We start from the raw sequence: 58,395 nt of genomic DNA on the forward strand, positions 1-58,395 counted from the left end.
GGTTTTTTTTTTAAATTAATCTTCAAACTTAACTATACTGTTTAACAATTTTTTTAAGAAAACAAAATCAAACTTTAAAATCATGCACACCCCTACAGACATTAATAGCTTGAAGTTACAAGCAGGATCAAATCCGCGATGACCTCCTACTTACAAGAGAACTAACACGCCATTAGACTACAAAGTTACTGGCTTTCAAACAGTTCATTAGTTTATTTAGTATATCTACAATAATTAATTTACCGCATATTTCCTAAACTATGCAATTCCCATCTTCTGATTACTAATTTCTTTTCTTACATTTTATAGTCAGAAAGCACTTAGTTATTATTATTATTAGCATCTTGTAAAAGACTAACAAGCTTATGAACTAATCCATAATTTAATTTCTTTATGTAATTAACTAGTTGATTCAGTTGATTGATCAAGCTCTAATAAGAGTAAATTAATAATCCACACTCCTTGTGGTTAAATGATAGACAAGAGAAATTAATACACAGTTTTTGTGAACTATGTTAAAATTATATAAATTATTTTTTGTTAAATAAACATTAATAAAACTCCCACTGTTAGAGTATGACAAGAAGTCTCGTATTGGAAATTAGTTAAAAAGTTGAGAGGTGTATTAGCTTGTGGTAAATCCTATAAACAGATGATATTCAACAATTTTGTTATACATACAAAATCTCAACAAAAGATCAGAGTCAATGGCATATTCCATTCAGAATATTCACGCGTATGAGATATTTTACACATGAACAAGTCCGGACATGTGCCCATAAGTAGGTATGAGTTTAGCAAGCTTAACCATGAGCAAATAATACATGTGTGTTCGAAGTTGCCCATGAGCAACATATATGAACAAGCCTAAGTTGGGAGAGACGAATTGAAGCAACTAGGATTGAAAATTTCGTGGATTTTGGTAGCAAAGCCACTCTATCACTTACAAAACTCAGTTACATATTTAAATTATTAGCAAAGGATTCTGCTTGTAGTTCTATGTGATCATCTACTATAAGGACAAAATTGCTCCAATTGAAAGTTTATGATACCAATTTCTCCTTTAGACAAACTCCTAGGGTAAAATTACACTTTATTAACCCTTATAATTGTTAAACTAACAGGGAACATTGGTTAAACATTACTATACAATGTAACATTGTACCTTTTTGAAAACTTCTAGACTAACGTTGCACCAATAGAAAGTTAAACGATGCTAGTTGCATCTTACAGAAAACAACCATTATTTCATGATTAAGGTCCAAAGTGATATTTTAAAATTAAAAATGATCTAACTTTAGAAAAATAAAAATTATAAAATGTACTTAAATAAATATGCTTGGGACCTAAGTCTTGCAATTACAAAGAAGACTTGTGACCCTCGATCATCAGTAACAATAATGCAAGTTGAATTGCTGGCTCTAGAAAAAGTGCATAATTTGGACTTGGCTAATTAATCTTCTCCTTGATAAGACTTTAGTTGGATGAATGTGGGTTTGTAAAACTAAAACTCTCTTGCAGCTCTTTAGATGTCTTCAAGGCACGTCTGGTGGCTGAGCAAAGGTAACACTCAAGAGTATGTCATCGATTATGAAGAAATCTTTGTTCCTAGTACCCATCTTACTTCTGTTTACAATCTTCTTGCCATTGATATGGTTAAGCAGTGGAATCTTCATCAGGTGGATGTCAAAAATTCTTTGCTTAAAAGTCAAAAATTCTTAAAAGTTTACATGAAACCTCCTCCTAGCTATCTTCATCCACTAAATAAAGTTTGTCATCTTCGTCAAGCTTTATATGATGTTCAAAAAGCTTCTCGTGCTTGGTTCACTAAATTTTGTTCCGCTATCAATCAGTGTGGGTCTTCATGCAGCCCTTACGTTTATTCACTTGTTGTTCACATAATTGATCGTGGGATTGTTCTGTTGCTCCTCAATGAGGATGATTCAATAGGGATCCGCGAAGTCAAGACCTTTCTTGAAACATTAAATCTTCCGGGGGGCGTTACAAATAGTTTCAACTCATAATATTTTTCCTATAAAATAATTGCAACTTCACTTTTTTGCATGCAGGTTTTTCTACTTTGTTTTCACGAAATTCAATTAAAATTTTATACCATGAATATTTAAAATTTAGTTATTAATTGACTCCGTCGAATATAAAATATGCCGATCTATCAATGACCAGCAATTAGCTAAGAAGACTATTTAAAAATATAAATATTGTATCCATCATGGATTCATGATAGAATTGAAGTCATTCAACATGGAAACTGGATAACGACCCTAAATTACTCATCAATATTATAGTTTCAGATAATTTGAACTCATTGATCTCGAAATTTAATTTTTTAAGTGATAGTTGAATAATTATTTATCATATTTTTAAAACTTTCCTTTCAAGACCTAATAATGCATAACAAATATAATTTTAAAGCCTCACTCTCACTCTCACTCTCACTCCCACTATCAATCCCAATCCCTATAAATTCAAGCTGTGTACCAAACACAGCCCTAGTTTTTGCGAGAATTAGAGGTCCACAAACATGATTTTCACTATCACTCTAATTTTTGCATGAATCAACCGATTTCGTATGAATGAGTTAGACAGAACTAAGCATCACACTGCAGCTCTAATTCTTGACATCATAACATCTTGTTCTTGCAAAAAATGTGATCTAACACAATTTTAAGGCTAATTCACGCAAGCACAAAAACTAGTTCACTCGTGAATGAGTGACATTTCAGCATAGAATTTTTTAAAGTTGTGACTCATGCAATAAAACTATAAATTTAGTAAGTTATAGTTGAAAAGCTCTTGAAATATAGTTTTCAATAAATAAGCTTTATGACTAAATTCAACTTAATTTGTGTTCTATATCTCTAATCAATTTCTAATAATCATAACTTTCTCATTAGGACTCCATTTTTAGTACATAAATTATCATCAAAAATCTAGAGTCTACTTTCAAATGAGATATATTCCATTTCAAAATAATATGTATTGTAAGAGATATGATAAAAATGTGGCTATAGGTCAAAACTGAATTTTTCTGCAGAATTTACATCAAAGCTTAAATTTCAAATATTGATAACTTTTTCAACTTAACTTTGCTTTGAGTAAATAAAAGATCTTTGAAAACCTTATGGAGTTAATGATAACAAAATTCCTAATCTTGTGAGTTATAAATGACCAAAGATTAAAAAAAAGCATGATAATAGAAAATTATTTCTCACTATTTCTTATTTAAGAACTAAAATACATGCTTTGATTTGAAATATCTCAAGCTAATTAATGCATATCTAAGTCAATGAGTTCGATAAAAAAAATTTCTAGCCTAAGGATATAAATATAATACCAATCAAGTCCAAGGCTATGATGCATCCATACTTGCATAAATGGTATTCACTCTTCTTAAGCTCATTTTGGATGATCCTTGTCTTTATCTTTTTGTTCTTCATTAATATTGAGTGTAGCATGCTAATGGTAGTTTTAATTCTTTTTCTTCATGCTCATTCTCATTTGTACTTTAGATAACCTTCAATGACATAATATGAATAAAATGATTAGTTTAAGTATCAGTATGCATGAGAACAACTCTAAAAGCTATTATGTCGTGCATATGAAAAGTCCTACATTTATTTAGTAAATATCCAAGTTATGAAAATATGATAGTATACAATAACTTCTATGTACATAAAATTATTTTTTTAAATCTCATATAATATGGAACAATATAGATGAAAATACTTTAAAGCACATGTTCATTTATTGTAGTCAACTACTATATTTATGAAAACAATTAGATATAAGTATAATTAACTTCACTAATATTTGTCATCATCAAAACTTATATTAAATAGAATATCACAAGCCATTATGTCCAAGAGATGCCTCTTTGATCTTGTCGACTTTCTTCTTTTAAAGCGAGGGAGTAGTCGTTCCATGTTTCACTTAAAACGGTCACTACTCCACTTCTCTATTGGACTGGGTCGTTACTTGCCTTGGTATTTTTCAAGCCTATTTCCATTTAATTGGCCAAAGAGAACATGCAAGGGAAAATGATAATTAGGGACTTTGCAAGAACATTAATAATAATTCTAAATTCTAAATTATTGAAATCATAATAACAAACCATGATCCTTATTTGCAATAAATTATTTTTTATTGATTGACTTGAGATTTGCAATGACCTTTGGTAAATTCTCAACTAATACTACAAAGATTTTCAACTAAATTTTGTTAATTTCCAAAGCGATCACAAAAAAATCACAAGTGATTGGCTTACAATTCACAAATGACTTTCATATATTTCTAACTGATGTTACAAATAATATCAAATGTATTTAATAGATTTTTCAAGTGATTTATCTATATATTGAAAGTAAAAAATTATAAGTGATTGGCTTGCGATTTATAAGAGACTCATAAATTCAAAAATAAGTTATAAATAATTTCAACGATATTTACTTGATTTTCTAAGTAGTTTATTTGTATATTAATAGTAAAAATTGATATTCTCAATTAACTTTTGTAAATTCTCAATTGATATTACAAATGATCCCAAGTGTTGTTTAGTAGATTTTCTAGCTGAGTATTCACATTTTTTTATTACAAGTAAGAATCATGATGTTTTATTGAATTTCAATAATTTAAGCTATGTAATTGTTATTAATATTCTTACAGGGTCCCTAATTGTCATTTCCCCAACATGTTAGGCTAAACAGTGTCCAATCACAAATTAGGTTACAAAACTGACTTTTGCTAATAGACTTTGACAAGCTGATTTTTAGCAAATGAAAAAAAAAAATCAAATTTTTTAATTTTGGTTTACCATCCGACAATATTTATATGTTAAACTTAATAGTTATTCATAAATGCCACCTTGTCATTATTTGACCTTATCATCTGTGGGTAATACTTATATAACTAGACCAATTAGTGGTGACACCTGTTCATTAGTTAAGTAAAGGTTAAAATATCGTCAAATGAAATAATTCATAATTAAATTAATATAATTATAAAATCATAGTTAAACCAAAGAATCGGTCAATGCTTTCTGACCAGAACACCTCATTATATTAAAGAAAAGAAAAATAGTTGAATAGCCAAAACCACTCTCCCATTATTTTTATATAAATTTGTATGTGTTAGTGTCTTGAGTAAGTGACGCATCACTTATCATCAAACGTAATAATGGTTTCCAGTTCCACCTCTTATTGAATCATCTCAATAACAAATTCAGGCTAGTTTAAGTACTAATAACTCTGGTCTTTTAAATAAGTGATTGGTATTAGAATCTTAGTTTTATGTATGAAATAAACCTAATTAATATAGTCTATCTTTTTACTGACGAATAATACTTGAGGCCTTAGGAGAAAAATCAACTTAATTTGTTTTGAATAATTTTCCTTTGGACCACAATTTGTTTTGGGTAATTTACAATTTTTAGTTTTCTTTTTTAATTCAACCATTATATTAGAAAAACATGTTAGTTTGTAAGTTGCTGATCAGATTAGTTTAATATAATCAAATCTTAATTAGTAAGAAAAAAGAAAAGAAAACATATTAGTTTTGCATAAAATCTCTCTTAAATTTTACTGAAATTTACTGGCATTTAATTTATTTTAAAAATATATAAAAAATTATCAGTTTGCTACCTATCAAATATATATAATCAAATCTTAATTAGTAAATTCTTCATTAACCAGTCATATAAATACATCTCATTCTTCAAGATCTATAGTATATGTATGGAAGAACATGTCAAACTTCCCATAAATAACAAAGAGAGGCCAGCTCGTATATTTTAATAAAGATCAAGTTCAAGTATTGTTGGAAGACTAATTAAAATTACAGTATAAATCCCATTATTCTAATAGAAATTGCTTGAATGGACACAACTACCCCCTAACTTTGTGTTATAAATTGATGTGGTCGACGCTTGCAGAGATATACAAACATTCAAACCTAATTATGGCTTTCAAGAGGCAATATCCTATTTTGGTGATTCTCTTTCTTTCTGTGTTGCTTCTTTCTGCTGAAGCAACAGCAAAGAAGGTTGGTGAGTGATTACTTCTTGTCGAATATTTTCTAGTTTATTTGATATTAGCAGAACATGCACATACTCATCTATATATGTTCTATCTCGAACTTTTCATATGAATCGATGCTATTTAAATTTTATAGAACTAAAATATTATATTTTAAAAGAGAGACTCGATCTGATCAAGGCTAGGAATGCATATGGGTCTTAATTTTGTTTTCTAAGTGGGTTCTTCTGTTTTTCCTTTCTGGTTTTTTTTTTTTTTTTGCTTTTTTGTTTTTTGTTTTTTTTTTGCTTGTACTTTTTCGGGTTTTGTGTGCTCATGATATATAGTCTTCGCGCTTTGTGGCCAAACGAAACAGAAAAAACCTGACAAACAAAATATTTATAATTTAAATAGATGGACAAATAAATTGATTTATAAGATATTTAATTAGAAGGAACACAATTGTATTATTATTATTATTATATTATTATTATTATTAATTTTAGGGTGGGGAGAAGGGATGGGATTATTGTTGGTTTCGGTACAGATGAATAAATTAAAATAAAAAGAAATTTATAAATTGATAAGATAAGTATCAGGCAAGAAATAAAAGAATGCGGTACCAATGGATATTGAAAAACTCAGTTAATCTGGCCTTAATTATTAATTGTCTGCCCTCAATAGGAAATTACTTTCTTCTTTCAAATAGATTAACTCAGTGTTTATATATAAGGAATTGAGTGAAAAAGGTTGTTTGAATAAAATGATGAATTGTCTCTTTTCTATACAAAATAAAACCTAACGAGTGTGCAATTTGCCTTAGCTTGTCTCCCTTTTTTGAGGAAAGTGACAATTAGGGACCCATAAGAATATTAATGACAATTAAAAAACATTAATAAGTGCTCTTTAAGTCTAAAGGCATTTATTGGTGAACCTTAGGATGTAACATATCGAGACTTTTTTTTTTTTTTAATAGAAACGTAGACCAAATAGAATTTATGATATGCTCATCTGGCTTATCGTTGAATCACATGTTGACCTTACAAATTAAGTGCAGATCAAACTCAAAGATCCCATTTCTTGGTTATAAATTCAAAAGCAGAAATAGAATCTGAATGAGTTCATTTGACACGCACACACATAAGTAAAATGGGCATAGGGATAAAGAGATTAGATATGCAATGCCCAATTTCTCTTAAAACTGTTTGGGTGGGGTAAATGCCCAATTTCTCTTAAAACTGTTTTGGTGGGGTAAGTTAATATTTCATAGGGCTAATGAGATTAATTTACCAAAAAGAAAAAGAAAATAAAAAGAAAAAGAAAAAAAGAACGTAATTTATATAGCTCCTTTTTTGGGCGCGGATTGCGTAAAATAGTCGACACAATATTTGTTCCATCTCGTAGAAAAATTAGAGTGAAATTCTCTCTAGAACAATTTATTCTCGTTGACATTCATTGGAAACATCTGATCATATCACGAAATAAAAAGCACCAATGCTTCTCAAATTTTATTTTCTATATATATATATATATTGACACACACATGCAAACAATGCTATTATTAGCATATTGATTGATTCAATTTTCTTTTTGATTATCAAAAAATGAAGAAAAATAATAGTTGAATTCTTGTTTTTCTATAGATTCACAAGAGAGAAGGATACTCGCCACCCAAGTATGAAGCAATCGATGTTTGAAAAGAGTGACATCACGTGATAAACCTCGTTGCCACATTTATTAGCAATAATAATAATAATAATAATAATAATAATAATAATGTAATGCTTCTGATCTATTTGTAAACTCATTGTCTAAATAGTTATTTAGTTATTTTGTATATTGTAATGTTATTACAAACCCAAGGGCTCCACAACAATTATGTAATGTTGAAATATTTATAAATATTTATGGATTACATTACTTAATAAGCTCAGACAGATCAATCTTTATGATTTTGTGTGAATCATTATAGGCGGACTACATAAGTGAGCCCAATGGATAAAGGCCCAACCTACAACCTTGCAACCATTAGTTATTCTTTATTTTTTAATTGACTGAGTCAAGGATAATGTGAGATTAATTAATTAATTAATTTATCAAGTTTACTGATTTGATCCATATAAGTCGATCAGTTAATAATTAAAATACATAATATTTTTCACTCTCCATTATCTCTAAACTCTTTGCAAACTACTGGGATCTAGTGGGTTGTAAGTCTGCCAATTCTCAAGGTAAACGAGGAGTGACAATCAAACGTATATTTTTCATGTACACATGTTACTTTGCTTAATCTTAGTTGTAATATTTTTGAAGAGTTCTTTAATTATTTACGAAGCACCCATACTTTAAAATAAAAATATAAACGTGCCCGGGTTCAATACATGTCTGATACGGTTAGTTTCTGACACACATCAATATTCTACTATTTTTATTGTCATATTTTTTTCATTAAAAATATTTATATGACTTAAAAAATTAAAAAAGTAATATTTTAATAGGTAAATGAGCAAATTACCCCTTAAATTTTAGGTCCAAAAGCATATAGTCCTTGAACTCATTCACTGTGCCAATTTTCTCTCAACCTTTAAAAAAATGTGCAATCTGACCTATGCGATTAACAAAAGTTAACTTTAATAGTTAGTTAACTAAAAATAACAAAAAAGGCATAAAAAATGACAGAGAAAAGGTTGGATCCTCTTTTGTAATTTTTTGATTCTTTTCTATAATTTTTGAGGTCATTTTTTGATCAACTAATTATCAAAGTTAACTTTTATTAATGGCATGAGTCAGATTGCAATGTTTTCAAAAGATGAGAGAACAATTTATACAATAAACAAGTTTAGGATCATTGGTGCTGATATACACTATTTGAATTTGGTTATAAATATATTTATATTACTTTACAAATTCTTTTATAAGATCATACTTTATTACTTCACTCTCTGCTTGCATGTTTATCTTCGTTTTTAAAATTCAATTAAAACATTATACTATGAACATTAAAGTTTAGTCGTTATAAATTGACTCCGTCAAATATAAAATATCCCGATCTAACCTGGAAGATTTGGACATAAATAGGAAATCCGTAGGCTTATAAGAATAAATTTAACTTAAATAAGTTAAAATGTTATTTTTAAATTTAAAATTTTTAAAGTTATACATCTTATGAAGTATTTAAGATAGTTATCCCATATCTAATAAGATTTCCTAGTACTCCAACAAACCCTTAAAATAATGTATTTTAAATTATATATAAATATAAAGATATTTAATAAGATCTCATGGTTCAAGAAAATGTCTAACAAAAAATGAAAGAGAAACATCTTAGTTTCTGTTTATAAAAATAAAGAGAATATTTAGAATTGTGCCAATTACAGAGGAATTAAAATTATAAGTCATACTTTTATTGTATGAAAAAGTGATTGAGCACAGGAGATATCTTCGCTTTTTCATACATGTGAGTGATATTAATTACTTCTTGTTGAATCTCTTCTAGCTTATTTAATATTAACAAAACATACACTTACTCATCTATTTTCTATCTCAAACTTGTCATAAGAATCTATGCTATTTAAATTTTACAGAACTAACAATAGTGTAATTCAAACTTATAAAAGAGACCCGATCTGACGAAGGCTAGGAACACATATGGGTCTTAGTTTTGTTTTCTATCTGGGTTCTTCTACTTTTCCTTTCTGGGTTTCTTTTTTTTTTTTTGCTTGTACTATTTCTTTTTTAAGAAGTAAAATACATGTTTTGATTTGAAATTTCTTGAGCCAGTAAATGCATACTTAAATCAATTAGTTTAACACAGAAATTTCTAGCTTAAAAATATTATATCTATCAAATCAAATGCTATGATGCATCCAAGCTTATGTAAATGGTTTTCATTCTTTTTAATCTTATTTTGAATCATCCTTGTCTTTATCTTTATATTCTTCATTAATATTGAGTGCAGCATGCTAGGGATGGCTTCAATCCTTTCTATTTATACTCACTCTCATTTGTACTTTGGATAATCTTCAAACATGAATAAAATGATTAGTCCAAGTATCAATACACTTGAGAAGTCTTATATTTAGTAAATATCCAAGCTATGAAAATAATACCTTGAGCACTCTTGGATATTCAATCATTTTAGAAAAAAAAATTATGATAATATAAAATAACTTCTATACACATAAAATTATTTTTCCAAATCTTATATAATATAGAACAATATAGATAAAAAATACTTTAAGGTACTTGTTCTTTAGTTATAATTAATTACTATATTTATAAAAATAATTAGACATAATTATAGTGAATTTCTTTAATATTTTATCATTATCAAAACTTATATAAATCATAATATCACAAGCCATTATATATATTCAACAAATGTCACAAGCCATTATATTTGGACTGGGCCGTTACTCGCTTGGGTGTCTTTCAAGCCCATTTCCATTTAATCGGTGGAAGAGAACATGATTTTTGCTAATAAATTTTTGAGCTGATTTTTAGCAAATGAAAAATAAATCAAATTGAAAAAATTACATATAGGTCTCATGGTTTATACTTATTTACAAGTAAGTCCTATAAAATTTAGAAACCACAACTAGATCCTTTGGGACCTAAATGTAATTTGAAATTGGGATAAAAAGATAATAATACCATTATTAAACATATACTGTACATTACATCAGTAATATAATTTATAGGCTTAATTTTCAATTTGGACCTTAAACTATAGGTCCAAAGGTGGTTTGAACTATAAACTTTAAAAACAATTTTGGTTTCAAATAATGTAAGCAGCCTACACTTCTTGAGGATCGTTGAGAGGCTCTTTATTGAATTGACTAAAATATCTTTTGAGAATATCTTCCTTTTCGATGTAAATATTTAATTATGTGATATTTTTGAGATTATGTTTTAGATGATCCACAATAACTATAGATAGGATACTAATATGTAATTTATATTGTCTGGCTCTCTGACAAAGCAAAGCTTCATATTTTTGATTTGGTTTTGTAGAGGATTATTGTAGAGATTTTTGGGAGGTCTCAATTGCAAGGGAGGTTTTATCAAAATTTCTACAGAATTATTGAAACTTTTATTATAATGATTTTTATTTAGTATGGCATAATTTTTAGTTCGAATTCAATTGTTTTAAAAATAGAAAGATTTTTCAATTTAAAGCTTAAGAGATGTGTAATAGGATCCACATCCCATGTCGGTCATCTTTTATTTTTGAGACGTGACATATATAATTATAAATCATAGTTAAACCAAAGAATCGGTCAATGCTTTCTGACTAAAACACCCCATTATATTAAAGAAAAGAAAAATACTTGAATAGAAAAAAACTATCCTCCCATTTTTTTTATATAAATTTTTATGTGTTAGTGTCACGAGTAAGACGCATCGCTTATCATCAAACGTAATAATGGGGTTTCCAGTTCCACCTCTTATTGAATCATCTCAGTAACAAATTCGGGTTAACGTAAGTACTAGAAACTGTAGTCTTTTAAATAAGCTGATTGGTATTGGATTCTTAGTTTTATATAATGAAATCTTAATTAGTAAATTCTCCATTGCCGAATCATATAACATGCATCTCATTCTTTAAGCTCTATAATCTTTGCATGGAAGAACATGTCAAACTTCCCTGAAATTACAAAGAGGGGCCAGTTAGTATATTTTGGAAGACTAATTAAAATTACGGTGCAAAACCCATTATTCTTATAGAAAAACGCTTGAATGGACACAACTGCCCCCTAACTTTTGTTATAAATTGATGTGATCGACGCTTACGGAGATATACGAGTTAAATATTCAAACCTAATTATGGCTTTCAAGAGGCACTCTCTTATATTTTGGTGTTTCTCTTTCTTTCTGTGTTGCTTCTTTCTGGGAAGCTCAGTGGTGCTTCATGCTTCTTCGTACATGTGAGCATTTTCTCCTAATCATCTAAGCATTTTTTCCTTTGTTCATAGCTTCTGCAATGGCTGACGATCTGAAATCCTCCCTAACCTTAGACTTCAATCATCCCCTCTATCTTCATCTGTCCAACACTCAGACTTTAACCCTTATCTCATAAGTCCTTACTGGATTAGATAACTACACAGTCTAGAGTCATGCAATTGGGCTATCGATCCTTGGGAAGAATAAACTGGGTTTCATCACAGTCTCTTGTACACAAGAAAGCCAAGACGCTAAGTTATGCAATTAGCAGGATCGCTGTAATGCGATTGTAATCTCCTGGCTCATCAACTTGGTGAACAAGCAGATAGAAAAAGGAATCATTTTTACTGATAGTGCATACTTGATTTGGAAGGATTTAGAAGAAAGATTTCACAAGACTAATGGAACTAGGATTTATTTTGTTCACCGGTCTCTATCAAGCTGTGCATAGGGATAGTTGAATGTGTCTGCTTAATACACAAGGATGAAGGAATTGTGGGATGAATATAGTATGCTTGTACCACTCTCTTCCTATCAATGTGCAACATCAAAGGATTATGTTCAAATAGTCAAAAAAGTAGTGCCTATTTCAATTTTTGATGGGCCTTAATGATGATTACCAAGGGGTTTGTTCTCAAATTCTTCTGATGAGTCCTCTACCGAGTTTTAATCATGCTTACTCCATGATATCCCAAGAAAGGATCAATGAGGTATCTCTTCTCAAGGACAGACAGCCCCTTTTGAACCTACTACCATGAACGTGAGAGGTGGCTAGACAGGTAGAAGAAGAGGAAAGGGAAGATCACAAGATGAGTGTACTCATTATAAGAGGTGAGGTCACAAGCGAGAGAATTACTACCATCATATTGGATTTCCTACCAACTTCAAGAGCCAAGGAAAGTTAGAAATTCAAGTCAATCAAGTTGATAGAGAACAGTAAGAAATAAATTCTCCATCTTTCACAAGGTATGATCAAATACTACAACTCCTGAAGAAAGAAACAAATGAGGTGGCGGTAGGAATAGTCAACTACATTGAGGAACATGTGTCGGGTTTGCTTAATACTCTTTCCCCTCAATTTATACTTCTAATTGGATATTGGATTCTAGTGTGTCCTGTCACATTATTGGTAGTCTTACTCTATTAGATTTTGCTAGACCATATACTGGACCTCTAAGATTGATTAAAATGCCTAATGGAGATAAAATCACTATAACTCATACTGGATCTGTGAGATTATTTAATAATCTGATTCTGCTTGATGTTTATTATTCACCACAATGTTGTTTTAATCTAATTTTTGTCTCAAAATTAACTAAGAATACAAGGTGCATTGTATCTTTTTACCCTGAATTTTGTACCTTGCAGGAGATGTCAACTAGGAGTTCCTGAAAGATTGGTAAACTCAACAAAGGGTTATACTTATTTGGAAAGGATATAAAATTGGACAACATTAGAGCTAAGAGGAATCACTATATAAATAAAGAACAAAATTCAGTTTTATGGCATAATAGGTTAGGTCATGCCCCTTTAGATACCCTTAGGCATTTAGAAAAGCTAAATATAAACGTTAATAATGCCACTCAGAACATATATGAGGTTTGTGTTTGTGCTAAGCAAACAAAACTGCCCTTCTCTCCTAGTACTTCTAAAACCTCTTCTTGCTTTGAATTGATTCATGTAGATGTTTGGGGACCATATAAGCAACCTGCATATAATAGTCATAGATTTTTTCTTAGTATTATTGATGACTTTTCTCAGTGCACTTAGTTATACTTGTTAAAATACAAGGATGAAACTGTGCAATGTATTCAAAATTTTCTTGCTTATGTTCATACTCAATTCTCTTCTCAAATCAGGAAAGTTAAGAGTGATAATGGCCTTGAGTTTATAAATTCTAAAATTAAAAACATATTTAACAATGAAGGTATCTTGCATGTAACCTCTTGTCCTTACACCCCCTAGCAAAATGGGGTGGTTGAAAAGAAATATAGACATTTACTAAAGGTAGCCCAGAGTTTGACTTTTCACTCAAACATGCCTTTAAAAGTTTGGGGGGAAAATGTCAAGATTGCTGCCTTTTTAATCAACATAATACCTTCAAAAATTTTAGGCTATAAAACTTCTTATGAAATTTTGCATAAAAGAGAACCAAATTTGTCTTCTATAAAGGTTTTTGAGTGTCTAGCTTTTGCTACTGTTTTACATTCTCTTGATAAATTTATGCCTAGGTTTGAACCATGTATTTTCATGGGTTATCCTCCTAATTAAGAGGGTTTTATCTTGTATAATCTTAAGACTAAGAAAATGTTTGTGAGTAGACATGTGACTTTTATGGAACATAACTTAACTTTTTGCAATAAAATTATTTCTGGAGAAGATAAGCCTATACCTTTTACTATTGTTGATCCTTTCTTGTTTGAGAGTGATTTTCCATTGACTATTAGAGACCATAGTGCTCCCAATGATCAGCCAATAGATTCAAAACTAGATCCAGCTCTATATGATCCACCTTTGCATGAAGAGGAGGAAGGTAACCCATCTCCTATGGATCCTAAATGCATCCAGCCACCTCTAGGACAAGTAGGGAGACCTCCATCTTGGCTAAATGATTATATATGTCATGCAAATAAGGTGGATATAGGAAAAAAGGTAAAATGCAAATACCCTATACATGAGTATATGACCTATGCAAATATTTCCTTGGATTATCAGTACTATCTATTGCATATTGATGATTTCCTTGAACCATCTAGCTTTGAAGAAGCTGTAAAAAATTAGAAATGGGTAGATGCTATGAAAGATAAAATAAAGGCATTAGAGGATAATAAAACTTGGATAATTGTGGATTTGCCTAAAGGGAAGAAACCAATAGGATATAGATGGGTGTAAAAGAAGAATATAGGATAGATGAGAGTTTAGAAAGGTGTAAAGTTGGGCTTGTTGCTAAAGGGTATAGCCAGCATGAGGGAATTGATTATTTTGAAATATTTTCCCCTATGGTTAAGATGGTAACTGTAAGAACTGTGCTTACTCTTGCTGCAATGCATGCTTGGCCTATATTTCAAATAGACATGCATAATGCTTTCTTACAAGGGGATTTGCATGAAGAGGTTTACATGAAAATCCCATAGGGATTTGATCAAGTTGGCCATAATAAAGTTGCCAAATTGATCAAATCTTTGTATGGCCAAAAGCAAGCATCAAGGCAATGGAATGAGAAACTCACTAATGTTTTAATCCAAAGGGGTTTAGATAAAGCAAGTATGATTATTCTCTCTTTATTAAACAAGACATGATTGAAATTACTCTCAGTTTAGCCTATGTTGATGATCTAGTTGTTATTGGTAATAATATGAAGAGTATAAATGCAATTAAGCAATACTTGCATAAAAAATTTAAGATAACATATTTGGGGAACTTGAAGTATTTTTTGGGATAGAACTGGCAAGATCTGAAAAGGGCATAATCTTAACTCAAAGAACATATACCATAGATTTGATTTCTGACATGGGATTAAGTAGGGCTAAGCCTTTTAGTATCCCAATAGAGCAAAATGTGCATTTGTGTGCAAAAGCATGTGTTACTGATGAAAAGGAAAAACAAAAGGGAAGAAAAGGTTCAGACAAGAAGAAGGAAGAGGATCCTTTTTTAAAGGACCCAACTTCTTATAGAAGGTTAATAGGTGTATTGTCTTATCTTATCACTACCCATCTGACATAAGCTTTGTTGTACAGAATTTGAGCCAATTTATGAATGCTCCATGAAAATCTCACATGGAAGCTACTATACGAGTAGTAAGATACCTCAAAGGATGTCCAAGGATGGGAATATTGCTTTCTGCATCTCAAGGAAACACTTTGGAGTGTTTTGTAGACTTTGATTGGGGAACCTATGGTGATAAAAGAAGGTTAGTCACAAGCTATGCGGTGAAGTTTGCTGGTTTGCTGATTTGTTGGAAGACCAAGAAACAGAACACTATTTCTAGATCTTCAGCAGAGGCAAAATACCGAGCACTAGGATTAGCTGTTGCAGAAGTTGTTTTTGTCACTCGGATGCTTAAAGATCTTGGGTTGTGTGCTGTTGAACTAGTCCAAGTATTTTGTGATAGTCAAGCAGCGATTCATATAGCTAATAATCCAGTTTTCCATGAGAGAACCAAACATATAGAAATAGATTTTCATTTTGTTAGAGAAAAATTGCAACAAGGCCTGATTGTCTTGTAGCATGTTAGGACTAAAGAGCAATTAGCTGATGTATTTACTAAAGCTCTTGGTAGGGAGGATCATGAAAGGATGATGTACAAGTTGGGAACCATAAATTTATATGGTATCAAACTTGAGGGGGGGTGTGAGAAATAATTAGTGTTGGTTTATTAGTTTGTTAGTTATATTTTATTAGTGTTGCTTGTTACGTGTTGGTTTGTTAGTCTATGGGATATAAATAGACCTATTGTATAGAGTGTTTTTTTGACTCAGAAGGAATAATAATATTTTGATTCTTTCATGGTTTGGGCTCTTCAAACTTCACAATAAACATTTTATCTATTTTGAAGGATAGCTTTTATGGATTTTAATAACGGAAAAAGATGTCTGTAGATTTTAAAAAAAGAGCAAAAACTTCTAAAAGTAAGAGAAATTTGATTCTTATTTAAAAGAAAAAATTGTAGATTTTTTTTTCCTTTGGTTACGTTGTGATTTAGAAATAAACCAGATATCAGTGTGAATAAAATTCATGGGAAGCACGAGCAAATCTGTTAAATAATAACAACTACTTCGTCCAGACTTTTTTACAAGAGTCTCTGTTTTTTTGTTTGTTTTTAAGTTAAAAATTTCCCATTGTTCCTTGCATTTGTTAAAACTTCGTACCCACCCACTTTAGTTTGCGTTATAAATTGATTGATTGAATTTATGAGTATTGTGAAATACAGATATCAAGCCTGATAACTATAATGGCTTTCAAAAGGCTGTCTCTTATTTTGGGGATTCTCTCTCTCGTTCTTTTTTTTTTTTACGTTGCTTCTTACTGCTGAAGCATTCAAAGAAAGCAAGCTTGAAGATAAATGTGTTCTGCTTGACCTTTGATAATTTCTTGGCTCTTGGATTTTAGAGAGAGAGAGAAAGGGCGGCAATAATTGTCAATTAACAATGGATAAAAAAGAACAAAAGAAATGAAGTTGAAGAAAAAGCAAAAGAAAGAAAGTAAAGGAGAAAAAGGAAAGAAGATAGAGTAAAAATGACAAAAGAAAAAAGACAATAACAAAGTTGGTGAAAAAGACAAAGAAATGGACACAATTTAAAGAAAGCTAAAAGAAATAAAGCAATAGGAAGTAAATGTATTGTTAAGCAAAAAGTAAGAAAACTAAAATATAAAAAGTAATATCGAAAGGAAAACTTTCCTCATTTTCCATTAGAATTAGCTTAAAATTGGGTAAAAAAAGTACATTTTTTTCGTGGCCCGCAGTGCTAACTAATCTGAGCAGACTCATTTCCCTTAACAACCTTGCATTTGAAAAAGGTTTTGCAAATACATCAGCTTCTGGAATAATATAATGGCAATCATGTGACCCATTAATTGCTAGTGTTGAACAACCTTTAAACTAAGCTGAGTTCTATCGCGTTTCGTTTGAAGAATATGATTATTTGATGATGATTCATGGGTTATATTATTATTTTTTATTTCCATTTAGTTTGTATTATATATTTGTTATTTTTTAAATTTATTTATAAACATTGTTATTACCAATTTTTTATATAGGAAAAATTGCATTCAAGAATTTGTGAAGAAAGTTATTTGAAGACAATTACTAATAACAAGTCACCATTACAAAATAATAAAAAAAAAATCCATGTTCTTATTTTAACAATAATCTAGTCCTTATAAATTTTATTTGTGAATAATATTTTTTACGGGGCCTTGAATGTGATTTTTTTCTTTTGTTATATTTAACAGTTAAAAGATGTAAATGGTGTGTTTTCCTTTTTTTTTTTTTAACATAGCGACAAATCATCACCTCTGCAAATAGTTTATTGCTTCTGCGAGTGACAGAAGTTTAACAGCAATCAATAAAATTGATCACTACTCGAAATAATCTTTTTTCGCCATAAAAAATTTTTAAAAAAATAGCAGCAGATTTGATGTGAGATTTTATTTGAAAGTATGTTATAATTTGAGACCAAGGGAGTATTATTTAACACTTAGCAAAATACATTTCAGTCAAGAAAATGTGGCATACATGCATCCATCTTCATGTGAACATGACTTGTTCGCAATGCAAATTGTATACGGCTAATTCATAGTATGAACAAACAACACACATCTTTGATTGTGAGCAATCTTTTTTTCATGGCTTTAGCATATGAGCTATGATTTGCATGCTTGGCCTTGATTAAGGGTTAACTTGTAAGCATGAAAGGGCTAGATTGATAATCAAATCCAAATCGTTCAAAATTTGGTTCCCTGAAGGTAGTGACAGTCGTGGGTCTAGTATCTCCTTCAAATTGATGCTTTGAACGCCAAATGCTTGCATATGAGAAATCAGATCTCCTGGATGCTTCCCCATGAGAACCTCATAAGCCAAAACACCAAAGCTAAACACATCACATTTCTCAGTCACTGCCATACCGTATGCAAGCTTTGCATCATTGTCCACAAGAAGTATATGCATTTGTATTAGTGAAATTATAATAGGGTTAAATGGCAAATTGGCTTGGCCCCTAAACTATAAGTTTAGGAGTGCTTGATATTCTAAACTCAATTTTGGTACAATATTAATGTTATCCTTCAACATTTCAATTGCAATATGGACCCAATTGTTAATAAATATTAATTTTGAATGTTAGTTGGCCAAAAACTAATAGAAAAATACCAAAAAAAATTTGCAAACAAGGATATAAAAATTATATACGATGACCCAAAAAATTATAGAAAGGCAAGAAGAAAAAATTTTCGGCCATTTTCTATAATTTTTTAGGTCATTTAATTTTTTTTAACTAAAGTTCAAAGTTAAGATTTGTTAATGGTAGGGTACATATTGCAATTGAAATATTAAAGGGGAATATTGTACTAAAATCAATTTTAGGGTTCCAAGACTCTCTTGGACCTATAGTTTAGGAGGCCAATTTGCCATTTAATCCAATTAACATATTATATTAGTGTTTCTATCTTTGGAGAAATAATTATAGGGGGTGTATATATGAAGCTGACCTGGAGCACCATAACCATATGTACCCGCAAAGGATGTCCAAGTTGATGAGTCAGGCTTCAGGAATCTTGAAGCACCAAAGTCTGAGACATGAGCTTCAAGATTTTTGGACAGTAAAACATTGTTGCTTGATGAGTCTCTATGAACAATTGGTGGATTACAATCATGATGCATATAAGATAAAGCTTGTGCTACATCCCTGATGATGTCAATCCTCTTAGGCCAATCTAACTCTAATGCACTTTTCTCATTCTTCAACATATGTGCTAAGCTTCCTCTATCCATGTACTCAGACACCAAAAATGTATGCATCCCTTGTGAGCAAAAGCCATACAACTTCACAATGTTCATGTGACATGTTTCTGTCAAGGCATTGATCTCACTCTTAAAGGCTTTTAGACTCTCAATGTCTAATTCATCTGCTTCACATTTCAGCTTTTTGATAGCAAATATTTCACCACCTCGCATTATCATTTTGTAAACTTTTCCAAAAGCTCCCTCACCAATACAGAACTTATCATGAAAGTTTTCAGTCGCTTCAATTATCTTTTCATATATAATTCTACCATTGAAATGCCATATTGAAAATGGATGTTCTCTTTTGGCCAAAAGGTTCTGTTGTGAAGTTCTTGAGTTTCTCTTCCAGCGGATAACAAAAATCCCAACTAAAATTAATGAAGCAAGCAGTGTACTTACTAAACAAGCTATAATAGTTCTTTCAATCTTCTCTTTGTCACTTCCACTTTTTGGTTTTATTATAGACACACTACAAGGTCATAGGCGTTGGATCCTCCCACATAGATCTTTGTTACTACTTAAATCAAGTGACATCGAAGAATTAAAAATACCACTATTAGGTACAGGACCTTCTAACTTATTATAAGAAATATCAATACTTGACAAACTCAACATTGTACTCAGGGAATGAGGGATAGAACCAGAGACATTATTGTGAGACAAGTTCAGGCTAATCAACTTGTTGAGCTTACTAAGATCCACAGGGATTTCTCCGAATAGTGAATTATAGCTCAGGTCTAAGAAATATAACAATGACCCAAGATTTCCAATCTGGTAGGGGACTTTGCCATTGAAATCTTGTTGCTCAAATTTAATGCCACTAAGTCGTAGCAATCGCCTATCTGATAAGGGATTGGTCCCCTCAACTTGTTCATAGATAGGTCTAGATACTGCAATTTGGAAAGATTTCTAATACTAATGGGTATCACACTAGAAAGATTGTTGTTACTCAAATTTAACAGCATCAGACGGTGAGAACTTCCAATTTGGGGAGAAATCGCTCCAAATAATCGGTTTGATGACAAATCTGTTTAATCTATGTATCTCAATTCATATAAATAAATAAAGTAATGTATACGTACCTGAAGAATCTATGAGTACTTGAGAAATCTCGATTACCTTGAGTGTAGGCAGGTACACAACCCACAAATCCCCAGAGCCTTCAGAGAGTTCAGAGATAATAGAAGTAGAAGAATGAGTCATGTATTTGCGGTTACCAACTAATCATCTTATATATATCAGATCGATAACCACCTTATTAAATAATTATATAATTACATTATTTATTATCTCTGACTCAGTCAGTTAAGAGATAGAAAATAACTGACTGTTACTGGGTTGTGGATTGGGCCTCTGCCCATTGGGCTCACTTGTGTGGTCCACCTATCACGGTCCACACAGGATCATAAGGACCAATTTATTGGGCTTATTAATTAATGCTAATTCATAAACAATATTCCAACAATCTCCCACTTAGATTGCATTAATTAAGCAAGTTGTATAAACAAGCCACAAACAAATTCAGAAAATGAAACTCCATAAAATCACTGAATCCTATGGGGAAACAAGTGACATGATATCTCATAATCTGAGTAAAACATGAAATTTTATTTCAAACACAGCTCAATAAGATAACAACATAAATCACTGATTCCTATGGGGAAACAAGTGACATGCATAGCGTACCATAACAGAATCATTGAATCCTATAGGGATACAAATGATATAGATGCATCTAACTGAACTGAACATAACTCATAGAAGAAAACAAAGCCTAAAGAGAAATTGCAACATAAAAGGTTCTCAAACTCCCACTAAACTAGGGCATTAAAGGAATTCACAATACCCATACAAGTTACATGATTTTGAAAAACTTCTACAGGTAAGCCCTTAGTCAGCGGATCTGCAAGCATCTGCGTGCCAGGAATGTGTACCACACGAGTTTGAGACTCAACAATTTTCTCTTTTACAAACATAAGTTTGATATCAAAATGCTTTGTACGACTAGAATTTCTATGATTGTTAGCATAGTATACTGCAGATTTGTTATCACAATAAATGGTTAGAGGACGTGATATTGACTCAACTAGGTGCATGCCAGATATCAACTTCCTCAGCCATATAGCATGACGTGTAGTCTCAAAGCAAGCAATATACTCAGTTTCCATATGTGAAACTGCTATAAGTGTCTGTTTCACACTCTTCCAAGAGACAGCTCCTCCAGACAACATGAAAATATAGCCAGTTGTGGACTTATGATCATCCAGACAAGAGGCAAAATCTGAATCTGAAAAGCCAACAATCTCAAGATCTTCTGATCCCTTAAAGTCATAATCAAAATACCCAATAACCTCAAGAGAATTTGACCTTCTCTAAGTCAATATATGATCCTTTGTACCTTGAAGATACCTCATAACTTTCTTAGCAGCCTTCCAATGATCGGACCTGGATCATTTAAGTATCGACCCAGCACTCCAATGGTAAAGGCTATATCTGGTTGAGTACACACTTGAACATACATAAGGCTGCTAACAGCGGAAGCGTATGGTATCTTTCTCATTTCAGTTCTCTTCTTATCATCCTTGAGACACTGTAACTTTGACAACAGCTCACCTTTCTGTACAGGAGCAGGTGAAGGAGAACATGAATCTATTTTAAATCTCTTAAGTACCCGCTCAATATAAGTGGCCTGTGATAAACCAAAAATACCACGAGATCTATCACGATGAATTTGTATCCCAAGAACAAAGGAGGCTTCACCTATATCCTTCATGTCAAAATGACAAGACAATAGGTGCTTTATCTCATTGAGGAAATTTATTGAATTGCTAGCTAATAAGATATCATCAATATAGAGAACAAGAATGGCAAAATTGTTCCCATCAAACTTCTGATAGATGCAATGATCTGAGACATTCTCAACAAAATCGAGAGAGGTAATAACTTCATCAAATTTCAGATACCACTGCCTAGAGGCCTGTTTTAGCCCATAGATGGATCTCTTTAATTTGCATACTAGATGTTCTTTACCGAATTCAACAAAACCATCAGGTTGTGTCATGTAGACTTCTTCATACAAATTACCATTCAAGAATGCAGTCTTGACATCCATCGGGTGAAGATCAAGATCAAGCTATGCAACTAAAGCCATTACCACTCTAAAAGCATCTTTGGTGGATACCGGAGAGAAGGTTTTTATGTAATCAATACCTTCTTTCTGGTTGTAGCCTTTAGCTACAAGTCTGGCTTTATATCTATCAATTTCACCGCTAGCTCCTCATTTTGTTTTGAAGACCCACTTGCAATCCACTAGTTTAAACCCCTTTGGTAGCTCTACAAGCTCCCATAAGTGATTGCGGTACATAGAGGTAATTTCTTCACTCATAGCCTCCAACCATTCAGAAGAATGTGAGCTAGAAATAGCCTCCTGGTAATACATTGGGTCTAAGCTATCAATAGCATCTGAATCAAATTCCTGCAAATATACTATGTAATCATCTGGAATAACAAACCTGCGAACCCTTTGGGACCGTCTCGGTTCAACAACCATGTCCCTATCACCCTCTAAAGGTGGTTCATCTTGAGCTTCATTTTGATCCACAGCATTATCTCTATCAACATGAGGAGTTGTCAAGATAGGCATAGGCAAAATGCTACTTTTGTCATGCAAGGTAATATGCCTAGGCACAGAGTTCCCACTGTCTAAGGCATCTTCAAAGAAGTAAGCTCGGTCAGATTCAATTACCCTAGTAGTGTGATTTAGACAATAGAATCTGTACCTACAAGATCCGATGCAATAGCCAATAAAGAAACCATCAACAGTTTTAGCATTAAGCTTCATTTATTGTGGATTGTAAGGTTTTACCTGTGCTTTACAACCCCAAAATCGCATATGCTTCAGCGCAGGAGTCCTTTCAAAATACAACTCATATGGAGTCTTTGGAACTGACTTGCTAGGAACTTGATTCAAAATATAAACAGTAATTTTAAGTGCATCACCCCATAAGAATTCTGACAGTGAGGAGTGACTGATCATGCTCCTAACCATATCCATGAGAGTACGATTTTGCCTTTCTGCAACCCTATTTTGCTGCGGGGTACCAGGCATAGTATACTGTGCTTCAATGCCATGCTCTTGAAAGATAAAGCAAATAGCCCAGGGTTCCTGCCAGTCTCAGTATATCTCCCATAAAATTCTCCTCCTCTATCAGATCTCACACACTTGATCAACTTGCCAGATTTCAATTCGACTGCTGCTTTAAAGGTCTTGAATGCTTTAAGGGACTCGCCCTTTTCACGCAAGAGTTCAATCCATCCATGATGGGAGTAATCATCCGTGAAGGTGATGAAATATCTAAAACCACCCATAGCCGGAGGCGTGATAGGTCTACAGATATCAGTATGGATTAAGTCTAAAGTGTTTTCAGACCTCTTTGCCCTTTAGTTCTAGCTCTAGCAGGGAATTTTCCCTTTATACAATCAATACAAGTCTCAAAATCTGAGAAATTAAGGTCTCGTAAGACACCTTGCTTGATCATGCGCTCTAATCTCTCTCTAGAGATATGACCCAAACGACGATGCCATAACATAGAGGAATTATCATTGGGCCTTTGATGTTTATGCCCAATAGCAGTATTGACATGAAGATTAGGAAGTTTAAGTGACCAATCATTCAATTAATACAAACCATATATCAAGGAAGCGACACCAACATTAATGGAATCAAAACAAATGTCAATTTTCCTATTTCCTTGGAAGAATGAATAGCCATAAATATCTAATGCAAAAGTTGAAATTAAATTCCTCTTCACAGAAGGTACATAAACAACATTATTAAAATGCAAAACATGACTAGAATTTAAACACAAAGAAACAGTTCCAATACATTCAACTGACGCCTTACTCCCTGCTATGCCAAAGACTGACCTCTGTGCCTCACTTGGAACCTTCTGGTTTCTTAGCCCCTGTAGAGAATTCACAACATGTATAGTGGCACCAGAATCCAACCACCATGAGTCAAAGAAAGTTTCAATGGTATTAGATTCAAAACAAACTAGAGCTAGAGGGGCAATTCGAAGAGTTGTACCTTCACTTTCTTGTTTATTCTTCAATTTGAAGCAATTAGCTTTAATGTGACCTGATTTCTTACAATAATTGCATAACCCCTTAAAGGGTTCTTTCTCAACTTCTCACTCTTATCACCATCCTTCTTAAAGGTTAGATTATTAGGCTTTGGGGCATCATGCTTCTTCCCTTTTTTCTTATATGACCCTCCAGATTTACTGCTAGAGCCATGGGAAACATAGTTTATTGAGTGAGAGGAATTCTTCTTTATAGCTTCCTCTTCTTGAGTAACTATCGATATCATCTAGTCAACAGACCATTCAGCTTCTTGTGAGTTGTATGAAGTCCTCAAGAATGCGTACTCTGATGGCAGTGATTGAAGAACATGGTAAACTAAGGTACTTTCACCCAAATCAATCCCATATGACTTAAGCTTGTTGTAGTAATGAACAAGCTTTAGAATGTGCTCCCTGACACCAGAAAATCCATCATATCGAGTATTGTCAAGAAGTGACAGATAGTAGTTCTTTTGAGTCTTGTCAAGCTTCTTATATTTGTTACCAATAGCTTTCAAGTACTCTACTGCAGTATCATTTTCAGGAATGCTGTCCCTAATTCCCTTTTCAATTGTGTACTTGATGATCGTTAGACAGATCCGATTGGACTCACTCCATTATTTATGGAAGGCTATTTCAGAAGCACTGGACTCGAAAGAGAGATCCACAGGCTTGGGCTCTCTCAGAGCTAAATCTTTCTCAGAAATGGTCAGATACATATTAAGGGACTCTTTCCAGTCATCATAGTTAGTCCTATTGAGAGCCTTCACAAAGGATAGTTGCATAAAAGCAGAAACTGAAATCGCAAAATAGAGAATGGGAAATATTAATTATGCGTGCATAACATAATTATAAAACAGAATTCCCCAACAAGCGATTATCAATTATGCAACTATAACCATGCACCAAGAAGGCTCATATACTATAAAGATTTAGCTCACACAAAAGTCCATACAAAATAATGCATTAAACATTTCCATACCTATAGGGTACAATAAATATCTAATACATTAAAGGAGTGCTATTAGCCTATTCTCAAAGCCAACCATCAAAATCACATTAATAATGTCATACCTATGGGGTATGTTCATTATCAATGCTACAAGATTCTAAACATCATTAATAATTTACAAAGTCACAAACTTTATGACTTTAGGACAAAACAAAATAATTTTAAAAGTCCTTAGGGTCTTTTGGGATTTAGGAAACAAATTCAGAACTTAAGTGAAATTTTAAAATTAATCAGGGGTAAATAAGTAATTCTGGAAGAGATTTGGGTCAAAATTGCAATTCTAGAAGTTAAGGGACTAATATGTAATTTCCAGAAATATCATGGGGCTAATTCGTAAATTAAATAAATTATAGGCCAAGGAGGTAATTTTATCCTGGGGTCAAAACATAATTAATAGAAACCTTTTTTTTTTAAATCTGGTCTGGGCCTAAACGAAAAAATTTGGGCCCAGATCTTCATGAAAGTTTCTGACCTGATTTTGCCTCCACCCTTTTTTTTATAAACAAGTTCTGGGCCCATTCAAAAATGGGCCCAGAACCCATGGAACCAGATCCGTAGGATCTAGTTACTGACCCATTTCTGGGTCCTCTCCAACCACGAGCTGGAAAACGAGGCTAAAGGGGACGCCGGCGTGCAGCGGTTGCCGGACCAGCTGTGACGTTGCCAACTCCAAAACCTCTACCGCGCCGCCAGCTTGAGACGCTGAAGCAGTCCAAAACCAGACAGTTTCTGACAGCTGTGAAGGAGGACGATGCCGTGAAGTACTCCCTCTCGTTGGAGATTGTGACAGCGAAGAACAGTAATGACGCCGTGAAGGAGAACTCCGGCGAGGAGCACAGGGAAGAAGATGACGCTGAAAAATCTTTTTTTTTTGATAGCATAAACGCGACACTGTACAGGCTGTGAATCATAATCTCAGACAGAGACTTCCAGCGACTCAATGACACTAGCTCCCGAGACGTACCAACAACTCATTCTGGTGTCGATTAAAGCAATAATAAAAGGAGAAAAGAGCAACTAATGAAATATACGTGCATGTTAAATCAAATTCAAACATGCTAAGTTGGAAAAGAATTACTTATCATTGTAAACATAAGATATTGAATTGAGATATACAAATTAATGTTCGTAACCATAGCTCTGATGCCACGTGTTTAATCTATGTATCTCAATTCATATAAATAAATAAAGTAATGTATACGTACCTGAAGAATCCATGAGTGCTTGAGAAATCTCGATTACCTCGAGTGTAGGCAGGTACACAATCCACAAGTCTCCAGAGCTTTCAGAGAGTTCAGAGATAATGAAAGTAGAAGAATGAGTCGTGTGTTTGCAGTTACTAACTAATCGTCTTATATATATCAGATCAGCAACCACCTTATTAAATAATTAAATAATTATATTATCTATTATCTCTGACTCAGTCAGTTAAGAGATAGGAAATAACTGACGGTTACTGGGTTGTGGGTTGGGCCTCTGCCTATTGGGCTCACTTGTGTGGTCCACCTATCATGGTCCACACAAGATCATAAGGACCAATTTATTGGGCTTATTAATTAATGCTAATTCATAAACAATATTCCAACAAAATCAAGCTTTACCAGCTTTTTCAACTGAAAGATGTTACCAAGAATATTTCCTCCTAATGAATTTCCGGCCATCAAAAGATCCTCCAAGCTTTTACTGTTACCCCAATTTCTAGAGAGACTACCTTGGAGTCTATTGTAGCTAATGTCAATGAGAGTAAGATTGGGATAGACTCCAAAATCCTTGTCTACAAAACCTGTGAATTGGTTATGTTGAAGTTAAACTCTAAATAAAGATGAACAGCTTCTTAGGCTTATTGGGATTGGACTAGTAAAGCTATTATAGGCAGCAGAGAAATTCACAAGCTTACCACCTTTGCACACCTGTGGTGGTAGCTCTCCTGTGAAGTTGTTTTCAGCAAGATGCAGGACAGTTAAAGATGAAAGGTTTCCAAATTCTTGTGGTACAGGACCATCTAATTTATTCGTGTGTAAGAACACCTCAGATAGGTTAGTCAATCTACCAAAACCAGGAGGAATCATGCCTGAGAGGTTGTTTTTAGACATTCTAAGAACACTTAAATGTGTACAGTTCCCAAGAGATGGAGGAATAGATCCACAGAAGCTATTCCCATCTAAAGCTAGCATAGTTAAGTTTCTTATGTTCCCTATTTCATCTGGAATTCTACCACCAAGAAGGGTGTCCTGAAAGAGAAGATTTTGATCCTTATAAGTCCAATCTTTGGCTGATCAGAACCATCAGGAAAAAGAAGAGGGTCTAATGTACTAGTAATATTGTTTCGTGAAACATCAAGCTCGTAAACTTGAGTCAAATTAGAAAGAGAAATGGGTAAAGTGCTATTGAGGTAATTCGTAGAAAGGTCAAGGTATTGCAATTTGGAGAGAACCCCAATGCTTTCTGGTATGCTACCAGCGAGGTTATTTGTTTTAAGATCAAGACGAAGAAGATTTGGAAATGCAGAGAAGTTCAAGTTTTGAAAGGTACCTTCAAGGCCAGTGTATGCTAAGTTTATTTCAATCACACTTCCTGAAGAATTATCACATGTTATTCCCCGCCATGAACATGGGGTTTGAGCTGCATTTGAGTTCTGTGCTGGAGAGACCCATGACTTTAAGATTGGCTGATCTGGGAGACTATCTTTCCACCTTAGTAGGGCTTCTGTTTCTGTCTCTTCATATGTTCTTAAACAAAGTGCCAAGAAAACCACACATGTGGCTTGAACTGCAAAGTAAGATTAAATCTATACTTATCCATTTTTATGAAACTGGTTCTCTCTCTCTCTCTTTCTCCCTTTTATTTTTTGCTGCACATAGTTATGCTGTTTTCTGCGGATTTAAACAGGACTCTGGTTTGTTACATGTATGAATTGACAACATGTTTAATGTAGTTAACTTTGTTTGGGAACATGGCAGCATTTGTTCTCGATGTCAATCTGATAAACAGAGAATAATTTAACTTTTGAATTATATAATATTCTATCTATAAGCACTTCATGGATTCTTGTGGTTTTGGACCTTCCTTTTAATTTTTAATATTTTCTCTATCCCTAGGATTTGGATTGGAAGAAAGGTTGAGAGAAAAGAAAATTAGAGAAAAGAAAATGGAAAAACAAAGAAAGAAAAATTGGAAAAGAAAATAACACTTTTATATTAAAATATTTCTTGTTTCATGTAATTATTATTATTATTATTAAAAAATGAAGGTAGAAATTAATTTAAAATCAACATCATAAAATTAATATAAAATCAAAATCACAAAATTAATATAAAATCAAATTAACTGTTAAAAAATGTATTTCAATGTAATTTGTAATAACCCTAAAATAATATTATTATTAAAATTAATAATGATATATTTTGGTTGTAATTTTATAAATTTTGGGGTATTTATAATAGAGTGAAGGATGGTTAGTTTAGTGGAAATTATTCTGGGCCTTTCCTTGCTGCATCAAAGTTCGAATCTATATGGAACACAATAGTTTTTTTTTTACTTTTGCTTCAGTTAGAGAAATTACTGCAATACCCTCATTGAAACAAAAATAAAAAATAAAATAAATAAAATGAGGATGAGATTATATCAGATGGCGTACAAATATTTCACTTTCCCCTCATCCTCTTTGATTCGATTCTAGAGAATACAGAGGGGAGCTTCGTTCAAGCAGTCGCTCCTCCTCCATTCTAGTTCCTCTAGCGTGTGTAGGGCATCCGCCATAGTCTGCCGTGCAGGAAACTTGAGTCATGAGTTTTCATTCTTCTCCCATGGTGAACGCCAGCATCAACTACCTTCTTCGTCGGTGTGGTTGAGTGTGTTCAATCTTCTTTTCCCTTCACCTTCATTTCTCGTCGTCTGCTCACTAGTACAAAAAGCATTTTTCACCACAGTTAAAATACATTTTTCATGATAGAAGAAGCTTTGTAGTAAAAAATTTTGTAGTAGCAAATAAACATTTTTCACCATAGGTCAAGCAAAACTGTGGTAAAAGATATCATTTTTCACCACAGGTCTAAGCTCACCTATGGTGAAAGATACAGTGATAAAAAATATCATTTTTCGCTACATGTTTTAGCTCAACTATGGCAAAAAATAATATCTTTCGCCACAGTTCTTAGCTCACTTGTGGCGAAAAATATAATGGTAAAACATATCATTTTTCGCCATAGGTGTTAGCTCACCTGTGGCAAAAAATAGTATCTTTCGCCACAGGTCCAAGCTCACCTGTGACAAAAGATGCGTTTAAAGATTCATATATGCCAACAATTGTTTTTATGACTGTCGCCACATATCATCTTTTACCACAGTTATAGCAATAACTGTGGCCGTAAATATTATATTTTTTTATAGATTCACAAATAAATATATATATTCTTTGATTATAAAATCTGCACTAATACATAAACAGCAACTCTAGACACCAGTACAAATATATCTAGGGTAAATATATGAACTAAAAGTCTACATTTTAATACAAATATCTAGAAAGTTTTTTACTCTAATCCTGTTAATTTTAAGAAAAACCTAGACCACATATTGCGAATATGTCTCAACTCTTGCTTAGAATATGGCTCTAAACTTTGGAAGTGCTGCAAATTAAATAGCAATATATGTATGAAAAATAACTCAAGTATACAACAAACATCATAATTATAAATCATTATTAACAAATCATTACATGATCATATGAGTGAGTGATACCCTGAGTGATGATTTCATACATGAAATCATCACATAATAACCGTATTCTATACTTTCTGGTTGTTGAGGATACTATGAAGAAAATAAAAATAATTAAATTTATTATATCAATAAAATAATCTTCATTCTAATTAGGGAATAAATTTAAAATACTTGCATTGGCACCCACTTGATTTCATTTTTTTTCTTGACAATCATTTCCGCTGATTTCTAATATGTTGCTAAAGATCTATTTACCAAATATACACACTTAGAAAACTTTAAAATTATTAAATATATGTTATTAATAACACAAAATAAAATTATTTAAAAACTTACAATTTAATCAAAGTCATCATATCATTGCTTATTTTCTTTTATAGTGAACAAAACCAGCATATGGTATTTTCATATGGGCAAATGACAGGAAGCATCCAATAATGACTACAATATATTAATTTATATTAATATCACATCATTAAGGAAATTTCTTTATAAACTAAGGGATGAATTTAAAATTTAATACCTCTCAATAATTGGTAAAATCCAGCACATCTTCTTTTGCTTGCACATCGTCTTTCCAATATAAAAAGCTCTTTGGTTTACTTTGCCACATGCAGTTAAAAGTGGAGATAAAAACCCACAATTATTCTCAACACCGAGTTCAGTGCATATCTTGTAGAGGTACCTTTGATAATAAGAAATACGTTAGCAATAAAAAAAATATTAAATATTAATTTAGAAATAAAAATGAATACTTACATGATAAAAATTTGAATTATTCCTAAGTCTAACCACTCAAAATAATGAGATCATTAATGTCTTTTCTGGTGACTCTAAATGTAATATGCTTCCTAACAATCTTTTCAATTACATTTATTTTATCAGAAAATTCATCCATATCAACCACCATCGAAGCCAACTGTTTCAAATCATCTTACACCAGTTGAGGATTGAAGCCCAGAGATTCTTTTGATCGTAAAAGTTCTTATGATTAATATATAATGAAAATTAGAAATACATATGATATTAATTAAAAATAAAAAATTGTAATATTTTTATACCTCTTCAATAACCTATTGGACTAGCTTTTTCAACCAAATAATGAAATTATACTGAGCTTGTTCTATTGTTTGCACCTCCTCAGTAGAGAATAGAACAGGAGCATTAGCATCTACAACCTCTTCAACCATCACCTTTACTCGGTTATGTTGTATCTGCTAGTGGTGGACTATAGTTGCATTGTTATACACTTTTCGTATGCTACTCATTTTTCATGATCCTTCAAATAAAGTGTGCATGGCATTCCTTGATCTGATAGGCTAGGATCACACACTTGCTCTGTAACACCATCATATTTTGATGCTTGTTGTGGTTGCATCTGCAAACTGCTAATCATTGATTGCATTTCTATCATCATGCTTGATTTGCATTCTACTATCATCATTTGCAGTTGTTATATTGGCACAAGATTAGATGGTAGAGGTCTAAAATATTGTCTTAAACCCATACCTTTTGGAACCCCCCTAACATAGCCGGGGTGCTCTTCACTCCCTAAGGCCGTGGTCAATATATCCTTCCTACTAGTAGACACAAAGGTCCCCTTAGAGGATACTTCTGTAAGAGCATCCTAGAACATGCAAGCAAATAGAAATTAATATAGTTAAAAAATTTTAATCATATGGTTAAGATATTGACTGTAAAGGTACGTACAATTTTCTCAGCCAATTCTCTAGCCCTTGAGGAAATAAATTCTCCCTTTTTATTCATTTTTCCTCTCTTCCATGCTTGAGCAAAATTAATAGGAGATGGAGGAGAAACATCTTCAATATTATCAACCCCCGCCGCTTGTCTTTTAGCTTCCCACTTCTCTTGAGTCATTATATCATAAATATATGCATATCTTCCCCGAGACATAGTATGGTTGTATAGATTTTTCTTTCGATTCTCTTGTCTTTTTGACTTTTTTCCTATTAATAAATAATGAAAAGCATTTGTTAGAAATAAATTTTTACTAATACTAAATAAATTATCAAATTCTTGTTTCACTTACCAAAAATTTAGGATCATGTCTACTATGAACAAATTTCATCCATATGTCATAATCAATAAATGGATATTTCTCCTAAGGTTTTTCCATGTTGACATCATTATCACTATCATCATTTTTGTTGCACCTCTTAGGAAACACATATTTTCTAGTAAGTTTGGACTTAAAGTCCCTCCATCAGTCCCCAGCATACTTTAGCCACTTGTCCTTTAAAAATGGAGTTTCCTCGATATCATAAGTAATTTGCAAAATAACACACATCAATAAAAAATTTAGTAACAACATAAATGTCAAAATAAAAAGTAAATATGACATATAATAATTAGAAATACCAGTATAGATTCCCAAACATCATTTCCATTAATATCCATTATTTTGCATGGTGCTATTATCATCTTATATTTTTTGTATAGAATGAATATCCATTAATGTCATATGCACTCCAAGTTGTGACATCAAAGTTAGGCCCACTATCTAACCATCTTATTATATTTGAAACAATAGACTTTCTACATGTAATGATTTTAGATTTTAAATTAAATGATTTTCCATCTAATTGATATTTTATTAAATTGTCCAAGTTTTATGATGAATAGAAGTAGTGGCTTAGTGGAAATTATACTGGTCTCTACCTAAAGGATTGGGGTTTGAATCTTACCTATGCCAAAGGTAATATTATTTTTCTGGTGATTAATGAAATTACTAAAATATCATTGACTTTTGCGTTATTAAAGAAAATACCTTTTGGGTCTCTTGTGTAACATCCTAAAACTTCAAATCTAGAAAAATGGATTAATTAAGGGATAAATTAGTTAAAAATATGATTAATTTATTTAATTATATTTTTGGGTGGCTAATTAGATTTTTGGGTTATTTGGCTTTAAATTGTGATAGGATGAAAGTCGAATCAAGTCGGGAGGCATCGAGGGGAGCAAAATCAAGTTGTTGCTCGCTGCTTCAAGAGCCGTGGCTTGCATGGCGTGCGCTATGGTGCACGGCACAGCAGCAACTTAAATTTTTGGGAATCATCAAAAATTGATAGATTTTGGGGTGGAAAACCTAGAGCACGAAAGGGGCAACTTTGGGCACTGTTAGGGCATCAATTTAGGAGGATTTTGAAGATGTTTTGAGCTCTAAGCTCTTGGGTAAGTTTCCTACCCTTCTCCTCTACCTTTTCATCTCATTTTTCATGGGATTTGGAAGAATGAGAATTTGGTCTGATTGGATTAAGCCATGAGTCAATGTTTATTGACTCTAAAGGTTTAATTTAGGTTTTTTGATCTTGGATTTATGGTAATAGGAAGCTATTTTCTTGTTTGGTGAATTTTAGATCAAGCCCCAACTTGATCATAGGGTGTTGAAGTGTGATAAGTTGAGATATTGAGTTTTATATTGTGATAGAGTAAGAAAGAGACTTAAAGGAATGGTGTGAACAAATTCTAATCTTAACAAGCCTCTTTGTTGAGAATATGAGTGTGAAGTGAGAGAATTGGGAGGTTATTGGTAGTTAATAGTACTTGTGTTAATTGAAAATTAACATATAGTACTTGTTGTTGTAGATTATAGTGTGGGAAGACTTACCTTGTCACAAGAAGAAATTTAGTATCACGGGTAACCCTTTTAGTAATAAAAGGGTTGAGGTAACTAAATAATTTGCATTGTTTATTACCTTGTATAAGTTATTCTCAAGTTTGTTTTCTATGATTTGTTGAGTATATATACATAAATTCTTTAAAGGTTAACTATTTTAGAAAAAGTGGAGTATTGGTTTGTAAAATTCTATATTTTTGAAGTAAATGGAAAGATTTTGTTATACTTGTTTGAAAAGTTGTTTATGCACGGTCAAGTGGAGATATGTAGTGAAATGTGGCATATTAGAGGGTGGAAGGTCACCCTAGTGGACATAGTGAAGATTAAGTCCATATGGCATTGCTAGCACCTCGGGACGCCAGGTGCAGCATTTACTCTCCTTAATGCCCAAAAATGGCCACGGTATTAGAGACTTATTCTCTTTAGTATCCAAAAGGGTGTAAAGTTAGGGATGCGGTGTTGGAGTAACGACACCCCAATTACTTGTAATAGGGGGAAACAGTAGTCCAGAAGTGGTTTAGGACACCTTAGCCAGGTAGTCCTACCATGGATGGTGAGCTTGGGGACCATACATGTGGTTTGGTTCTGTGAAATAGCCTACTGGTTCGGTCAGGAGTATTGGAGGACCGGATGATTAGGGATCATGTATGCAAATTTGTGGTGATATTATATGATGTGTTCATGTTACTTATTTTAATGCTTGTTTATAACTTGGCTTGTTAATCAATAATGTAGATTATCTTAGTTACTGAGATTTTTATCTCACCCCGTGGATTATCATTTTACAGGTGCTATCAGTGAGACTGAGCTAGGGAGGGAATCGGGCAGGGGCTAGCATATCTATTACACTCTTTGTGAAGCCCAATTTTGGTTTGAGTGGTGTACATAAACTTGTTATATGATATTATATATTGCCAACTAGGAATGCATATCATTTTGATTGGTTGCACTTGTTTCATACTATATTGTTGTGTATTTTAGCCCAATATTGTATATGAGGTAAATATGTGGTAATTTTTGTGGTGATGGGCTAAAATACTAATACAAGTTCAAGGAATGTTTTATCTATGTGTTGACAATGTATTGTAGTGTATTATGTGGCAATAGAGGCCAAATAGCATATATGATGTTGATTTGGTATTTTGGCCATATTGGGCAAAATGGCCATTGAGTGGCCAAATTTTGTGTTTGGTATGTTTTTGTGTGTTTGATTGGTCACTCAAGTGTATTTTGGTCTATTGGACTTGGTTCAAGCCTCATAATGGGTTAATGGTATAAGTTATGAGTTTTTGATACTTGGATGGTTGAAAATTTCTTTAAAAAACTGACTTTTGCATCTGAGTATCTAAAATTCTCATACGGTGTCGGATCATAACAAAACTTGTACCATTAGTTAGCTTATTGAATAAGCTTCGCATGGGCACTTGAATCACTCCAATCGGACATCAGATGTGAAAATGGCGCGTGTTTGAAGTTCATCCAGAAAAGCTGTCATGACAGCATTGCTGTCATGGACAGGTGCTCCGCGGCGCATTTTGCACAAGCTACGGTACTCGGTATAGTGAGAAAACATGGCATTCTATGCCACAAGCTATGGCGTATGGACCACGAGCTGCGGCGCATGAACTAAAACACTCAAAAATGACATTTTTGGCCCTGTTTGGAAGTGGTTTACTTCCCAAAACTTTTCCATGCTTCCAATACCTATATTGATCATTAAGTTTGAGTTCAAACTATCAATTTAAAGAATTTTTTATAGGATCCTAAATATTCCACAATTATTTTCAAAAAATTATTAGTTTTAACCCTTATATGCATAATGTGAGTTGGGAGCAATCTTTACTCTTAATTATGATTGTTTGTTGCGATTGTGTGGTGAATTTTGGTAATGTCAAGGTGGACATTACATCTTGTAATTTTCCCCAAGTAAGCTTTAATATTTTAAAACTCCCTCTGTCGGTTAAAGAAAATAGAGCACATCAAGAAAGAGCATCCAGTTTCTTTTACACAAGTCTCCTCCACATCACCGATTTGCTTATCTGATCCCCACTAACAACTAGTGCCCTATGCTGTCAAAATTTCTCCACCATAAATGATGAGGCTGTCCAATTTCCTTTCCTCCTTTCCTCCCTTGTTTGCCTATCACATGAGTTATGCTAGTGTGTGTGTGTGATGTTGACCTTCTTCTCCTCTGTCTCGTCATCAGTGATGTGGGCTACCAAAAATCCTTGCCTTTCTGTCATCCTTTATACCTCCTCTGTCCATATCCATCGTGGTTGTTGCTGTTGGACCTTTCTCAAGTAGCAACATCACTGGCATTGGTTCGTTTGTGTCGTCACCATTTCGGTGGTCATGGGTACATCGGTCTCTTCTCTTTCTCCTTCCTCATGCAAATTTTTTTCCTTCCTCATCCTTTTCCTATCGTGGCCAAAGGTGAGGATTTTTGATTTCCTCCTTTTCATTTGTTATGTCGGGTGTGTGTGTTTTAAATGGTAAGGTTGTAATTTTTAAAATGTTGCTGCTGTTCATCGGTGTGTAAGAAAGGAGAATTGATTTAAGCTGATTGATTGCATGTTTAAGTTAGAGAATTTTTGAGAAGAGGAAGGGGATAGCAAGAAGTTTGGTTATAGTTGAAATTCAAATGCTCACAAAGTGTTTGATAGAATGTTTAAAAGAGAGTCTTGCTATATAATGGCTTGATTCTTGATATATCTATATATATATATAATGATTATATTTCCATTTAAATAAATTATCATTAAAAGACAATTATCTTTTATGAAATTTTGGAGGTTAATTGATTCAAAATATTTCTTTGTAAATGTTTGGGAGTTAGAATCAAGGAGGAAAATGTTTAACTTGAGTTTAAGAATTAATGTGTGTAGGCATTTGACAAAAATGTCTATTAAAAAGAGTTTTTATTTAATTACATAATTTGTGAGTTCTATCCATTCGTATGAAGGTGCAAATGGTTTGGGCTCTATCTAAGTCAACTTAGCCTTGTAGAGAATTTTGATTATATAGTGATTGGGTGGTTAATTGAATTTTGGAAATGGCATTGTTGGTGATTTATAAATTATGGTATTTACGCATTTTGGGAGACACTTAAGGTGTTTGGCAAAGTGGGTTGTGGAAGTTTTTTTTTAGTTCGGTGTGCACTCATGTAATATTGTACCTTGGTTAAAATTTGACTACTTGTGCTTAAGGGAACTTGGAAAGACAAGTGTAGTATGGACAAAGTTGTGGATATATATATATATATATATATAAAGTACCGTAAGAATTGAGAGATTATAGTATTGTTATGAGAAAGGAGTTTATTAAACGAGGTCAAAGATCATTAAAATTTTGCATTATTGAATAGGGGATTTGGAGAAAGAAAGTCTCGATTGAGGTAATAAGGGAGGATTGAAGCTTTAAAGGGCAAATTTTGTACTTGGGAATATTGCAGGTAAGTGGATAGCGTCCCAACTAATTTTTTTCAATAAAAAATTCCTTTACTAAAATATTACATTTTTCTAGAAATCATTTTAATAGCATTAATGCGATTATTGAATATTTGTTGATTAACATTACTTTATTTTGAGAAATTAGCTTTACCAAATTTGAAATGTTATTTGATCAATTAAATCAAGTTTGGACTTTGATTATAAGATTTTTATTTTATAAAATATTGAATTGATACAGAGAATGATTCATGCGAGTTCAACTTTGAAAATTTTTTTGATTATTCGATAAATGCAAGCATGAGCATTGGATATGAAATTTTATTCTGACAAGTTTTAATGCTTAAAAGTATTCATACGAGTTTAATTTTGAGGATGAAAACTGTATCTTGAAAGTGATGACTTTCTCACATGTTTGAAAATAGTTTTAAAAAAGGGACTTTATACACAACACTGGTTGCTAACGACAGTTCCATTAGCCCTTGGCGCGCCATGATACACCTAGCTAGTAGGGTGTTCATAAGACGTGCTAGCCCCGTGCAATGATGGCTAACGCACATAGAATAGAGGGATGGTTATTTGTGAGCATCGTACTCACATTTGTTTCGTGGCTTCAAGCCGCATTTGGTTAGCATTGCATTCGTGGACTATGTATTCATGTTTGTTTCGTGGCTTTGGCTGCATTTAGTTATTTATCCTCGTAGACTATGTGTCCGCGTTTGTTTTCATGCCATAAGCCGCATTTGATTATTTACCTTCGTGAACTATGTATCCACGTTTGTTAATTGTTTTGATAAGTCCTTATAATTATGAATCTAATTATTTGATGATTTTATATTCCATTGATGTTATTCAGTAAATTTTTTATAAATATTTATTTCATTTATGTGCTTTCTTAGAATCAAGTCTTATTAACATTTGCCATGATAGTTCAATGATTTAAGACCTAATTTCAAAATTTTAGAGTTATTCTATTTTAAAGTTTATTACATTTTTATGACAACTGTTGTCTCTTTGACTCACACAATTATTTGAAACTTTTCCTTTTTATTTAAGTTTTATTATTTATTGTTGGGATGTTATTAACTAAAAATTATTATTTTGGTCTCAAATACGTTAGCTGATGTTATGCCTTCTACTAACCCTTGAGGGGCTGTAGTACTCAATTGAGATGAAAAGCTGTAATCAAGTTTCTTTAAAGTAAATTTAAATCCATGTATTTTGATTTGTAAACTTCTTTGTCAGGTGCTCCACATAAGCTATAGTTAGGGTCCTCATCCTTATTATTTATACTTTGTTATTTGTTGATCAGAAGAGAGTTTCTTGCTGCTACTATTGTTTTGTAAATATTTGTAGATTTGTTTTTGGGGAGATTTTATTTTAAGAGGAGATCCTATCGAAATTTTTACAAAAATATTAAATCTTTTGTTCATATGGGTTGTATTTAAGGTGGTTTAATTTATTGTAAAATGTCTTCATGGTTTAGAAATTAGAGTTTTTTTGAGTAAAGACTTTTGGGATATGGGTATCATCCCTGTATTCTATGCCAAGTATGTTCAAATTTTGGGGTGTGACACCACGATCTTACTTTATCCTTGCCCTAAACCAGAGTGGAAAATGTTTGTTGTGCTCACCTAACAACCATTTATCAGCCTTTTTAGGATATTGATCCCTTAATTTCTTTTTGTGTGCATCCAAATAATCTTCAATATCATTGGTGTTATTCAAGATATATAAATGTGTTTGTTGTATTTCTTCATAAGTCATGTGCTTTACTTTTATCCCTCATATCCCTTGCCCTTCAAATCTCATTCCCTCCTGGCGAGATTTAGGAACACAGATAGATTTCTGTTTTGATAGGTATTCGTTACAAAAATCAACAACCTCTTCAGCAACATATCTTTCAACAATAAAGGCTTCTAGATGACAGGGATTCTTCACATAGCCTTTAAGAATTTTCATGTACTATTCAAATGAATACATCTAACGCAAATAGAAAAGGCTGCACAACTTTATTTGTCTCACCAAATATACAATTAAATGTACCATGATATTAAAAAAGGAGAGAACAAAATACATTTCAAGATGACACAGGGTAATAACATCATTTTGCAACTTATTTAATTTTTCAAGATCAATGATTTTGCTACAAATTGCATTTAAGACGGCACATAATCTAATAATTGATTTTTTCACCTTTTCCTCTAATATGTCTTGAATTACTACTGAGAACAAGTCTTGCATTAGTACAAGATAATCATGAGACTTCAAACCAACTAATTTTAAATCTTTCATTAATACAAGATTCTTGACATTTAAAGAATATCCTTATGGCACCTTAATACCACGTAAACACTGACAAAAAACTTCTTTTCTCTCTTTTAGACAAAGTATGAGGTGCTGGGCTCATGTAAGTCCTCTTTCCTTCTGCTCTTAGACCCAAGTTTGTTCTTATTCCCATGTCAAGTAAGTCTAATCTTGGTTTGACTCCATCCTTAGTCTTTCCCTTTATATCTAACAATATTCCAATAAGACTGTCATACACATTTTTTTCACATATATTACATCAATATTGTGTCTCACTTTAAGAGTGTTCCAATAGGGGAGATCAAAGAAAATTGACCTCTTCTTCCATTAATTTTTCTAAGCTTTCTTTTTCTTGTTCTTACCGAATACCACATTGATGTCTTTCACTCGTTCATATACCAAGCTTGCAGTTAATGGCTTTGGAGCTTCATCATACTCTTGATAGCCATTAAATGACTTCTTTTGCTTGCGACAAAGGTGGTCCCATCTCAAGAATCTTCAGTGACCAAGATATACTGTCTTCTTCCCATGTTTTAGTTGTTGATGGCATGTGTTTTCTCCACAGATAGGGCATGCTTTATGCCCCTTCACACTATATCCAGATAGGTTTATATATGCAAGAAAATCATTTATTGTGCAAAAAATCATAGCTCGTAACTTGAAAGACTTGTTCTGATATGCATCAAAAATATCTACACCTCCCTCCCACATCATTTTCAAATCATTAATCAATGGCGCCAAGTAAATGTCTATGTCATTTTCTGGTTGTTTAGGGCCTGAAATCATCAAAGACAGCATGATATATTTGCATTTCATGCACAACCATGGAGGAAGATTATAAATCACTAATAGAATAGGCCATGAGCTATGTTGACTACTAAGATTGCTGTAAAGATTAACTCTGTTTGTACACAATCCAAGCCTAAGATTTCTAGGCTTATTGTCAAATTCAAAAAATAATTGATCAATTCCTTTCCATTGTGGAGAATCGGCTGGATGCTGAAGCATGCCATCATTTTTTCTCTTATCAACTTGCCATCTCAAGTTTTTGGCCTTATTCGAATTAGTGAACAAACGCTCAAACCTCAGTATTATAGGAAGATACCACAACACCTTCACTGGAGGACTCTTAGTAATAGAGTCATCACCACTGTGTATTTCTTTCACTTTATAATGTGATGCCCTACAGACCAGACACTTATCCAATACTTCAAAATTATTTCTGTATAATATATAGTCGTTGGGACAAGCATGTATCTTTTGATATCTCAAATCTATTGGACATAATATTTTTTTGCCTCGTAGTAACTACTCAGAATTATATTCCCCTTTGGAAGCATCTCCTTCAACAATCTAAGCAACTCTGTGAAACTCTTATAACTCCATCGATATCTAGCTTTTAAGTTGAACAGCTTCAATACCACTGTTAGTTGTGTATATTTTGTACAGCATAGATACAAAGGTGTTTCTAAATCATTGCACAAGCTATCATATTTGTGCAACTTCTTAACAACTTTAATGCCAATATCACATAACATATCCTCTATTTGATCACCAAAATCCATATCATCATTCTCAATTTGTGGCATACCACGTTTTCTAGATTCACCATGCAATACACACTGTCTATATGCTTTGTCGAACCCAAAACAAATTAGGTGATCCTTAATCTCTACAGGACTTCGTCGCAACCCATTCAATCACTTAACATAAGGACAATAAAACAATCGTTTATTATTAGGAACATTGTTCTTTGTAAATTCTAGACTCCCCTCTCATATTCATCAATTATTCTCAAAGCATCTATCCAAGTACGGTTTATCATTACCTATTTCAAATTTCAACAAATAATTAAAATTTAAAATTTATAAAAATTTTGACAGCATAACAGCTCACAAAGCAAGATTTTTCAGGCACTAGACCCCTCAATTTGTTCAATTTAACCTCTCAATTGAATTTTCAAAATTATCAACTCTAATCAATAACCAATTCAGCTATCAGATACAACCATCAAATAATAATCTAATTTACTTTTGTAGAGCTAAAAGGATAATTGAAATACATTGTTCTATTTAACCTTCCCAAAACACCAATCTAAACAAAATTAAATAAATTTTAATGATTAAATTCAACTGAATTGTCAATAATTATTAACTCTAATCAACAACCAATTCAAACTATCACATACAGCCATCAAACAACATTCTAATTAATTTATGATAGTAGGTGCTTAAAAATTATCAAGAAACAAACAAAAAAATAGTAAAAAGAACAAAAAAACAAAAATAAAATCAGCAAAAAAATTAATTTTGTGAAGCATAAAAAGCTAATTAAAAAATTAAAAAAACCTGAAAATTAAGATGTGCAGGGGCAAGGGAGGGAAACATGATGAAAGTGATGTTTAAAAATAGATGTTTAAAAATTATCAAGAAACAAACTAAAAAAAATAGGAAAAAGAACAAGAAAAAAATCAACAAAAAAAAATTAATTTTGTGAAGCATAAAAGGCTAATTAAAAAATTTAAAAAAAACTTGAAAGTTGAGATGTGCTGGGGGCAAGGGAAGCTGAATTGAAGGCGGTGGCGGCAGTGAGAGAAGCTGAATGCGGCGATGAGCTAGGGGAACACCAGCTAATGGCAGCATTGAGCTATAGGATAAGCTGATCTGGAGCTGTGGGCACTCTTCAAGTTGTGGGAGCTACAAGCTAAGGAGGAATGAGTGAGCTTGAGGATAAACTATAGGCAAAATGAGCTGTGGGCGACTATGATGGCTGAAGCTGTGGGGGAGAGTGACGGCACAAGCTGAGAGATCATGAGCTGAGGGATTTAGACATTTAGGACCATTAACGGTGATAGTTAACCTATCGCCTATTGCCATAAATGTGTTTTATTTTTAGACACATTTATGGCGACAGTTCACAGGCAACTATTGCCTTAAAACATGTATTTTTTAAAAAAAATTATTTTAAGACACATTAAAAGTGTCTTAATTAAGTTCATTAAGACACTTTTAATGTGTCTTAATTTAGACACATTAAATGTGTCTTAAAATAAAATATTATTTTAAAAATAATATTTTGTTTAACTTAATTAAGACACATTTAATGTGTCTTAATTTAGACACATTAAATCTATCTTAAAAAAATATTTTTAACAAAATAATATTTTATTTAAAAAATATTATTTAATGTGTAATTAAGACACATTTAATGTATCTTAATTCAGACACATTAAATATGTCTTAAAATAAAATATTATTTGAAAAAATATTATTTTATTTTTAAAAAGATTTTATTTTAAAAAGACATATTTATGGCGACAGACCCCCATGGAATTGTCACCGTAAATTTTTTTTTTTAAAAAAAAAAAGGTTTTAGCGATAGGCACCCTCAAGACTGTCACCAAATATGATGTTTTGGCGATAGTCTTAAAGGCGCTTGTCACCAAAGATATTGTTTGAATTCCAGACAATTTTGTCTTGAATTCATCAAGCTTTGGCAACAGGTGCCCTTAGGCCTATCACCAAATATTGTCTGAATTCAGACATTTTGTATGAAAATTTAAAATATCTAAATTCAGACATAAATAAATAAAATTTATGAAATTAATTTAATTTAATTATTTTAAGATTTATTTTATCTTGTCTTCTATTTTTAATATGCCTGATTTTTGGCAAAATTGAATTTTAATTGTAAAAAATATATTAATTATTCAATGTTATTAAATAAAATTAGTTAATATTTTTTATCTAAACACAATTAATTTGACTTAGATATTACATTATTTATTATGAATATAATAAATAATTTCCATGAAGTATAATTATCTACTAAATAAGGTTATTTTAATATTTTTTAATTTAGACAAAATTTATAATTAATTTAATTTGACTGTTGAGAGGAAAGGGGGAGAGAGAGAGAAGAGTTTAAGTTGAAACTTATGTGCTGAGAGCATAATTATGATAAGTATAGGTTAAGATTTTTAAGTTAAATTAGTTTTGTTAGGATTGGTTGATGTTCAAGATTTGGTTAAGATGAGATTTGGATAGATGAACTTAGACTTAAAGCTTGTAGAATAGTGCCCATAAGATGCTTGATAAAATGCTTGTTAGATAGATTTGCTTGATTGTGTATTTTCTAAAATTTCATTGAATTCCTTGGGAGGCCTAAGTGGGTTGGATGTTATTGTCTTGTGAATTGAGTTTGATATTATATAGAAGTTTGATTATAAAAATAATGTAGCTATGATTATTAAGAAATTGCCAAATAAAACATTTTAGTGTTAAAAAGCCTTATGGAGGGATTTAGAATTAATGTGCATTTAGTGTTTCGATAAAAAGTTATAAATATGGAAGACGCTTATTTTCTATAATGGAAGATTTGAAATTAGATATTTTTATAAAAGAGATTTTGTTAGTGATTCAAGACCAAATTGTTTATATATACTTACATTTGGAATATTGTGAAGTGTTTGATGGGATGTCCAAAAAAGTTTAAAGTTGAAGATTTTATCTTATCTTTTTAATTATTTTTGGATTAAAGATTTTGAATGATGAGGCATGTATAAGAAAATGATGGTGATATTAATTGGACATTAGGAACTTAGAGATCAAGCATTGATACAAGAGTGTCAATTAGGAGTAACTTTTACGTTTGAGAACATGTCAGGCAATTAAATAGTGTCTCCACTGATTTATGAACAATTTTTTCTTTAAAAAAATTATTTTTACTTAGATCATTTAATAACAATTATATTACATATTTAATACCTTGTGAATTAAATTATTTTTATCTTGAAAAATTATAAAGGGATGTGGAAGGATATTTGAACTATGACGTGTATGTGTTTTTCCTTACAAAGGATACTTTCAAGATTGATGAAATTATTTTTATCAGTTTTGGTAATTTTGGTTTCTCAATAAATGCATGCATGGATATCATTTATGAAATTTTATTCTGACAAGTTTTCAATGTTCAAAACTCTTTATGTGAATTTGATTTTGAGAATTGAAACTATATTTTAATAATAATGATTTTATCGCATGTTTGAAAATGGATTTTGAGGGAATTTTATACAGAACACTAGTTGATAATGGCAGTTTTGTTAACTCTTGGCATGCCATGATCAACAACTACCTAGTTTGATTTTCGTGAGCTCTATTCTCGTATTTGTTATTTGTGGGATTGTACCTATGTTTGGTTTCGTGGCTTCAAGCCACGTTTGGTTAGCATTACCCTATGAACTATATGTCTATGTTTGTTTCATGGCTTCACCTACGTTTGATTATTTATCCTCATAAACTGTGTATCCACATTTGTCTTTGTGGCATAAGCCGCATTTGATTATTTACCCTCGTAAATTGTATATCCACATATGTAAATTGTTCTGATAAATCCTCAGAAATTTGAAATTAATTTATGATTTCACACTCTAAAGGTTTTTAATTAGCAACTGTTACTATTTTCATTTATGCATTTATTTAATTATTTTAAATTGTCAAGATCAAATGTTAAAGTTACTTTATTGTTATAGATTTTAGTTTCCTGATACTAAAGTTATATAAAACTTTTATTTTGAGCATATAAATTTGTTTGCGTTGAATTACTTTCTCTTTAATTTATGTATATGTTGTAGTTTATTCCTTTTGAATCTGCAAAATGTTATGGTTGAAACATTATTCACTGAAAATATTTTTGATCTCAAATAATATAGCTGATGATCTACCTTCTGCTGATCTATGAGGGACTTCTTGTTGAATTGAGGAGAAGACCTTTGGAGTACATCTTTCTTGTGTTATAAATGGTTAATTAGTTGTTATAGTTTGAAATTATAATTAGGTATGCTCCATGTTAATTATAGATAGAATTTTGATTTGGACTATATGTTGCTATTGTAGAGACTTCGAAAAGTTCTATTTAGAGAGGAGATTGTGGCAAAATTTTACAAGAGTTTATGAATCTTTTGTTTACATAAAAATGTCAAATTTATCTTTCATTATATTTCAAATGAATTAAATTACTAGATTAAAGTTTCCTTGATCAAAGCTTAAGAGATGTAGATTTGTGTATACATCCTGTGATGTTCACGTCTAATTTTTGAGGTGTGACATGATTATATTTTAAAAACAAACAATTTTGTGAAAATATCTTTTTCTATTTAGAAAATCAAAATTTGGTATTTTAAAAAATAAATATAATAAAATAAAAATATATATTATATACTATCCAACATTATCGATAAAAGACAAACTAGATTATCCAGTATTATCAATAAAAAATAAAAAAAAATCTGGCATGGAGACGCAACAAAAAGTCGAAAAGGATGGTAGAACAGCAAAAAATCAACTGGCAAACCTGTAAAAAATTAACACGGCATACCAGCTTCAATTGAACAGCAAGCGAAAATGAGGTTGAAGCACAAAAATGAAAAAAGGGGAGAGAGGAGGGCAGACAAACTTCAAAAACATAAGATATTTTTAACCGAATCTTACTCTCAATAAAGTAGTTATTTGTTTTCAAACTAGCACTATTTTTTTATATTTACTCATATTTAATAAGATGTTTTATTCTAAAATAAATATAAAGTGATTCATTCATTAAGGGTAGTTTTGAAAAAAAAAAGACAATAATTACAGCTCGAAATGCTAAAAATCTCTTACATTTTTTGAACATACGAAATTTTAAAAAATATCTTATATTTTTTTAATAAAGGGAGTATTGGTAACAATATAATTGACAGAAAGGTTCATTGAACCCACAACTAGAACAAACTATATGACTTATATTTTGAAATATATAGTATCAGAATATATAACAGTTAAAAATTGTTAAATATATATTGACAAAAATAATTGCTGTATAAAAACTGTTTTTTATAATAGCGCAACCCCAATCCTATGAGATGAGACGATGAGATAGTAGTGCTCCAAATAAATTCCATACTCTCATACAATGATACATAACTTTTTTATATAGATTTTAGGATTGCCTACCACCTAGGTGATTAATACCATTGACAAACTAATCAATTTCAGGGGTTGTTGGAAGGATGAATTAGTCAAGGTGATTAGTTTGTTATCGTGTTAATCATTACAAGAAAAAGAAATCAACATAATTTAAAGAAGGGCAAAAGACAAAAGGAGGCCAATAATTGCCAATTAAAAATAGGTTAAAAAAGACAAAAGGAACGAAGTTAAAGGAAAAGTAAAAGAAAGAAAGTAAAGAGGAGGAAAAAAAAGGAAAGAAGATAAGATGAAAATGACAGAAATGAAAAAAAAAAGCAAGAATAATAAAGTTGATAAGAAAAATTTAATTAATTTAAAAAAATACTTAATTTTTCTTAAAGTATATTCTCCGCTCAAAACATTTTTGCAGGGTTTGTATGTTAAAAAATATATAATATTTTTAGTATTTTAAGTTATAATTAATGTGCTTTTACCAAAAGTGCATCTAATGAATAAGTCACCTTATATTTATTTTAAAATACAACACCCTATTAAATAGAGGTAGATATGAAATGATGATATTACTTGGAAGACAACTAACTACTTTATTAGAAGATGTCATTTGATTAAAAATATCTTATATTTTTTAACAGAGAGAGTAGTTTAATAGCACAACTTTGACAAAAGAAAAAAGAGAATAACAAAGTTGGTAAAAAAAACAATTAATTTTGAAATAATATTTTTTCCCGAATAAAGCTTTAAAACATGACTTTTCATTGAATTCAAAGGGTGCTGTAAATAAAAAATAGCTAACATGGACACGATTTAAAGAAAGACAACGAAATAAAGCAATAGGAAGTAAAAATTTAGTTAAGAAATCCGTAGGAAGAACGCAAGAAAGCTAAAAAACAAAAAACAAAAAAAATGGAAAGGAAAACTTTCCTCTTTTTCCATTAAAATTATCTTAAATTTTTTTTGGGGATTTTTTTTTTTGTTGGCCCGAAGTGCTAACTAATCTGAGCTGACTCATTCCTTAACAACCTTGAATTTTAAAGAAGCTTTGTAAATACATCAGCAGCTGGAATCATGGTGGCCATGTGTTGAACAACCTTTAAAATAAGTTGAGTAGTTCCAACGTGTTTTGTTTGAAGAATATGATTATTTGATGATAATTCATGAATTATATTATTATTTTTTATTTCCAATTAGTTTGTACCATATATTTATCATCTTTTAAATCTATTTATAAACATTATTATTATTATCACTTTTTATATAGGAAAAATCGTATCCAAGGATGTGTAAAAAAAGCTGCTTGCAGAAAAGTACTAATAATAAGTTATAAAAAGCAAGTCCATGCTCTTATTTTAACAATAATTCATTCTTTATTAATCTTATGTGTTAATAATATTCTTCACTGTCTTTAGATGTGATTTTCCTTCTTTTTTTTCATTAAAAAGTTTTTTTCCATTCAAAGGATAATGTTAGTTGAGAATCAAACTGGGAGAAAAGTTAAAAAGTTAAGAACAGATAATCGGTTAGATTCTGTGAAAATAATTTTAATGGGTTTTGTACTAATAATGGAATTGCGAGACATGAGACACTTGTAGGAAATCTCCTGCCAAATGGTGTTGCAGAACGTATTAACAGAATTCTAATTGAGAGAGCACACTGTATGCTCTCTAATGCTGGGTTGTGGCATTGGCGTGATTTATGGGCTGAAGCTATCTCAATTGTATGTTATTTGGTCAATTATTCACCTCACACATCACTTGGTTTTCAATTTCCAAAAGAAATTTGGTCAAGTAATCCTGTTAATTATTCTAATTTAAGAATTTTTGGTGTCCTACATATGTACATGTTAATGATGGTAAATTAGCTTCAAAAGCTAGAAAATGTATATTTCTTCAATATGCATCTAATTCTAAAGGATATTGGTTATAGTGTTCTAACCTTAGTAGGAAGAAAGTTATTTCTTAGTAGAGATGTTAAATTTAATTAAGATGTATTACTTTCTTGTAGGAAAAATTATTGTGTTTCTCCTTCTATTGCTGTAGGTAATGAATAAAGTGCTAGTGAAAAGGTGCAGTTAGAGGTAAAAGCTATTACTTCTTCCTCTATTATGGAATCTTCCTTTGATGGAGGATGTGATGATCAAATATATGATGATATTACAAGTACCACTCCTGCTACATATTAAGAGTAGGAATATTCTATTGCTTAAGATATCCAATAAGGGATAGTAAAAGGCATGCTCAATACATTAATGATGAATTAGATGCTTATGCATTTTCTATTGCACAAGAGATCTCTAAAGGTGTTGAGCCTTCTATTTATTTCGAAGCAATTTCTTGTGCTAATTCATCCATGTGGTTATTGGCCATGAATGAAGAAATTGAGAGTCTCCACAAGAATGATACTTGAGGCTTACGTGAGCTTCCTAAAGGAAAGCGAGCGTTAAGCTGTAAGTGGTTATATAAAAAGAAAGATAGTATTCTTAGGATTGAGGATGTAAGGTGGAAGGCACGGTTAGTTATTCGAGGATGTCATTAAAAGGAAGGTGTTGATTTTAATGAGATTTTCTCTCCAATTGTTCATCATACCTCTATTTGTGTGTTACTTGCATTTTGTTGCTTTGTTTGATTTGGAGCTGGAGCAACTTGATGTTAAAACAGTGTTTTTACATAGAGAACTCAATGAAGAGATCTACATAAAGCAACTTGAGGGATTTGTCGTTCCCAAAAGGGAACACTGCATTTGTCGCTTGAAGAAATCTTTATATGGCCTAAAACAAGCTCTCAGGAAATGGTATAAAATGTTTTATGATTTTATGATTGAGCAAGGCTTTAATAGAAGCAAATATAATAATTGTGCTTATTTTGAACAATTTTCCCATGAGTCCTTTTTATATTTGTTGCTACATGTCGATGATATACTTATTGCTTCCAAAGAGAAATCTTTTATTGACAAGTTAAAATAGCAATTCAATAAGGAGTTTGATATGAAGTACCTTGGTGCAGCAAAAAAAAAAAATCTTGGCATGGAAATTCGTAGAGATTGTCAAGTTGGTAAATTATTTGTATCTCAAAAGAAATATATTTTGAAGATACTTGATTTAATATGAGTGAGTGTGAACTTGTGTCTACTCCTCTTACTGCTGATTTTTAATTATTTAATGATCTTCATTTGGAATCCAAAAAGAATATTAAGAAAATGTCAAGAGTTCCTTATTCAAGTGCTGTTGGTAGTCTTATGTATGTTATGGTATGTACTAGACTTGATCTTGCATATGCAGTAAGTGTGGTAAGCAGATAGATGCACAATCTTAGAGAAGGTCATTGGGATGCTATTAAATGGATCCTCCATTATTTGAAAGGTTCTTCTGATGTTGGTCTGGTATTTGATAGGAATAAGGCTGTATCTAATGGTGTTGTTGGTTTTATTGACTCTAATTATGGTCGTGATTTTGATGGATGGAAGTCTCTTTATGCTTATATTTTCACCCTTTGTGGCTCTTTTATTAGTTGGAGAGCATCTCTCCAATCTATATTTACATTATCCTTAACTGAAGCATAGCAACTTAAGGTGTAAAGGAAGCTATTTGGTTTTGAGGTCTTGTTATTGAACTTGGTGTTGCCCAAAGAGTTACTAATGTTTTTATGATAATCAAAGTGTTGTTCATTTAACTAAGAATGATAGGGATCACTCAAAGACTAAACACATAGATACCAAACATCACTTTATCATAGATATTATTGCAATCAGTGAAATTGTTGTGAAGAAAATTCATACATCTCAAAATCCAATAAATATGTTTACGAAGCCTCTTCCTAATATTGAGTTCAAACATTGCTTGGGCTTAATTGGTATTCACAGCACTTGATTGCCCTTTGAGGCTACTTAGCAATTACAAGTATAACTGAATTTGAGTTAAGGGAAAGTTTGTTGAGATTATGATTCAAATCTTTATAATCATTTGTGATTATTTTATATATTATCCTGGCGTAAATCTATCACATCTTTATTTGATATTTCAAGAGATATTTATTATTATCCAATATAATATTTTTAGTTGATAAGTTTTATATATATATATATATATATCTCTTATCTCTCCATCTCTCATAGAAGAGGCAATCATTGTAATTCCCATTTCTGTATCAAAATTACTCGCTTATTGCCTATGGTTTTTTTGTCCCTCATATTGAAGGTTTTGCCACGTTAAATTTCCTATGTCATTTTTTATTACTTTTCTCTAACTTCTTCATAATTTTTAATTATTTTATTTATTTACTCCCACTAATTATTTGTGCACTTCCTAACATATATATATATATATATATGCGCTACTTGATATAAGAATTTGAGTCTTGGCCGTTCGATATATATAAACACCAGCTGATCTCTAGCAAAGGCAATGTACTTTCATTAATGAGTCTGACTTATATCAAAAAGAAAAAAAGTAGCACTTTGTTAGGCAGGGCTTCAAAAATGTCTTGGTTTGATATTTAAAAAAAATATAACTTTAGATCCTTACACTTTACTTGTATTTTGTTATAAGTTTTTATATTTTTTTCAGTGTTTTAGGTCCCTACACTTTTGTTTTTCAGTATTTTAGGTCCCTCCATGAACAAAGTATAGGGACCTAAAACACTAAAAAACAAAAGTATAGGGATTTAAAACACTAAAAAAAAGTGTTGGAACCTATAGCAAAATGAGAGCAAAATGTAGGGACCTAAAATTATGTTTTCTCTTGATATTATCTCTAAATGTTGACAACCTCATTGAACGTCAATTGTTGGCCGTTGGATTGGTAGGTATCGATGTCTCAAACTTGCTCTTCTTTGTTCCGTTTTCCTTTTGGTTAAATGAATTCCAACAAGATTAGATGTCATTATAAATTCCAAAAGAGATTACTGAATGTGATGTGAACCAGGAAAGGAGAGAGGGAAGAGAGAGAAGAGATAATGGAGTAAGAGAGAGAAAGTCATATAATTATTATTCAAATGATAAAACTATTTACAAATAAAACCAAAACTCTATTTATAGAACTTTAAAAATTAATAAAAAATAATAAAATAATAATGTAAATCTATATAAAATCAATATAATATGGTAAGATATCTGGCTATTCTAAATATCATATTTTATTTGATATTGCTCAAAAGATAACAAAGATAGTCAAGGTTTACTTAGATATCTTATTTTTATTCAAGATAAATAAAATCTAAATACTAATTCAAATAAACTAAGCCTTAGATGCTAAATAAAATTTTATAAAACAAATCCTAAATTGAATTAAATATGATTTCCATTAGAAGGTTGCCTATATATAATCATTAATATTGTTCAATAAATTAAACATTGAGACCAAATGATTGTTATAATTGATTTAAAAGCGCAATTTTAGTTTTTTTTATCTTTATCTTTATATATCTAAATGTTTAACACGATATATGATATTTAAATTATACTAATATACCTTATATAATATACATACTGTCTTATAATTACGTTATACAATTTAGTGAAAAGTTTATGATAAATTGAAATCATATATACTTAACTATACATAATAGTTGGTGATTCCGCAAGCTCCCTTAACTAAACAATTCTATTTCTAGATTATTGATACTGATAATGTCTGTTTTGTAATTGTAGGGGCTACTAGAAATGCAACCTTTCTATTGTATTAAAAAAAAAAAAAGAATGAACTATGTAGCAGTTATTTAAAAATAACCGTTATATAATTTGCTATATAAAAATGACTAAAATTGGGGCTAACTATATAGCGACTTTTGTGAAATAACCGTTATATATTTGGTAACTATATAACGGTTATTTAAAAAAAACCATTATATAGGAAAGGTTCATGGGGCTCAAAACTGGAAAAAAAAACTATATAACAGTTATTGTAAATAATCATTCTATTTTGAAATATATAACGTTGTAATATATATTGATTATATATATATATATTGGCAAACATAAACTGCTATATAGAGAACTTTTTGTAGTAATACAATTCCAAACCTATGGGGTGAGACCGTGTGACGATGAGGAAGTAGCAGTCCAAATAAATTCCCTACTCCAATTAATACATGACCTTTTTATATATAAATTTAAGGGTTACAAACTAACTAGGTGATTAACACCATTAACAATCCTAATCAACTTGAAGGGTTGTTGGAAGGATGAATTAGTCGAGGTGATTAATTTGTTGTCGTGTTAATCATTAAAAGAAAAAGAAATTAACAAAATGTAGAGGAGCACGAAAGAAATAAAGTGATCAAGCAATCAAAGAAAGCAAGCTTAAAGGTAAATGTGTTCGGCTTGACCTGATAATTTCTTGGCTTTTGGATTTTAATATATAGAGAGAGGGAAAGGGGGGCACAATAATTGTCAATTAAAAATAGGAAAAAAAAAAGAACAAAAGAAATGAAGTTAAAGAAAAAGCAAAAGAAAGAAAGTAAAGGGGAAAAAGAAAAGGAAAGAAGATAAAGTGAAAATGACAAAAGAAAAAAGACAATAACAAAGTTGGTAAAAAAAAAAAAAACGGAAAAGAATGGACACAATTTAAAGAAAGACAAAAGGAACACTACTACAGAATTATGCATATTTAATGATTATTTTCACTTATAAATAAGACACCGTCATTTATGCAGCTTCATATACTTGACGGTTATTTTAACTGTCAAATATGTGCTATTATACTTGACGGTTCTAAATAACTGTCAAGTATAAAGTATAAGAACTTGCTTTGACTGAAACAACAATGTCATATTTGATGGTTAGATGTTAGAACCGTCAAATATGCATATATTTGATGGTTATACTGAATAATCGTCAAATATATTAACATATTTGACGGTTATCAAAATAACCGTCAAATACGTTGTAGAATTTTTTTTAATATGCAGCTCGTTTAAACAGCCCCCTGCAATATAATTGACATTATTTCATAATCCAGACAATCCAGCAAATATATTTATCATCAGCAACATTCTTTCAGAATTAAAAGAATATGTACATATATATATATATATACGCATATATACACAGTCACATAATTATAAACAAAAAATTAAAGTTGTAAATCTTAATCCTAAATCACAATTCTATCCTAAAAAAATGAAACAATAATTCTATCCTAAGCCACATTCTTTTTGCCTTTAAGCTCCAAATGTGTGAATTTTGCATGATCCAAAGTTGAAATATATGTTGGCACCACTCTTCCACCACTTCATTGATGTGAGCATCCCTAAATTCTTCACAATAAGCGTCATCATAATACTGCAATTTAAATTATAACCATATCAAAGTTAATTAGCTAACTAATGAAATTTTGCCATATATAAACGTATATTTAAATTAAATATGAACCTTGGTAGGGATTGAAGTCTTGGCGTGAGTGATGATGTCCCTAATGAATCTCATCACGCAATATCCATAGTTCACTGAATCTGGTCTTTGACGCGGGCACTTTAAAACAAAACAAACAAAATATATTAAATTATTGAATAATCATTAATAAATACTTGAACAATTAATGTTTAAACGCGTACCCTTATTACTGTCCATGTGAACAATTGGTTAAATGGTTTGACCCTAGGGACAGTTAAAGATTCATCCGTGCGGTACAAAAACACAGAAGTTGGTAAGTTTGAAATATCAAAAAATACAAGTATGAACTTAATTAATGCACTTACTTGTTGATTAATTCCATCATATCTTTGCGATTATCCGGTGTCTGCCAGCAGAACACAAGTAATAGATGGCTAATTTCTCATATTTTTCTTCATTCGGATCAAGGGCAATTAGCATCTAATGATCCCTAAAATAATTAACAATTGTAAAGAATATATAACAAATTGAAATAGTTAATAAAATTGAGAAAACATATTAAATATAACAAATAACTAACGCTTGTACGTAAGGTATCAAGAATAACCTCCCTCCTTTTTTAGTAGTCCTGGCTTTGAATGAATCGCATAGCCGCTTTACTTGATCTTCACGATCAGAGTCCCGAATGTCACGGAAAGCAGCAATGTCATAAGGACAATGAAGGCAAATCCTAGTAAGGTTGCGGGGCATAATAAGTGTATGATAGAGAAACCTAAAATTAATAAATCAAATAGATTAGTATATATTTATAAAAATAATGACCACTCTTGTGTAAAAGAAGTACCTCAAATAAAAATCTATGACGGTCGTGCTAATCATGCCATGGTAGAGTACTTCATCTACGACTTCGAGTGTTATGTGATTGGTATGATCTTTATCATACATGCCATGCTTGAATGGGACATCTACAACAATAAAATCATGAATACTCCTTTGCATGTCAATATATGCCCTTAGTGAAGTCAGGAATTTATGTGAAATTGAGGCTCCATCTTTTGAAGCAGGGAGGTGTGATAATCTTTGACTCATGGCCAGTTGATTATTTGCTAGGGAAGTCTTTTTCCTTGGACTATATACCAGAGATAGCTAGAGATCAAAAGTTATTATATAGATATCTTATCTTTGTTTGAGATCAGGTTTATAAATTATATATATATATATATGTACCTTATCTTTGTTAGATATTGGCCTTATAAGGGCGGTGGGCCGTGCAACAAAGGTGCCCAATGCATCTCCTACAGTCATCACCATCCTCTGTGGGAATGGGCAGCTGATAGTTGTCATCCAAAAAAACTTTTAGACAAACTCGTACGTGGCCTAAAGGAATTGGCACATTATGCATAGTGCCCCCAGGGACATTATATATTATACCAATTGCAACCACATGGTGATCTGGATTGTTTGCCAAAAACTCACATTCGACTTCACCCTAAAGCAATGGAAACATTTATAAGTTATTAATACAAAAATGAATATAACTAAAAAAATAGTAATATTACCTCAAGAAGGTTCGGATGAGAAGGCTGAGCTACGGTGCAACTATCTTTCTTACTATTGGGACTAATGTCCACAATAGTAGATGTCCTTTCCCTGGGACGTGAGCAACACATCAACCAACCGATGTAGCCTATCAACCTCATCTTTTAGTGCATTAAACTCACCTGAAGAAGGCGTTGCACCTTTTGATGGCTTTGTAGTTTCAAATACTTGCTTCTTAGTGATGCCAAAACTAATACCCCTAACACGTCCGGGGTGGTCAGGATTACCCAATGCTTGACCCAAGATATCTTCATCCTCTAGACGCTCACCCTTTGAGATTTCATCTGAGATAGCAGCTTATGTGACACAAATTGAAAAACTTAAATTATTTGTTTGAATGAAAAAATTGAATTTACTATGTCAAATTAATAATATTGACACTTACACATTTATTAGCTATCTCCTGAACATGTTCACCTGTAATGTTGCCCTCTTTGTTGGTTCGGCCTTCTATAAAAAGAACATGGCGGGATATGCTACTAACTCCTATACCTGCTCGCACAATTTATGCATATCAATAGCAAAAGAATTTACAATTAGCAAATATAATAAATAAATGTGGAGTAATTTTGAAATTAATAAATTAGTAATTAATAAATACCATCTTTTCCTCTATGCCTGAATACCCCACATGCCCTTTCTTAAAAGGATAAGGATTTTTCTTAACCAACTCCTGATTTTGTTGGCTCAATTGCTGTGAAAAAAATTAAAATCAATTAAACTTATAATATAGCATAATATTATTAGAAAATAAAAAATCAATTGGTAAAGTAAAATCACCTGAAATTCCATTTGAAAATGAGATGCAAACAAATTCATCCCATTATTGTTGGGTTACCGAAGGTCTAATCAAAGTGGGGACCTCGAAACTAATGTTTCCACCCGCTCTTTTAATATATTTTGATCCCCACAAAAATATCGAAAAGAACGCATTGCTCTTCCAGCTATTTGAAGGATATACTTCCTTCAACTAGCATCAATTATAAATGTTGACTGTAAAATATTAGCATGTTATTAGTAAATTGATAAACTATTATAGGCACAATAGTCACATAATGGTAAGTTAACAAATATACCTCTACTTGTTCCTAAATATACTGCCTTGTAGATTGATATGCCTTCTTCCAATTTCTGAGTGTGATAGGCACATTTGCTTTGCGATAGCTCCAATATAGCTAATGAATTTATCTTTATTGTCCTTAATCGGTTGCCCTTTAGCATTCCATTGGAGGGGATTTTTTGTCCAGCTATCCTCCGTCTATTCACTTCTGTCATCAATACTAAGCCCTTTCAAATCTCAGTTGCCTCCTCCTGAAGCTGATCATCATTCATTGTCAGACTAGGAGCAGTATTGGGAGTATCACCACTAGCTACAACATCAAGGCCACTGTTTGGGTCGACACTGGGGCCACCACTGGGGGATCGACGCTAGGACCACTGCTGGGGTCAATGTTGGGGCCACCCCTGAGAACATCAAGGTCATTACGACCTTTGCATTTATCTTTCTTAGGAGCCATTTACCTATAAAATGCAAGAACACACATAATTAGAAAATCAATGGATACATGAAATAATTATTTACAAAATTAACCAAACATACATGTAACAGTTATTTAGAAAATAGAAAAGCATATGCGATAATTAAATAAACACAAATAATAATTATTTATATAAAAAATAAAAACACACATGTTTAAGTTGGTCTTTTCCTTTTTCTTGTCTTCTTTTGATCTTTCCTTGCTTACTCTGGTCTCGAATTCTTTTTCCTCTCTTTGAATCCAAATACCTTCAGTATGATCATTCTCATATAGAACGCATCATCTTCAGTAAAATTACTTTCCAGCGACGTTCCTAAAATGGATCATCCTCAACAACAGTCTCATCCATGTCTTCAATGAATTTTTTGTCTATAAAATAATGGACCAATTAGTTTTAGCAGGATCAGGAATATAAAAAACATTGTTGAGCCTGCGAAGCAAGGATGAAAGGCTCATCTTTATACCCTTCTTTATTCAGATTTAACTGTATCAACCCTGAGTTTATCATTAAAAAGCCATTTTATGGTCAACCCACTTGCAACCGAAGACCGGAATCTGAACTTTACATAATCTAACTCCCAAATGTGCTCAATTATCCCAAAATATGACATATTTGCATATATTGGGGTTGTTGTCTTTAGAGCTAGTTACATGCATTGCATGAGCAATAAGAGTGACACCACTATTTTGCATTGTGCTTCGACTATCTTGCTCTTTAGTATAGAAGGTGTATCCATTGATAACATAGCCAGCATAAGAAGCTACTTGCATGCTCAGACCTCTAGCCAACTATCTCACTTTTTCAGAAATAGAATCAGGATTCATGTTGAAACATATCACAAATATGCTTTCAGCAATGTGCAAAGTGTTTATTATGTTCTTTTACATACCAAGTTTCACCTCTATTGGGATTATCCTTCTTAAGCTCAGCCAATGCTTGTCTGTAAATTCTTGAACATCTTCTAAGTTGTGCAACACATAAAGATGCTTGATCCCAATGTAATTTAAGACAATAACTATATTCTTTCCTATTATCCCTTCCCCACCTTCCCTCCCATATGTCGAGACACTGGTAGTCCAACATTATTGACATTTTTAAATACTCAGTATAAAAATTCAATCGCTTCTTCACTAATATACCGTTCAATAATACAACCCTCAAGTCGACTATGGTTTTTGACATATCCTTTTAATATCTTCATATAACGTTCCACAGGATACATCCATCTTAAATAAGCCGGGCCACACATTTGTAC

The 58,395-nt window shown here is 31.8% G+C and overlaps 1 pseudogene; it reads right to left on the reverse strand.

Moving 5' to 3' along the window:
• Nucleotides 1-18,315: 18,315 nt before the first annotated feature.
• On the reverse strand, nt 18,316-32,205 carry LOC129296135 (MDIS1-interacting receptor like kinase 2-like; annotated as a pseudogene).
• Between the last annotated feature and the right edge of the window lie 26,190 nt (nt 32,206-58,395).

Source organism: Prosopis cineraria, unplaced genomic scaffold (assembly GCF_029017545.1).
Source record: "Prosopis cineraria cultivar Desert tree isolate PC_DT_omini unplaced genomic scaffold, ASM2901754v1 PC264, whole genome shotgun sequence".
Taxonomy (NCBI): domain Eukaryota; kingdom Viridiplantae; phylum Streptophyta; class Magnoliopsida; order Fabales; family Fabaceae; genus Prosopis; species Prosopis cineraria.